This window comes from Aptenodytes patagonicus, chromosome 7 (assembly GCF_965638725.1).
Source record: "Aptenodytes patagonicus chromosome 7, bAptPat1.pri.cur, whole genome shotgun sequence".
In the NCBI taxonomy this organism is placed as follows: domain Eukaryota; kingdom Metazoa; phylum Chordata; class Aves; order Sphenisciformes; family Spheniscidae; genus Aptenodytes; species Aptenodytes patagonicus.
In genome coordinates, this window is record NC_134955.1 from 2,381,230 (window position 1) to 2,445,101 (window position 63,872).

Genomic DNA, 63,872 nt, shown 5'->3' on the forward strand with positions numbered 1-63,872 from the left:
CAATTAAACTGGTTTACCTATATCAAACTCTAACGTGGTTCACAAACTTCAAGGGGTCAGGGTAACACCTGGTGAGAAGTTGGCAAGCCACTTCGTTCTGCATTTGCACTAATACTGAGGTCTCGAATAGTCTGATCTTAATGAGTAATAATTGGAAATTGCCCCAGCTGTAACACTGGTATAGACGGAGAATAAAATGTGCTCAGTGAAAGCTTGTCCAACAGAAAACTTACACGACAGAGACTAAGAAGATTGAAATACAGGCTTTGTGCTTAAACAGTCTTCTGGAGCCTGTAATCTTATTCGTCATGTTTTTCGTAACTGCAGTGTTCCCTGAAAGACAATATATGCAGTCTGGAATACCTGGAAGAAACAAGGAAGTTAGGGAAATAGTTTGCAGAATCCTGCTTGCTTCAGGAGTTTACGCTGAGATTCTGCTCGTAGTGTTTTTTCTTACAAGGTAGAGCAAAAGAGCAGAAGAAATGTGGCACAGTCACTGACAGTTGTTAGGGATCAACTTGTGCTCGTGTAAATATAGCGTGTCACGCAGAGTAATGCAGCATGGTTTTTATTCTGCAGCAATCCTATGCCCAGCTTCTCACAGTAATTCAGTGTTTAATTCTAACTGAAATAATGGGAACTAAACCCCTTGATATTGTCCAGCTTGTATACCCAACTGTATTTGTGTCCTCAAAGTTCCTTTGCCTTAATTCAGGGATTTAATGTAACTTTACATTCATAATTAGTCAGCCTGTCAAACAAAAATATTTGTTTCAAGGCATTACCTTTCTGAATGGGCAAAATTTCAAAGAAACCAGAGACTTTTGAGAAAAAATATAATCAAAAGCCCAACCTCTACTAAAATGCGGTTTTGAAGAAAAGTCAAACCAAAGCCAGTCTCCTGGATCCGCCATTTCAGTAATCTTACAGATAAGAGTAAACGTAAGAATGTGCAAATAAGGTTGAAGATCTAGGTCATACGTCTGGAAGTCTTTCTGGTTGTAAGTTATCAGAGTGAAATGCAATATTCCAGAGGATTTTTAAAGCTGATGTGCAGAGAGAACTAAACCACTTATGTTCCTTCTCTTTCTATTTCAAACGCCAGGTCACTTCTTCAAGCCATTGTTCCCTTCATCTCTTCTTCTAACTGACTAAGCAGGGTCACTTCTCACAACAAGCTTCTCTCTCAGATTGGTAATGGACACTCTGCCTGTCTCCCTCCCTCATCAAACACTTCACATACTTGATGATGTTTAGGCTTTTTTAATAAGACATATAGACAATCTTTTATAGTAAAAGGAGGAAGAATGTCATAAATCTGTTATTTCTTTTTCCACTTACTTCCTTCTTCTCATATTACACAACTCTAGTATTTTCCTTTCACTTCTCAGCTTTTCTCTCATTCTCCTCCTGGATAATTTTTATCATTGCCTCCTTTAACTCTTTTCCAAATGGTTTTCCATCAACCTCTTCCCCACCTTCAACTCGTGAATATTTCCCATCTCCTCATGATTAGACAGACTCCAGACTTTCTACCCTGTAGGTTCTCTGAAAGATTTGAAAGATGCTGACTTGGTGGCTGTTTGTATGGATAAGTAATGTCAATGAAGCTGCAGCAAATATACTTACACAGACCAAAAAGGATTATGAAGCTTTGGGGATAAGTATAAGCTTGGCTTAACAAAGCTTATTTCATGATTGTGCTGGTTTTGGCTGGGATAGAGTTAATTTTCTTCCCAGTAGCTAGTACAGGGCTGTGTTTGGGATTTGTGCTGGAAACAGTGTTGATAACACAGGGATGTTTCGCTACTGCTGAGCAGTGCTGACACAGGGTCAAGGCCTTTTCTGCCTCTCACCCCACCCCACCAGCGAGCAGGCTGGGGGGGCACAAGAAGCTGGGAGGGGACACGGCGGGGACAGCTGACCCCAACTAGCCACAGGGATATCCCACACCATATCACGTCATGCTCAGCATATAAAGCTGGGGGAAGAAGAAGGAAGGGGGGGACGTTCGGAGTGATGGCGTTTGTCTTCCCAAGTCACCGTTAGGCGTGATGGAGCCCTGCTTTCCTGGGGATGGTTAAACACCTGCCTGCCCATGGGAAGGAGTGAAGGAATGCCTTGGTTTGCTTTGCCTGCACACGCGGCTTTTGCTTTACCTATTAAACTGTCTTTATCTCAACCCACGAGTTTTCTCACTTTTACCCTTCTGATTCTCTCCCCCGTCCCACTGGGGGGGAGTGAGCGAGCGGCTGGGTGGGGCTCAGTTGCTGGCTGGGATTAAACCATGACAATGATGGAGGCACATACGGTTACATTCCCTCTCCTAAATTTGTATCTTTGCTTTTGTTCTTCACTCAGGCTCTAGGTTTAGAGGGGCCATTGGATAAGATGGTTCGGGTGGAAGCTGACTGAAAGAATTTAGAAATGGAAAGAACAACTCCCTTTTCTACTGATGTCTTGCTCTGTGTGGCAAGACCTCAGCTTAGCCCCTGCCCTCTCTCCTCCCACCAAAGGGTAAAATGATTCCCATATAAGACTTGTTCACTGATTCCTCTTACCACCCTCCCCTGCTAAAAAAATGCTAGAGTTCTTCAGTGTTGTTGCATAAACTCTTAAATAATTCATTGGTGGCCAACTGGTTTGTCGGCTGACATGAAGGAAATTACAATGTATATATAAAATGTATATCCGTTAAGAGACAGTCCACCAGAAATAGAGACGATATCTACAAGGCAGTCTGATGACATAGGTGACTGTATTCCAGCTTACCACCTAAAATGCCTTTTCTTCAGGTGTTGCCTACAGCTGGCTCAGTAGATGCGTTCTGCAATTATTCTAAGGCTCTTTAAATGCTGAGCTATGCTCCTGTGCATGTACAGAACTGCCTTGGTCTGAGCAATTTTCATCTTATCACCCACCTAAGGGTGGGGCATATACGGTTTTCCTGTCTGCCATATCCCCTGAGGGGCCTGATCCCATAGGCATGCTCGGAACATGCTTGACATACTGGCAGGACTGTGCTTTTCAGAGAACGTTTATGTTTGTTTTCTTTCTAAAATGGAGCTAGAAGAGGTGATCCTCTACTTTTTCCTAATGAGGTGGTTATACAGTTATTATGGCAGTATAATTACCTCGGTTCGATTCTCTCCCTACCAAAAGTGACTCAAAGCCATAATGCCCACCTCTCACCCACGTATGGAATGGATGGTGACATGTTCCTCTCTCCTTGGAAGGTGTACCACAGTGCAACAAAGAATTCAAGACTGGCAGAACTGGCCTCTCATGGCATTTCTTGTCTGGTTCTCAGAATGCTTCTTGGGCAGGAATTTGATCCCCATTTTAGATGCTTTCTACACCTTAGATTCAATGGCTACTCATAATTACAAGAGCAATTTCCATCCCTCGTAATTGCATTAATAAGAGTGATACTTATGAATCACTTCAAGTGAGCCTAAGCTGTTATCTTAGGCAGCCTGGGCCCTTAAGTTGTACTTCTGAGACGTCCTTGCTCAAACTCCACAAGGGACTAGAAAATGGTGTGCCAGGACTGAGTCAATTGTTCAAATGTTGTTGTTTGGTATCCTTTTTGAGGGTATTGCTGTCAAGGGACATACCCTGTGCACACACTGCAGTCTGAGAAGCACCGTGATGGGTCTCTGGTACCAGGAAGAAGCAAATTAAAAGCAGGATAGTGCCTCTCCTGTCCCCCCTTCTGCACTCCTCACTGCCACCTAGAACAAAACAACAACGTGCCTTGAATACTAGAGGATGAATACTTGTGTGCAAAAGTCCAGGACAAAACTCGGAATGAGAACCAGAGAGATTACTGAAGAGCCTACAGAAGCTTGTGCAATATGAAGTGGTAGCTTTTATAATGCTGTTGTAAGATCTAGCTGGAAACATCTGTTATGGTATACGATGTCTTCTGTTACACAGTGCTGGTAGAGTCAGCTACAAGTTAGGCTCTGCACGTACAAGTTAGAGTCTGAATGAAGCCAACATGCTAATTCCCTGCTTCTCAACAATGTGTTTGGTGCTGAACATGCCAACTTCACCTTGCAGCACCTTCAGAAGCCAGTAATGGGCTCTTTAATGAACTGTTGAGTTCAGGTGGTCACCTGGACGCAGGGGAATGAAGTGGGGAAGAGGCCAGTGTGGTGAGTCTACATTACCATGACATGCCATGCAACGTAGGCATTCCTTTAGGACTGGCAGTGCTATTGTATTGACAATGTGCATAGGGGTGTTGCCAAATGCACTTCCATGAGAACAGTGTAATCTCTGTGCTTAATGTATGTAACTACAATAAGAACTAAAGATAAAGTCAGATATGCTCTCTTTAAGTCCTGTAAGTGTAGGCAGCTTTTATTTCCTCAACACTTCAATGTGAACTTAGAAAATTATCTAAATAGCGATAAAAAGTAAATGTATTTGTTCAGCTCTTGCAAATTAAAACCTCTTACACCACCGGGATTTTGTATGTCAAAGAAACCAAGAAATATTTCTAAAATAAAGGTGAAAAAAGAGTCAGTACTTGCTTTTCAGAAGGTGCCTGTATGCTTGAATTCTCTGGTTTTTCATACCAAGAAATACTCAGCTTGCAAAACCCTGCTTGGGAAGGAGAAATAATCAGAGATGATCTTTCCTCATGACTGAACTGAAAAGGGTACTAACCTACAGCAGTATTTGGGCCTTTATAAAGTCCAACCCCAGCTGCCCCTGCTCCAAAGTTTGTTTTTTGAGAAACCAAGTAGGATTATTAAGAGGCTAAGATGATGGAAAGACACATTCCTTCAGAATTCTGTCAGTAATACTGTAATAATTACAGTATGATAAATACAGTAATAACTACAACACAGGTAAAGGTTGGCGACTTGACAAGAAATTATGAAGCAATTCCTAACAAAGAAGAGTTCGTTACATATTTTTAGACTCAGGTCGAATCTTAATCAGCAGAACATTTCCAGCTGGTAGCCAACCTAATGAACTTCCACTGCTTCCAATTAGACACAGAAGAATGTTTCTCAGTATACTTGTCTTCTCTTCCATGGAGTGGAGGTTTCCATTGTGACAGTTTTGTATCAGCATATGAATTATATCCCTGTGCTTCAAATATTCTTTTTCGATGAGTTGTGAGGATGTTCCTCATTTGGACGCTCGGTCCCTTAAGGGTATTTATATCTTATCAGAAAGATGGTATGCCTGTTATGGCTGAGGATCCATGAGGAAAAATGAGAATCAAGTGAAATAATCTTTATTGATTTGACTGGCCACTAAACTGAATCCGGTAACACATGCTCTGTAAAAATCGTTCTCCCCTGAAGGACCTACATTCCTTCTTGGAAATAACAATTAACATCTGAAAGCGCATTTGAAAACACGTATACATATATGTGAAAATACATCCTTTTGGGATGGTTTAGGTTCCTAGGGGATCTAGATCTCTCCCTATTGACTGCCCTATCCTTAAATATATTTACCACTCAAGTAAGACTTACACTATCTGTATATTTTATCAGCAGGGTGGTTATGCTTAGCATAAACAAATACGCTTATATTTGAGGTTTTGGTTTTGTGATATGATGAAAAATTAGAATGTTGGAAACATTCTAGTGGAAACACGTACAGTGATCCATACTATCTTTTTGTGCCAATTAATCAATTTCAAGGGTGTTGACACAAGAGTGTCCACTAGAGCTGTTATTCTGATCTAGGAGGGGTTAGAAGAGATTCAGTCTACATGTATTAGTGAAATTAAAATAACGGCAGTTTTTTAAAGCACTATTCCTTTCCTTTTGGATTTGTTTATTGCTGTCGTGGTTTAATCCCAGCCAGCAACTGAGCCCCACCCAGCCGCTCACTCACTCCCCCCCAGTGGGATGGGGAGAGAATCAGAAGGGTAAAAGCAAGAAAACTCATGGGTTGAGATAAAGACAGTTTAATAGGTAAAGCAAAAGCCGCGCACACAAGCAAAGCAAACCAAGGCATTCCTTCACTCCTTCCCATGGGCAGGCAGGTGTTCAGCCATCTCCAGGAAAGCAGGGCTCCATCACGCCTAACGGTGACTTGGGAAGACAAACGCCATCACTCCGAACGTCCCCCCCTTCCTTCTTCTTCCCCAGCTTTATGTGCTGAGCATGACGCCATACGGTGTGGGATATCCCTTGGGTCAGCTGGGGTCAGCTGTCCTGGCCATGTCCCCTCCCAGCTTCTCGTGCCCCCCCCAGCCTGCTCGCTGGTGGGGTGGGGTGAGAGGCAGAAAAGGTCTTGACTCTGTGTCAGCACTGCTCAGCAGTAATGAAAACATCCCTGTGTTATCAACACTGTTTCCAGCACAAATCCCAAACACAGCCCTGTACTAGCTACTGGGAAGAAAATTAACTCTACCCTGGCCAAAACCAGCACAATTGCATATAATACCCAAGAAACCTAACATGAACCTCTAGGATCTCCAGCATCACACTCCGGTGTGAATTAATCTTAGATTTGTTTTATAAGTCTAGTTTCCCATGAAAGCCATCCCTGTATGGTGACTGCTGATTGTTGGATTCTGTCACATATAGGATCGTGTTTGCTGGTCTGTATCAAACCTGACAGGAAAATAGCAGCATCAATGATTGCTGTCTTAAAAAAATGTGTGAGAAGTGTCAACTGAGCACAAAAGAGACGTGTAAATCCTTGTGAAAGGAAAAGCGGCAACAGGAACTTTGTTTCTTACGCCATGTGGTATCAGAGGGTCGCTCAGATTGATCCTCTAAGTGCCCATTTGTGACAGCAGCTTCACTCTGCTTTGGTTTAAGTATCTAGTGTAAAAAATGTTATGTATTTTAGAATTACTTATTTATCACTGCACAATTCTCGTGCCAAAAAAATGGTGTGCTGATATAAATGGTTTTATACCAGCACAGTAAGGAGAACATTGAGTAAGAGCAAGTTAATCATGCAAATAATAAAAAAAAGCCTATATACTCTGCAAGAATTGCCGCATACAGAAATCTACGTCACCTTCATTTTCACTCTGACTCATAATTCCATTTTTGTGAACAGAACTGTGCATGGCAGTTGCATACTGTTTGGTATGTAACTGGGGCTCGCTTACATGGGCATTTCTACATATTTACAACCTTTTATATGACTGTCACACAGACTGGTTAAAGCTTCAATTAATTACCTGTGTCTATGGGGCTACCTAGGACAACAAATAGGCATGAGGTGGCGTAAGAGAGATCATGTTAGACCAGAGCAATAGTCCAGCCAGCCCAGTGTCCAAAAAGTGGGTGCCTGAAGAAGGATATAAAACCAGATTCAATAGGGATTAATTACAATGTCTATTTTATTATCATATATGGACTGAATACACGGTGATTTATCCAATGTGGGAAGGAAAATAATAGTAGCTCTGGCCACTGAGACTGTTGCTGGCAGTGATTTTAAGGTAGCTCTTCTCGGGAATTATTCATTCCATTCCCACTGACCTACTAGGACCTTTGAAATCCCACCCTCATGCTAGGTGTCCCAAGTATTAGTCTAACCTTCTTCTATTCCTCTTGAATTACGAAATAGCCGAAGACACTTTGGTCTGTTGCGATAGAAGTGGATTTACCAGGCTGTGGCTCCTCATGAAGCTGAAAAAGGATTTGTCTTCATTTTTTAATATTTGTTGAAGTGGGCACCAGAGCTACACACACCATGAGAAAAAAAATCACAGTAGTAATATATATGAAAAAATCATCACCGCTTTGTTTCTGTGTGATTTGTCCTTCCCGTGTATTTAGAGAACGCAGACTTTTAACTATAACATCACAGTAGGAGCTTGCCTAAAAATAGAGAGCTATGCCATTAAATAAGAGATTTCAAATTAAGATTCCCTGTATTGTTCCTGTAATGTCAGGGTGAGCAGAGTCAACTAATTTTGGATTGCTGTATCTTGCTTTCTATCAGGGCCTGCTGGGATTTCTGATGCGCTGTTTCAACACACCATTATGAAGCTCCAATTTGCTGAATCAGAAACGCTTTTATACCTCAGCCATGCACATGGATGAGCAAAGCAAAGCAGGCATGTGCTGCCCACAAAAGTACTCATTATAATAGCTTTAAATGTCAGCTGTGGGACATGAGCTAAAAGTTTGATATTGCAGCATACCAAATTTGCTCAATGCATGGGATGATGAGGTAAGCTTCTTAACCCTATGAATAAAGTTGCAAGCTGTGGGTGTGTGAAAATGGAAGAGAGGTTCTCAGGGTACTTTTTAATCCTTTTTTATTAACACATTTCTTCTTTTGTCTGCCCTATTTAACTTTTAAATAAAAAAATACCTTCAGTAAGAAGCTGTGTCATGCTGACAGCCAGTGAGATAAAACTCAGCCTTCAATCACTGTGTATAATTGTGTAAAGAGCGTAAAACACCTGTGTCAACCACACCACTCAGCTTGGTGTCATCTGCAAACTTGCTGAGGGTGCACTCGATCCCACTGTCTATGGCATTGATGAAGATATTAAACAGTACCGGTCCCAATACGGACCCCTGTGGGACGCCACTCGTCACCAATCTCCATCTGGACATTGAGCTGTTGACCACTACCCTCTGGATGTGACCATCTAACCAATTCCTTATCCACCGAGTAGTCCATCCATCAAATCCATACCTCTCCAGTTTAGAGAGAAGGATGTTGTGGGGGACCGTGTCAAAGGCCTTACAGAGGTCCAGATAGACGGCATCAGTAGCCCTTCCCTTGTCCACTAATGTAGTCACTCCATCATGATTTATTCATTCCTCACTTGCCAGCCTTACACGTAACAAATTAGTTAATATTTTTTGTTTACCACTTATGGTAAAAAGCTACTATAGACACAAGCGAGACAAAAAACTTCTAAATGGCAGCCTGCATTATAGTGAAAATAATAAATTCATATGTGTAGCTTCTTTTACAGCGTTCTTGACACAAGGTTGCCTTGGTGGTTTTGCAACAGCATGGGTTGTCCTCACTGTTTGCCTGCTGGCAGGTTTAAACTTGCAGAAGTCATGTTCACTCTGATGAATTAACTGTGTCCTATATTTATTTTAGATTTCTAAAATAAAAGGAAATATTAAAAGCTTCCAATTAAAACTGGATTTATCCCCCTGCTTTTCAATCCTTTGAAGTACGTGGAAAGCCTCCACTTTCATTTAGTGGTCTCTAATATATGTCGCATGAAGGATGAAAGAGGAGTGATGGGTATGTGGACTGAAAGGCTGCAAGTCCAGTGTTGAGCCTCACAGGTGCTGCAGGTTGGAGCAGTTTGCATTTTATAGCAATATCTATAGGTTGTAAACCTAAGCCCTGTATGCAAACTTTATTTACTGTGCAGGAAGACTTGTAAGCAGGGTTGTATGCAAGTTAGCTGTCCACAGCAATTATTTGTTGTCTAATGCATATAGTAAATGGCTGGGATCAGCATCGTGTTGGAACAGGGATCTTCCCTTGCCTCTCCCTGGTTGTAGCTAAAACTCTGCAGTATTTCCCGCCCAAGTTGTCCTCCTTTGCTAGATTTCTTCCGCAACAAACTAGTTACGTTGCGTGCAAGCTCCAAGTGCTGTTTGCTGGTTTGGACAGACTTTGTGAACAGGTAGAAAGGAGTGGCTGGAGTTTGAAGGTAGGCCACTTCTAATTAGAAGCAGCATGTGCTTTTTATCCAGAGGACATTAAGGCAGCAGTCTGGTAGCACATCCTGACTTCGGTGCTCTCTGGCATGAGACGAAATTTAGCAGTGCCTTAACTTAACATACTAGAAAAAGTACTGAGGAAACTTTTCCCTGACTCAAATAATATATTCTTTAGACTGTGATTTACAGTTTGACCATCCCTCTAAAACGTGTCCTCTCCAATGAACCAAAGGACCTGCTTTCATGAAAAATCTCAACTCCTTTTTGTTGCTTTAATCCTTTTAATTCTCTGTATCATGGGCACGAGTTCCTCATTTTAACTACTTATATTTAAAAATATTTGGTGACTAAAGGCAATATATTTTATTTTTAACTAACATCTCCTTTTATGCAATATGGACTGTTAACTTGCACCCTTGCTACACTTACCAGTTAAAAATCTGTATATCCCCAGATAGTTTCATTATAGTTGTAAATACTATCTGTGCAAGTTATCTTGCCACCTTCATCTCTTACTAATAACTTGTGAAGGGATTTACCTCCACGTACTAGGGCTTTCTTCCCACTGTAAATTGATTTGATATAAATACTGGTGGGATATCAACTATAATGCCTGGATTTAGGCAGTTGGACTGTTTCTGTGTGAGCTGTCCTTCTCTATAAAAGTCTATTGTTATTTCTTACCACAAGTACACCCAGTGTCTTATGTGCAGCAGAGGAGAAAAGATCTGTCCTGGTTTTGGCTGGGATAGAGTTAATTTTCTTCCTAGTAGCTGGTACAGTGCTGTGGTTTGGATTTAGGAGGAGAATAAAGTTGATAATACACCGATGTTTTAGTTGTTGCTAAGTAGTGCTTACACTAGTCAAGGACTTTTCAGCTTCTCATGCCTTGCCAGCGAGAAGCTGGGAGGGGGCACAGCCAGGACAGCTGACCCAAACTGGCCAGAGGGACATTCCATACCATGGGACGTCATGCTCAGTACATAAACTGGGGGGAGTTGGCCGGGCAGGGGGGGTGACCGCTGCTTGGGAACTGGCTGGGCATCGGTCGGCAGGTGGTGAGCAATTGCATTGTGCATCACTTATTTTGTATAGTCTTTTATTATTATTATTATTATTATTATTATTATTATTATTATTATTATTATTATTATTTTCCCCTTCCTTTTCCATCCTATTAAACTGTCTTTATCTGAACCCATGAATTTTACTTTTTTTTCCTTTTTTCAGTTCTCTCCCCCATCCCACTGAGGGGGGGCGGGGAGTGAGGGAACGGCTGTGTGGTGTTTAGCTGCCTGCCGGGTTAAACCACAACAGTCCTTTTGGCGCCCAACGTGGGGCACGAAGGGTTGAGATAACAACAGATCTGACCAGAGCGTGTTAAGGCAAATTTGTTATAAGCATTCGTCATATTGGTTTAACAGTCTCTGGTGGCAATGTTGATTAATTTACTCTCAAAGTTGTCGTGCTTGCTCTCAAAGTTGTGTTAGGTAACACCTCCCTTGCTGTGTATGTTCCCTGTTGTGCTGTCTATCACCTCTGGGAGCTGGATCAAGGATATAATTTTGCTGCACTGTGTAACACTACTGGTTTATGAGATGATAAAATTTTTGGTCGTGAGACTAATTTTTGTATTTGTACTCAGCATTGCTGTCATCTCCATACCTCGGGAGCCACTTTTCAGAAACTATTAATAATTACACCTTTTACCTTTTCTCCTCGGGGAACCAATCTGTGGGTCAGACTGGGGGGGGAGGATACTTTCCCTGCTCCTTCACCTTAACTTTCTCCTTCGGGCTACTTACAACAGCTCTTGAGAATTTTGAATATCCTTGGGATGTTCAAACCAGCATGGTCCTATTGCTCTGTCTCCTGAATGTGGTTCAGGTCTTGTTTAAGGTCAAACAATTATTTAAGAATACCGTCCAGGGATCTACTCCCACGACAGGCACTGGAGCTACTCAAACCCCGGCGTCAGGCACTGCAACCACTCCAGCCCCTGGCAACAGGCACTGCGGCTGAACCAGAGAACCAACCCGTGCCGGTATCAGTCGCCCCTATACACAAGAAGAAATACACGAGAAAATCAACTCATTTAGTAAGGGATGAAGATGAACCAGGGCCATCATGAGAACAGGAGGAGGAAGAGGCAGAGCCCATAAATGAGATGGTAACCACCCGATCCCTATCCCCGAGTGAGCTGCGAGATATACGAAAACATTTCAGTTGTCGTCCAGGCAAGCACGTTGTCACCTGGCTGCTCCGATGCTGCGATAATGGGGCCAGTAGCCTGGAATTAGAGGGTAGGGAAGCCAAGCAGCTGGGATCCCTTTCCAGGGAAGGGGGCATTGACAAAGCCATTGGAAAAGGGGCACAAGCCCTCAGCCTCTGGAGGCAACTCCTGTCAGGTGTGAAGGAAAGGTATCCCTTCAAGGAAGATGTATGTCACCCAGGCAAGTGGACCACCATGGAGAGAGGTATCCAGTACCTGAGGGAATTAGCCGTTCTGGAGGTGATTTATGATGACCTGAACAATGAGCAGTTATCCAAAGATCCAGACGAAGTCAAGTGCACACGACCCATGCGGCGGAAGTTTGTACGGAGCGCACCATCATCATATGCCAACTTATTGGCAGTGATGACCTGGAAAGACAGAGAGGGACAAACGGTGGATGAATTGGCTGGTCAACTCCAGCAATACAAAGAAAGTCTCTCTTCCTCCCTACGGGCTTGCGTCTCAGCTGTGGAGAAACTGTCCTAGGCGTTCCAGTGATTCAAAGAGGATAGGTCCTACTCCCCACCTGTACGGACCAGTATCTCAGCCATTAGGAGTCAGCGTCCTTCTGCTCAAGAAAGAGGTTGTGGTGGATACACACCACGGGCCACCCTGTGGTTTTACCTATGTGACCACGGAGAGGACATGAGGAAGTGGGATTGAAAATCTACCTTGACCCTAGAGGCACGGGTACGTGAATTGCAAGGAAAAACAATCACAAAAGGGGGGTCTTCCAGGAAAATTGCTCCTCCAGTTTCCAGTGGGCAGTTCCCCAGACAGTGTAGAAGGGCTGATTCTTCCAATCTTAATAAAGGGACTTTTGATTTGCATTTACAAGAAGTGAGTAACGGATACTATGACCAGGACTAGAGGGGCCCTGCCTCCAGCCAGGGGGAGGAAAGGGACAACCGGGTTTACTGGACTGTGTGCGTTCAATGGCCTGGCACATCAGACCCACAGGAGTATAAGGCTCTAGTAGACACCAGTGCACAGTGTACCCTAATGCCATCAAGCTATACAGGGGCAGAACCCATCTGTATTTCTGGAGTGATGGGGGGATCCCAACAGCCAACTGTATTGGAGGCTAAAGTGAGCCTAACTGGGAATGGGTGGCAGAAGCACCCCATTGTGACTGGCCCAGAGGCTCCGTGCATCCTTGGCATAGACTACCTCAGGAGAGGGTATTTCAAGGACCCAAAAGGGTACAGGTGGGCTTTTGGTATAGCTGCCTTGGAGATGGAGGAAATTAAACAGCTGTCCACCTTGCCTGGTCTCTCGGAGGACCCTTCTATTGTGGGGTTGCTGAAGGTCAAAGAACAACAGGTGCTGATCACCACTACAACAGTGCACCAGCAGCAATATCGCACCAACCGAGACTCCCTGATTCTCATCCATAAGCTGATTCGTCAACTGGAGAGCCAAGGAGTGATCAGCAAGACCCGCTCACCCTTTAACAGTCCCATATGGCCAGTGCGGAAGTCTAATGGAGAGTGGAGACTAACAGTAGACTATCGTGGCCTGAACAAAGTCATGCCAGTGTTGAGCGCTGCCGTGCCGGACATGCTAGAACTTCAGTACAAACTGGAGTCAAAGGCAGCCAAGTGGTATGCCACAACTGATATCACTAATGCATTCTTCTCAATCCCTTTGGCAGCAGAGTGCAGGCCACAGTTTGCTTTCACTTGGAGGGGCGTCCAGTACACCTGGAACCGACTGCCCCAGAGGTGGAAACACAGCCCCACCATTTGCCATGGACTGATCCAGACTGCGCTGGAACAGGGTGAAGCTCCGGAACACCTGCAATACATTGATGACATCATCGTGTGGGGCAACACAGCAGGAGAAGTTTTTGAGAAAGGGAAGAAAATAGTCCAAATCCTGCTGAAGGCCGGTTTTGCCATAAAACAAAGTAAGGTCAAGGGACCTGCAGAGGAGATCCAGTTTTTAGGAATAACATTGCAAGATGGACGTCATCAGATCCCAATGGATGTGATCAACAAAAAAGCAGCCATGTCTCCACCAACTAGCAAAAAGGAAACACAAGCTTTCTTAGGTGTTGTGGGTTTTTGGAGAATGCACATGCCAAATTACAGTCTGATTGTAAGCCCTCTCTATCAAGTGACCCAGAAGAAGAACGATTTCAAATGGGGCCCTGAGCAACAACAAGCCTTTGAGCAAATTAAAGAGGAGATAGTTCATGCAGTAGCCCTGGGGCCAGTCTGGGCAGGGCAAGATGTAAAAAATGTGCTCTACGCCGCAGCCGGGGAGAACGGCCCTACCTGGAGCCTCTGGCAGAAAGCACCAGGGGAGACTCGAGGTCGACCCCTAGGGTTTTGGAGTCGGGGATACAGAGGATCTGAGGCCCACTATACTCCAACTGAAAAAGAGAGATTGGCAGCACATGAAGGGGTTTGAGCTGCTTCAGAAGTGATCGGCACTGAAGCACAGCTCCTCCTGGCACCCCGACTGCCGGTGCTGGGCTGGATGTTCAAAGGGAGGGTCCCCTGTACACATCATGCAACTGATGCTACGTGGAGTAAGTGGGTTGCACTGATCACACAACGGGCTCGAACAGGAAACCCCAGTCGCCCGGGAATCTTGGAAGTGATCATGGACTGGCCAGAAGGTAAAGATTTCAGAATATTGCCAGACGAGGAGGTGACGCGTGCTGAAGAGGCCCCAATGTATAATGAACTACTAGAAAATGAGAAGCAATATGCCCTGTTCACTGATGGGTCCTGTCAGCTTGTGGGAAAGCATCGGAGGTGGAAGGCTGCTGTGTGGAGTCCTATATGAGTTGCAGAAACTGCTGAAGGAGAAGGTGAGTCGAGTCAGTTTGCAGAGATGAAAGCCATCCAGCTGGCTTTAGATATTGCTGAGCGAGAAAAGTGGCCAGTGCTTTATACTGATTCATGGATGGTGGAAAATGCCCTGTGGGGGTGGTTGCAGCAATGGAAGTGGAGTAACTGGCAGCGCAGAGGCAAACCCATCTGGGCTGCTGCTGCATTGTGGCAAGATATTGCTGCCCAGGTAGCAAACCTGGTTGTAAAAGTATGTCATGTAGATGCTCACGTACACAAGAGTTGGGCCTCTGAAGAACATCAAAACAACCAGCAGGTGGATCAGGCTGCTAAGGTTGAAGTGGCTCAGGTGGATCTGGACTGGCAACATAAGGGTGAATTATTTATAGCTCGGTGGGCCCATGACACCTCAGGTCACCAAGGAAGAGATGCAACATATAGATGGGCTCGTGATCGAGGGGTGGACTTGACCATGGACACTATTGCACAGGTTATCCATGAATGTGAAACGTACACTGCGATCAAGCAAGCCAAGTGGTTAAAGCCTCTTTGGTATGGAGGACGATGGCTGAAATATAAATACGGGGACATCTGGCAGATCGATTATATCACACTCCCACAAACCCGCCAAGGCAAGCGCCGTGTGCTTACAATGGTGGAGGCAACCACCGGATGGCTGGAAACATATCCCGTGCCCCATGCCACCGCCCGGAACACTATCCTGGGCCTTGAAAAGCAAGTCCTATGGCGACATGGCACCCCAGAAAGAATTGAGTCAGACAGCGAGACTCATTTCCGAAACAACCTCATAGACACCTGGGCCAAAGAGCACGGCATTGAGTGGGTGTATCACATCCCCCATCATGCACCAGCCTCAGGGAAAATCGAATGGTACGATGGACTGTTAAAGACTACACTGAGAGCAATCGGTGGCGGGACGTTCAAGCATTGGGACACACATTTAGCAAAGGCCACCTGGTTAGTCAACACGAGGGGATCTGCCAATCGAGCTGGCCCTGCCCAGTCAAAACTGTTACGTACTGTAGAAGGGGATAAAATCCCTGTAGTGCACGTAAAAAATATGCTGGGGAAGACAGTCTGGGTTATTCCTGCCTCAGGCAAAGGCAAACCCATCCGTGGGATTGCTTTTTCTCAAGGACCTGGGTGCACTTGGTGGGTGATATGGGAGGATGGGGAAGTCCGACGCATACCTCAAGGGGATCTGATTTTGGGTGAGAATAGCAAATGAATTAAATTGTATGATGTTAATTGCTATATAATACTGTATATCATCACTTCTATGGTGACTATATGCCATATTAACAATATTACAGTAAGAATTACCGAGATTAATGAAGAATGAACTTTGATGAAACCGAGCAAAGCGCAGCGATGATAGAACTGGACAAGTGCAGCGGTGATGGGACCAAAACTGGCTTCAGCATGCAACAATGCAACACCACACACCATGTCTCCTGCCCTGAAGGACTGTTACGACAGATGGAGCCCAAGGTCATGGACTAAATGAACTCAACGAACATTTTATAGGGATGGCCCATAGACTAAAGGAATGATATCTGCGTGTATATATCACAAGGCAGGAAAAGTGGTGGTGATTAATTGGACTGTATTGGAAAGTGTGGGGACCTGGGCATGATGTAGATGGTATACAATAAGGGGTGGATACTGTCCTGGTTTCGGCTGGGATAGAGTTAATTTTCTTCCTAGTAGCTGGTACAGTGCTGTGTTTTGGATTTAGGAGGAGAATAATGTTGATAACACACCGGTGTTTTTGTTGTTACTAAGCTTACACTAGTCAAGGACTTTTCAGCTTCTCATGCCTTGCCCAGCGAGAAGCTGGGAGGGGACACAGCCAGGACAGCTGACCCCAACTGGCCAGAGGGACATTCCATACCATGGGACGTCATGCTCAGTACAGAAACTGGGGGGAGTTGGCTGGGGGGCGGCGACCGCTGCTCGGGAACTGGCTGGGCATCGGTCGGCAGGTGGTGAGCAACTGCATTGTGCATCACTTATTTTGTATATTCTTTTATCATAATCATTATTATTATTATTATTATTATTTTCCCTTCCTTTTCTGCCCTATTAAACTGTCTTTATCTGAACCCATGAATTTTACTTTTTTTTCCTTTTTTCAGTTCTCTCCCCCATCCCACTGAGGGGGGGCGGGGAGTGAGGGAACGGCTGTGTGGTGTTTAGCTGCCTGCCGGGTTAAACCACAACAAGCTCATAGCTAGTTTCTTGCAAATTTATTGAAAGCATACCAGAAGTAACAGAGATAATGGCAACAAATCTAAGTAGAGGTGGCTCTTCCAGGGAGCTGTACAAGAGCCCTGCTCCCTATCCTTGTATTACGAGTCCTTTCAGGCCTTGATCAGCATCGATTGCAGTCCTTTTGTTGCCCTCTTCATTCAACTCAAGTGGCTCTTCACTCACCAGCTTGTTGCAGCAGGAGACAGAAACCCAAGTTTGGTTCTACATGCCATGGTGGCTTCTCCTTTCTCTCCAGCATTCTCCTTGAGTGGTTGTTTCCCTCGGTCATGCTCCATAAGTCTGTATTGTCATAACCTTTCTGTGTCCACCTCAGGGATCCTGTTACCTCCTTTTCTCTCTGCGCCTCCCCAACACTGTTCCAACCTGACTCCCTCCAGCTCCAGTCCTCCTTCTAGCCCTGCTAACAGGGCATGACTGGAGTGCACATTACCCTGGCATGGACCGATTGCCCGGTGTCAGTGTGGCTGGGGCTGGTCATGGGAATAAAAGCTTGCCTTCCCTTTTTTTCGTAATGAAAATGTGGCTTTGGAAAAATCTGTGGGGTATAATTTCCTTTGCTGCTGCTTCTTCAGAACTGCAGTTCTTGTGGAGCAGAAGATTCCTGGAAAAGGAATACTCTCTTGATAAGCAAGTTTTTAAATACAACTTCAGATATTAAAAGCAAGGTTGAGGCATTGCTGCCTTGTTTATACAGGTTATTTTATTGTCTTCCATGAGTGTGTTGTCACTCTTCAGTTGCATGAACCAGGGTGTGTCTTGCGTTCTTCTTGCTGTGGTGTCTGAATTTGCTGACAGCAATATAAATCCTCTTGTCTCTAAAAAAAAACCTGTTAACATGTTTCCCACTGGTAGAGCTACCCTGGGGACAGGGCAATGTTGCATGGATTTTAAATAAAATCTATGGCAAGGCAGTCAGGGGATGTCTCTGATCATAGAATCATAGAATGGTTTGGGTTGGAAGGGATCTTTAAAGATCATCTAGTCCAAATCCCCCCCTGTCATGGGCAGGAACATTTTTCACTAGATCAGGTTGCTCAAAGCCCTGTCCAACCTGACCTTGAACACTTCCATTGATGGGGCATCCAGAAGACTGTTAATCATTTTTGTGCCCAGACTACAGACTTTGGTCTGTTAATATGAGGGGTTTTAAGGTAAGAGCTCTACAGACGAAGAGAAAAATTAAGCAGTGACTAGAAGCTTCTGGAACTCCACAACAGCAGTATCTGATCATCCCACATGTCTTTTTCACGCATTGATCTTCATAATTCTTTTGGGAGCTGGGAAAATGCTATAGCCATTATAGGGAGAGAAGTCTTAACATCTGCCTTTAAACGGTTTGAGTGTGCGACGAGTCATGTATTTTTATAAGAAGACTGTGGCAGCGAAGGTAACTAAGTCCAAATTTCTTGCATCACTGGACCCTTCTGTGAAAGCAAATGGCCATATAGATGTGTCTGGTAATGTGAAGGGGAGGGATTCAGATGTGAAAAAGATGAGAAAGAAATGCAAAATGGCAAGTTAGAAACAGGTTGGAGACCTTTGAAGATGAATGTTTGCACTAGTAAGAGAAGTGGGCTCAATCCCTCCTTGCTTGGCTCTATCTTTGTCTTGTGTCTCAGCCTATCATGTGGTACTTCCATCACCTACTTTCTCTGTATGCATTCCAGCATCCTGTCACAACATTTCATTGTGATATTAATGCTGATGAAAAAGTACATGAACTTGGTGCTAACTGGCAAGCTGGCCCCTGATAAGCCCAGCGCTGAGTCCAAAAAAATTCTACATTTGTCTTAATGAGAGCTTGCATGGTGGGACTGCCAGGAGAAGATGGTAAAACCCCCTTCTATTTACCGGCAACTGGATCTTCCCATTTACATTGCCCTATAGCTTGAACTCACTCTCGACCGAACTCATCTCCAAGCTGAACTTGTCCTTTGGGTCACTGCCTGATACTTTTAGCATCATCCCCATCTGGAACTGGGAGCAAAACCTGCCTGCTCCAGGTGCTGTCTAGCTCGTGTGCATATTAAGGCCAAATAGTAGCCGTGGCAATGTGCTCCTCCCAGTGGCAAATGAATCAAAATGAAAATGAAATGTATGCCAGGATTCTGCTTTATGTTGTCTAAAACCTAAAAGACAATCCTTAGCTATAGAAAAAAGAGGTCAGGGTGCTTAATCATTTCAACACAGTTGTCCATGTGATCTCATTTTCTTTGTAGAGATTTAATGCGTGCCTGGGAGAAAGACCGCTCCTCTCTTAGATTTATCAGGTGTAAATTCTCAGGTCCTTCTTTGAGGAGACTATTTCTAGACAATGTGGAGACAGAGTTTTCAATGTGATATTACTTTATTTTGGAGTGCAGTCCTCTGCTGCTGGGTGCATTTTACTTCAGTTCAGGAGTCAGCTGTTTTCCTTATGACTTGAAGTCAAATCAAGCTTTTTTTATTTACAAAGTGATTTCAAAGGGGTGTTTAGATACAGATCTGGAGAAAACTATTGTGTCTTTCTTCACTCACTAGGGAGAAACAGCTGCTTTTATAATTGATTGATATTGGGACAACTAAGAGGAAGGCTAGAGAGCCTCAAGAATTTGATCAGAAAGCTGGAGGGATTGGGAAGGTCAGAGTAGTATTCACATTCTTTAACTCTAATATCTTCTAGTAGCACAGTCTTACTACAAACAACATATAAGGAGGGATGCAGTTTGGTGCTTTGAAGCATCCTTGCCTCCCTAGTGGTAGAATATATAGTGATACACTCACCAGGACTGATTACGGTCTTTGCATGAGACCAAATCTTGGTCATTGGATCAAGCCTTTCATTGGTGGCCTACAATATTCTGTACCTGTTTGGTCTTTCTCTGGCTCAATACATCTCGCACCTTTTGCTGCACAATGACAGGCTTGCTAGTGTGTCATTGCTGCTACAATGACAGTAGAGAGTAAAGGACTTCTTTCTTTCAATTTGGAAGGTAGTGGGCTGAAAAGTGGGGAGACACAACTTTGAGTGAGTTGGCTGGCATAGAATCATAGAATCATAGAATGGTTTGGGTTGGAAGGGACCTTTAGAGGTCATCTAGTCCAACCCCCCTGCCATGGGCAGGGACATCTTCAACTCGATCAAGTTGCTCAGAGCCCCATCCAACCCGACCTTGAATGTTTCCAGGGATGGGGCATCTACAACTTCCTAACCTCATAATCATAAACAGCATCTCTTTCTCTATTCTTTTTCTAAGAAAAGGTGAATTATGTCAGGGCCCTGAGTACACTAACAGGTCTTAATGGCCCTGACCAGCCTCACCTGAGACCCACACCCTGACCAGGATCCCCATGTAAGCTCAGCTCTGGGTCTTCAGTCCCTCCCTGAGCTCAACTGGGCCTGGCCATGGAACCCATTGACCCTGACCCATGGACCTGCTTCACCACCACAAACTTTTTCCTGGCTTTTGGGACCTGGTTGAGCCTGGCTGCCATCCTAGGCCTGCCCTGCTCATCTCAGGTACTGTGAGACAGGCCCCGGCTGACATGGCCCTGCTGCCTGTGGCCCTCTCACTCTCCATCTTGTGGGTAGCTGCCCACCTTGGCTGCATCCTGACAGACTACTCTTGGTCTGCAGCTATAGCTTGCACCTTGAGTGCCATCTAGGTCTTTCTGTGACTAGCCAAAGAAGCTTCCCAGAGCATTTGCAGACTTCTGAACTGACTTGTGTCCTGCTCATTTCACCTAGAATCACAGGATATCTCGAGTTGGAGGGACACATAAGGATCATCGAGTCCAACTCCCTGCTCCTCTCAAAACTACCTAAAACTAAACCATATGACTAAGAGCATCATCCAAACACTCGTTGAATTTTGACAGGCTTGGTGCTGTGACCTCGTTACTTGTTGAAGTGCTGGAAGAGGTGGAAGACCCTGGCATGATTTCCACAGGAGGAAATTTGTTTGCAATCCGAGTTGTTTAGAGGTATAGCCTCTCTCAAGGAGAAAAATAGGAAAGGATTAGGAAAAATAATCCGAGTTTGCCTCCTTGTGGTACTGTCCCGCTGTTACACCTAGAAATGGACCGCTTTTTCCTTTTCTTTGTATGAATTCCTCCCTGTTTGCTGCTGAGACTGGAACAGCTGTGTTCATAACAGATTATTTAGAGCATCTCTGGTGTTTCAGCACTTCAGCTGTGATTTTGGAGACTCTTAATGCCAGCCAGCATTGTTCAGGTAGGACAAAGACAGAATGCAGTTTTGGCTGATAATATCCGATACTACAATGCAATGTTCCTGCATTGAAGTCCTGGGTGCGTAACACAGAAATGTTACCCAAAGGAGTGTAATGACGGTATAAAAAACTTAACATCTTTCTCCTGGGTTACTACTATTCTCATTTGTATTAGGTGCGTTTGAAAATGAAAAGGCGGTGTGATTGTAACAATTAATTTATAGCACACAGTTATGCAGCTGGAGCTATTCAGTCAAAGCACTGTTCTGTGGGTAAAAGAACCCCAATTGTCTTCAGCAAGAGAGTCTAGTACTGTTTGAGAGAGAGCAGGAAGCCAACAAACATTAAAAATATAGCTGAAATACAAGGACTTGCAGGGAAATATAAGGAATTGCAGGGAAAGGCTCAGGAAAGGGTTAAGGGCTTTTCTCCTTAAGCAGTCCCCTTCCATGCATGAAAGGCAACTTCGTCCCCCGGCAGTTTTATGAAAAACCTTATGCCGAGGGAGGACTGGAACAACATTCTTTGAGACTGGTGGATTTCGATTTCTTCACCAGCCAAGCCTCAGCTTGCTTATCAGGTACCCCTGATCTTCGGCATCCTTTCAGCAATAAACAAAACAATGCACAACCAAAAGTAAAAGCCACACCAGGCTACAGACTTTTATAAATTATTTCTGAATTACACGTTGGTATCACTCTTCTTAGGAAGTAAGGAACTTTGCAGTCAATAGCTGTAATAAACTCTGTAATGAACACCAGAAAAATCTTGGAGAGCCTCTGATTCCCAGCCTAAGAAAATGCAGAGTACAGAAAGCCAAATTCTATACTTTTTGTTTAGAAAGCACAGTTGTCTGAAAGCCATTAGAAAAATCATTCTTTCAGAATTTTGCTAAAAGCCTTTGATCAAAACCACTGAAAGATCTGTGTCCCCAGGACGATGGACAAGTTACAAACCCCACAGTGGTTGAGTGGGTAGACCACATGCTGGGTATGGTGCTAGCTGCGGCCACTTGAAAATACCAGTTTGTAAACAGTTCATAAAAGAGAGAAAAGATGAGATGAAAACACTGTTTGTGGGTTAATTGGTAATAGCAGCATATTAAAGTTCACAACTTTAAGCCGAAAGAAAACTGTATATTTAGAACAGCCATGCCAGCACCTGTACGAGAAGGACAGTTGTCCACATGGAAATTCACAGTGTGAAGTTCATAATAGTGCCTTGCTGCCGTTTTTTCCCTCTGTGTCCTGGCTGCTCTGCATCTTGTTCTTTGAATGAATTTGACTCACATGTTTTTCCAACAAATTTTGAGGGCTTGTTCATAAACTAGAGAACTTGGCAGACACTTGCCTACATGCCTTACTTGCCTGCAAGCCTAAACAAGGCGGTCCAGCATTCTCACCTCACGTGTAACTAGTGTTGCTTTTCAACATGATGTGGAGAAAGGAGCAAGCAACAGGCGTCTTCCTCTAGCACCTTCTTTTTTGACATAGCTTTGGATACTGTAAGGAGTTTGCCAGTGTGCAGGAGAACACGTCATCTTTGCGGAAACTATCTTGGTAACCACAGAAGGTGTTTGCTATCAGCTTACGGTGCCTCATTTTCTGAGGGGGAGAGACTCAGGGTCTGGATGACAGGTCAGAGTCCTTGAGGTCCCTTCTGCACAAGGCTCCTCCAAAAACTCTTCTCCAAGAAATGGAGTATAGGAATAGCTACATGGCCTCTTATACAAGTAGCCTCTTCTTTCAATCCATCTTGCAAAAAGTGGAAGGGGATTTCGTCTGACAGTAAAATCTGGATCTAAAACTGCAGTAGACAGCAAGACACAGACAAAGGATCAGCCTGGCCAAGGCGAATATTTAGTTATTCTGCACATTTTCAAATTCAAAGAAATCTACAAGCAAGGATATTACTCCACTCCAACATGCAAAGTAAGTTAACAGAAGTCTCAAGAGAGAGCACAGTGTTTGGAGTATGGTGTTCGAGGCTAAATAACAGAGCCTAGTTTCTCGTGACTTTGTTTTCCTTAACTGCAAGTTCCAGTTGGAAGGCTTTTTTCTTTTTATTTTTTTTAGCAGTTTGTTTCTCTCTGTCTCATAATAGCTGAGCCCCCAGTGGAGACACTTAAACAAGCTTTCAAAACCAACTGCCAGTTTATACAAACCTGTAGGAACTTATTCTTGGCTTATTTTAATCCAACTTGAAATGGTGTAGAGGCCCCAGTGACTTCAAAAGTTGTTGGCTGGGAGGAAAAGTAAGCTGAGAAACAGGTAGGCACCTGTTAAATCTCATTTTCTTGGAAAACCAAGCTAAAAAAATCTCAAGGAGATATTTGTGGCTTACAAGCTGTGATTTATTTTTCAAATGAAACAGGAAAGAAAAGGGCAAAGAAACTAGTCCTTTTCTCTCATGTCCAACCAAGGCAGTGAGATCTGCTCCTTTTGACCCGTTGCTTCCTCAGGACCCTCCCCACTTGCCCTGTTTTAATGTCCCTTGCAAAATTGCATTACTTCAACATCTGCAATGCAGCCTACCTGAAGGCTCCCTCTGGATGATGAGTTAGTGCAGCAAATACAGAAGTAGCTCAGGGCATGAGTAACCAGTGTGAATTCTTGAGGGTCCATGATCATTTTCTATCCACTTTCCACAGCTAATTGCTGCGCGTAAGCTCTGCGCCTGCAGTGGAAAAAAAGAGAGGTGAATATTTTAAAAGCTCTGAATAGAAATTCTGCACGTGGGTACTTAGCTCAAAGTCCTGGTTGAGGAGAGGAGAATAGGAAGTGAAGGGTGAGGTGACACGGGGCTGGGTCATGTCTGGGTTCCTAGATTCCCTAAGGCGTGATGCTGGCAGGGCATCAAACCTGGTCCTCTGCGGAAAACTACTGGCAACAACACAGTGACTGCAGTAGGTGTTTGCTTTCAGGGCTGATGTGATAAAACTGTAGTTTCTTAACCTGTTTCAAGCCGGCTCATGAATGTTGTGGAAACCCAGGGATGTTCCTGTCAAAAGCAGGTCCCACTTCCTTATGCAGGACAAATGGACCTTTTCTAGAATACATCTAAAATCAGAATGTCAAACCCAAAATTCAAGTTACAGAGTGAAACTAAGCGTATAGGGCTTTTTTAAGCCTACAAATACCAACAATATTTTAAAAATTAAAAGAACATTTTAAGAACTGTCGTGGTTTAACCTCAGTCGGCAACTGAGCACCACCCAGCCACTCGCTCACTCCCCCCCCCCCGGCCCCGGTGGGATGAGGGAGAGAATTGGAAGAGTAGAAGTGAGAAAAACTTGTGGGTTGAGACAAAAACAGTTTAGTAATTGAAATAAAATAATAACAACAACAACAACAACAACAACAACAATAATGTAGTAGTAGTAATAATAATAATAATAATAATAATAATAATAATAATAATAATAATACACAAAGCAAGTGATGCACAATGCAGTTGCTCAGCACCCGCCGACTGATGCCCAGCCAGACCCCGAGCAGCGGCCCCCCCCCGGCCAGCTTTCCCCAGTTTCTGTACTGAGCGTGACGTCCCATGGTATGGAATGTCCCTTTGGCCAGTTTGGCTGTGCCCCCTCCCAGCTTCTTGTGCACCCCCAGCCTTCTCAGTCAGTAGAGCGTGGGGAGCTGAAAAGTCCTTGACTAGTGTAAGCATTACCTAGCAACAACTAAGTCATCGGTGTGTTATCAACATTATTCTAGTACTAAATCCAAACCACAGCACTGTACCAGCTACTAGGAAGGAAATTAACTCTATCCCTGCCGAAACCAGGACAGAACTTAAAAGGAAATGCATTCTTTCCCCCTCTCCTACCCCTGCCCCAAGAAAACCTTCTCCCACCACTCACCGATTTCCGAGTTCCTCTTATGCACAGAGGTCAAAGTTGCAAGCTTTTCCGAGCAAGCACAAGGCACCTTCTTCCCCTTCTTCTCTCCACTGCATGAATACAGGATTTTTATTTTTTTTTTACTTTTGTGACTCCTGGGAACAGAACTGTTAAGAAAAACACCCAGAACTGCAGGGCTCATGATAGAATAGCAAGTGCTGATACCACCACTGAAAATGCATCCCAAAAGAAAACAACATATGTCAGTGTCTTGGGATAAATACCAAGGCATTAGAAATAGCAGTTTTTCAGCTCTCTCCTGATTAGATTATGTCTAGGGGGAGTTTATGGAGAGAAGGAATGTGGTGTCATGGCCTAGGATTAGTCTTGCACCTCCTTTGCTTCCTCTGTGTAATATCCTGTGACACACCAGTAGTGGTTGGGACTGACTCCAACAGCCTGGGCTAATGAAGCTCGTTCCTTTGCCTCAATCTGCAGCTCACAAAGCCCTTCTATGCCTCTTACAAAGGGAAATGAAATTGCATTATGTCCCTGATACAATCCCTTTAGTTTCAAACTAATTTAGTTATGTTGCCCTTAGCCTTTTGTCCCAGGACGCTGGGAGATCCTGCTATATAGAAGGTCATATTTCGAGATTCAGATCTCCCAGGTGTAATCCCAGCTGCTGTCAAGCTTTATGTTCCATGCCCAAAAGACAGCACTTGCAGCACTGGGCCAGCCAATATATTGTGGAGTGGTTTGTGTGTCTGGCATCACTGCCTCCTTAGCTTTATAATCCATGAGCAATCAGTGTATAAGCAACCAGTAGCTGCCCAGGGCTAAGATTAAACAATTAGTACTCCGCTCGGATTTTCAGAAGTATCCTACAGGCATAGTCCAAGGCCTCTGTTTGTCTAATCAAGGATTAGGAGCAATTAAGAGAAGTAAAATGCAATACTTGCATGTGATATCCACTAACATCCATCATGCTGGGCTGGCACAAAACACTTAGGAAATGTGTTTTTAAAATGCAATCAATTTCCTCCCAAGGTTAATCCTCCAGGTGGATCACGGTACATCTAAAGAAAACACCATACTAGAGCCTGGTGTCTATAGACACAGAAGAAAAAAACATTCCATCTAATTAACCTATGTAACGGTAATCCACAACTCCAAATAACAATCTAGGGTCCGTGCCTCAGCGAGCTAGTTCCAGCTAGGAGAGGAGAGCTCTTGATCCACCAATTCAAGGACGTAGAACTGAAAAGAAATGGACTGCGGTCCTGTGCCTGAAATTCAGTGAAGGACTCGCCGTATGAACTCTGATTCATGTTACGTAGGACGTAACATCAGTTAGTCCATGAGTCTCTGCTGACAACGGAAAAGGGACACACAACAAGGCTATTTGTGAGAACAAACTGGATTCTTTTAGGCATATATTGTTTCTCCCCAGATATTTACAAGGAAGTTCACGGTAGCCCTTCTCTCCAGATGGCAGCGGTCCAGGGAATCTCAGGAACTGGGATATGGGATACTTCAGATGCGCGTGAAAATTCACCTTAAGTCCACATTGTTTACCTGTTCTTTATTCTTATCAGGCATTATAATTTTCCCAGTTCCTTTTTTGAGTCTGGCAATAGTTTTGCTTACCTCGGTAGCTGCTTTGCCTGCCTCAGTTGTAACATTTCTTTATCTTTTAAAGATGCTTTTTTTGGCTTTTTACCAAAATCTTTTTACCTTCTGTTTTGCCTAGATAGTTTTAAATTATGCATACTCTGAATAAACTCCTGTGAACAGTTTCTCTTTGTTACCCTTTGCTGACCCGTAATTTGTAAAAGCCGAAGTAAAAATGACCTAGGAATGGTTAAACTCCTGTACTTTTGCCAATTTCTCTTTCAATACTACAGGTCAGCTTTAAATGAAGAGCATAAAATAATCTTCTAACAAAAATAAGCAAGCATGAAATAATCTGGTAAGCATAAATAATCATAAGCGAGGACAGGTTCTTAGACTTTGATCAACTGAGTATCTACATCAAATAATTAGATTCTTGAGCTAACTGATCTAATGACGACAGAAAAGAAAAATAAAATACTGCGCAGCAGATCCGTGGAAGCTATGCAGGGATTGTGCAAGCAAATATAAAAGTATTTGTCATAATTTATGAATGTTTTTTTCTAATGACTGTTTGAGGCCTGTCAAACTTTCCATCCCGTGTTCCTAAAGCTGTAGGTAGAGAGCTAAGCATAAACTGTGCATAGAACAGCTTACATTTAAACTTTATCATAAGGGCCCTGGCAGCACATCCATGAAATTAAAAATTTTACCACAGTAGGTATGAAACTGCTTATAACAGTCTAATAGGAGCTATAATTTGTGTATTGCTGATTCTAATAATAGATTATATTTACTGTATATGCTGTCCTACATGCTCAGCTGCTTTTGCAGGATACATTTTTGTAACTGTGATGGTTCAAATAAGCTCCTGAACATTTAGCATGGCGGGAAAACGCCTCAATGTCTCACACCGCTGAGGGCTGCGGTAGTTACACACTCGCTTCATTTCAAGATTTTCTTCACATCCAGAGAGCTTGAATTCGGAAGCAAAGACTTTTTTAACTTTCGAAGAATACGCTGCTGACTGGGTTCATTGTCAGGTTTCAGGTTCTTATCGACTCTACCTGGCTTTACATTTCGACCTGTGTCCTGAGGTCCCATGTCCTGTGGGCATCCAAGGTCTAGCGGGGGGCATCCAAAGTCTAGGGGGGGCCAGCCACTCTGCTCAAGGGTTTGGAGGGTTTTGCTAGCACTCTCTTTTGAGTCTGTACGCCTGGGGTGCCCTTCGTGAAAACAAGGCTACAGAAGGAAATAGGTGCATGCCTGGATATTTCCTGCGGCATGTCTCCAAACTCAGGCTGTGGAAGTGCTCTTCGGTGTGTTCATGTGGATAGAGCTACAGACTTTCCTGACACATGGTACTTGCCCTGGACCTCTCAGAACATAATACCCTGTCTGTGCACAAGTTCTAAATCCTCTTGTCACCTGGTCCAAGCCCGCCTTCCCTGGTTTCTCTGAACTGCAGGGATTATCTGGCCCTCCTGGACTATGCATTGTGGATTAAAAATCGCCCACAAACCTTAGGGACCGTGCAGTCCTCCTTAGGTAGTAATCCCAAGACTGTTTATTTCCCTCTGTCGGGTTGGTACCCTTGGTCTACCTCATCCTTGGACTCTTCAGGCCTCACAAAAAGCATTGAAGACAACGAGGCCTGGAGTGGGGGGAAGGAAAAGGGGACAGAACAGAAAGGGAGGGAGGAAATGGCTGGCACTGGCTGAAGACAGTACCAGAGGAGTAAACACAAAATCTCCTATATTAGCCTGAAATAAGCAAACAAAAAGAAAGAGGTTACCTTCAATCATGGTTATAGATAGAATTATTAATTTTAACCTTACAGATTCTTTAAACATTGTTTTTGGAGAAGACAAAAGTTCCATTTGAAAAATAAGAAACTTCGATTATAGGTAAGTATAAGAACCTAATTATAGGTTTCCAAAGAGGAAACTTTGAGCTTAACTGAACAATGTGCAACTGCTTGTTTTGTCCCTGCGCATGAGCAACAACATATCACCATTTCCTACCCTTATATAAAGATGTTTCTGATATAATAACCCTCTTAAAGGTGGTACTGCAATGCAACATCCACTTACCTGCACGCAACTACTTAACACCACTTATATTGGTTGATTGAATTATATTGAATAATATTGAATTATATATGCTGAACCATGACACTTCTACTATAAAGGAATTATAATTATATGATTATTTTTATGCTTCCTTATCAACGTGTAAGAAGCTTTCAACAGATTGATTATTGTTATACATATTCAAAGGCACAGATGAGGGTGACTTGTCTGCGATTTACATGGCATTGATTGTTTGAATTGTAGCCTTGTTTTACAACACTGAAGTTGCAGTTAATAAATCCATGTAATTTCCAGAGCTAGCTGCACCTCTGGGCCTGGGGACGTGAAGTAAGTTGGCAAGTATCCTACACCTACGCCATCTATACAAATTTACATTTCCAGATGCAATTGCACGCCAAAGTCTCTGTTAACCTGATAAATTCTGTTTGGCAAGCAAGAATGATTTGTGTGGTTTGACTGATGTAAGAGCTAGCATTAACTTCCCATTTCTGCTTCTTTCCCCTTAGCAGGGAAGCAGAAGGAAGAAGATCCTAAAAGAAAGGATGAGTTGCGATGAAACGTGGATCCAGTCACTCCAGGTGAAACAAGGCAATTAGGTAACCTAATTGGTGCTAGGCACAGGTTGTGCAAGGAACCAGTCTAGCTATGAAATAGAGATCCTCCCTTTTCATCTTGATAATGGTTCCTAACTGACAGAATTAATTATATTGCCCTGCTTTGCTCCCCCTCGTTTCCCTCAAATAAAAGTGACTAATTGTTCTCTCAGAGCGAGTGGGTGTCTAGGATTTTGTAAGACAATTCTAAGCGTGCAACGCACCGATTCTTGGTTGAGATTGGTTGAATAACTTGACTGTGATTTTAATATTCTACCTACCTTGGGGACAATAAAGAAGAATCATGTAGACTCACTACTAAAGGTGAGGGATGGTGAATGCACATTGGTAATTGCAAGAAATAATTCTAAGAGAGTCATTCTGCAAAAGGTTATTTTAATTGTTTGATTTTCTATTTCAATTGCTGCTTCAGACTTTTTCTGAAATTTGTTTCAATCATTCAAAAAAAAGAAAAGGTGGTGACAAGAGCTGAAAGTACAATTCCTTAAAGAACTCTGTTATTTCACTTATGAAAGAGAAGGTGAAGAGGTAAGTTGGTCACTGTCCATAACACATGGAAGGAATACAAAGAAAATCTGAGTAGATCTCAAGTGCTTTGGTTTTCTTTAAATCTTAAACTTGTGCTGCCTCCAGCAATGACTGTTTAGAAAAAGAACATTATCAGCCCTAACATTGAAGGACTCATTGAATAGGATTCATCTTGTTTAGCTTTATGAAGTTAAGCATCTAGTCTAAGCTAGTGTCTAGGTTCTCTTGTCAATGAAGCGAGATAACCATCTCTAGAAGTAATTTATGCTGTCCATTTTCTCAAATGATTATAGAGAAAGAATAAGTCATTTAGATTATGCATTTTTAGACAGCTAAAGCTAAGTGAATGAATTCATTCATTGTATCTGAACTATTCTGATGCTCACATCACCCTTTTTTGAGACAGAGAGATGCCATGGAGCACTTTCTATATCTGTACCACCATAGAGAGAAGCTTTCTGATACTGGAGAGCTTTATTCATTATATGAACAAAAAAACCCCTAGATCTGGTCAATGAAAAATCCTTAAATCATAGCTAAAAGATGGATTCTGCCTCGATCACAAGTTGTTGAACTAGATGCAAGAACCCTGGTGTGAAATGGCATAGTTAGTGTAAACACAGTCGCACACCTGAAAGCATAATCCTTAAATCTGTAGATGATAAAAAGGGGTTAGTTTGTTAAAGGAAATAATCTACTTGCAATATAGTGAAATAAAGACAAGTTAAAAATACTTATGTCTACCTACTAATATGTTTAAGTCTTTTTTTTGTTATGATTTTGTAGTCACTTTTTTCCATCCTTAATTTTCAGGTGATTCTGTTTCTGTATTAGTCAGTCACAAACAGAGCAAAGGAAGCTGCTCAAATTAAAAGTACTTTTTTATAGTCTACACATTCAGTATCCTGTATATATTGCCTGAGCACCCTTTAGCGTAAGTAAATATCAATATGCCTTTTTGAAAAATGTATTTGCAGTGCTGCCATATTGGATATATTAGCCCAGGAAAATGTCATGTGGTTATACTGTTTCCAGTGCCTGAATTACCTGAAGGAGTTAAGTCTAAGGCCATATGAGCTCAGCCTCACTCAAGATAACTCATTCGTGTTCATTTAGAATGTCTAGAGTATGTATACACGGGCACTGAGTTTTTCTCTCTCAACATGATCTGGCTGGGATCACACGGGAATTCAAAGGCTAAGAAAGAATACAATGAATTTCCAAATCCTGGAACAAAATCCTAAGTGCTATTTTCATTAATGATGTCTTGAGAGGGACAGTGCTACTGCCTGATAATCATCTACAAGCAACAAGCTGGGAAAAAGCCATGGGAGAGCAACGATCTCTACAAGCCAATCCTGCAGTGAACCTCTGAAAAAGAAAAAAAGCAAACTGATATCAGTCAAGGAATTATCAGTAGTGAAAGAAAAAATTTAGTGGTCTTGTACAAGACTGGGGAAATCTCTTCTAGATGATTGTGCAAACTCTTGGTTGCCCATTCCACAGATAGATTAATTCCAAGCTAAAGAGGGAGGGCTACTTGGTAGATCAGAGAAATGCTGTGTTGATCATATGATCGTAAGCTAAAAGAACCTAGCAAATTTTCAGGTGATGTTTCCAGTATTTTTCTCCGAATGAAAAGTCAAAACCCAATACGACTGTAATTTATCTATATGTATTTAAATTTTGTAGAACAGTACGATTTTCGGCTGTTCTTTGTAGGAGCCTGGTAGGTGTGAAGAAATACTACGTTTGGTCTCACTGATGTAGCGCTTAAAGAGAGCGAATACTTCTCATGAGATCCAGTGAAAGAAGCACGTTATGGCCATATTGGTATAGAAGCAACTTCTCAGAAGATGATTTATAGTGTTGTGCAATGTGTTTTCACCTACTATTTGATGTGACTTGTCTGTACCTGTTGACATACCTCAGATGGGAAGGCTGGGTGGATCTTTAACTCATGAGGCCAGTTGTAATAACCAGTTTTCTCTAAATACTAACACAGACAAAGCTTTCTACAAACGATATCTGTGAGTCTACGCAGAGCGTGGACACGGTCTATAAGCTCCACGTGCAGGAAATGGTTGCTGGCTTACCGGCATTCTGCTGCTCCATCTCTTGAAATTCACAGATCCTGTCCTGTATAGGGAAAAGAGGGGGTGCAGTGGCATATACATAAAGAATGCCCCTCTCTTTGTCTTCCTTTCCAGGAGAATACATGCAGTTACTGTGGACGCGGTCGCAAGTTTCTCTCAAGATTTGCTTTAAGAACATGAGCGATTCCAGGTTTTTCTGCACTTCTCCATCCTTGCCACTGGTGGGATGGCAACATAATTACTACCCTTATGAAGTCTCTCTGCTGACTTTCCATCACCAGCGAGAACCACGTTCCACCTTCTATACCATATAACTTGGGGTTGGCTTTGTTCCTTTCCTTTCATAATTCCAATGCCTTTTGTTGCTTTTGCTAAAACATATTTAGAGTTGCTAGGCTGTTTCTTTGGCCTTTTCCAAATACTATCTTCATCAGAACATCACTCTGAAGATTAGGAAAGGAAGTCATTATGGTTATGACATATTTCTGAAAACCAAGGACTAAGAAATTAAGAAGTATGTAATTTTAATCCCTCTCTCCCTCACAGATTGGCAGTGTGAAGTGGAAATCAGCTGAGACTATTCCAGGTACACCTAACATGTAAGCAGTTAACAAACTGGACGATGAGAGGTCAGTTTAGCAATGCTGTGATACGGGATTGTCTGGAAGAGCCAAGACTTTCGGTGGGGTTTCAGCCTCTTCCTGACCCTTTTGTGTACAGAGGACAAGTAAACTTTCAAATACTCAGCCATAACTCATACCCGTGCTGGTTTGCATAGATTATATCAAGTAGCAGGAAATAGGGATTCTCTCGCTGTGGAGATTACCAGGAGTAAAGCAGTTCTTGTTTGATCTGCGCTTTTGATGGTTGGGAGGTGAAAGCGTCATGACAGGATCCTGGCCAACAGACTAAAAGGATCCAAATTTTGAGACAGTGTAGTAATCTGTATGGGGTAGGCTATGGCCACATAAAATTGAATCATCCACTCGAAGCGTATATCTCATTGCACTGGCCAGAGAGAGTCTAACCGGCCTCTTAACATAGGCAATTAACTGAAGTTAGGCACTTAAAGTTAGGTATGATTAATCTAGACCTAAATATTTGGCCTTGTAGGGAAAACGTAGACAAATTCTGCTCACTGCAATTCTAAAATAAAGTAAGTGTGTCTGTGTATGTAGGGGGAGAGGGAGAGAGACTGGTAGATTAAAACATCATTCAAATAATGTAAAGATCTGGGCATTAACACTTAACTCTGTTTTCAATTCTTCACATGACTGAGTTGGAAATACTTTAACTGTTTCCTTATTTTCAGGTGTTTGAGTTCGTAGAACAGCTACTCTCTGAATGGAACAGGATAACACGGGGGAAAGTTATGTAGACTGATAAAGCTTTCAGTTGCTGAATTTCCTACTCGTTCTAATAAGAGAGTAATGCTTCCCGTGGGAGTAAGTGATCACGCACTTAATTTTATGTGTAGGTTTGAGTAGAGGTGGTATGTGATTATTACGTCTTCCCTTTCTGTCCTCTGTTGTAGTAGCAAGGTAATTGCTGTCACGCATTGTGAAGGTTGAGGTGTGAGAAACAAGGCTGTGAGAGAAATCACCTCCCCATTAACGTTACAAAATCTCTCCTATTATGCAGCAGCTTTAAGCATGTGAGTACAGACATTTCCATAACTTTTGTATCCAGCATCTTTCTCAGCTTATCTTCCATTTATCCTATTAACAGTACTAGAGGTTATTCCATGTTAACATATGCCAGGAAGCAGAGTGTTGGGTGAATGCCTGTTTCCTTTGCTGTGTTGCTTGAGTTGGAGAGAAACTTGAAAAATTAAGTCAGACTGGGTGCTGAATGAGCTATCCTTCCCCACTTGCAACATGTAGTGATAGTTCCCACAAATCACGATGCCACAAAGAAGATACAGTCTTTGTACATATTTTGTTCAAGTTCTTCTCTTCCCTATTCTTGTGACGTAGTATTCATAGCTTGGCTCAAATGGCTTTTGAGTTTTTGCCACATCTCTGGGAAGCTTCTCCTTCATCTTGACATTCTTACCTGCCTTGTTCAGACATGCAGAGCCACATATTTAGTGCCTCTTCAGCACTGAATTTGTGACAGGGAACTTCTGGTCTGATTTAGATACAAGTATGGTGACCCGGTGCTTTGAAAAGCAAGTTGGAATGAGATAAACTCTTAAGAAAAACTTGCATTATTCCCACTTAAGTCGTTAAAAGTGAGGAAAAGTTGGTGGGAGAATGCTTCCATATGTTTCCATAATTTCTTCAAGGGGTTAAGGCATCCACCCCATGATTGTGCGTGCAGTTATCACCAAAACAGGGCATAATCAGCTGTACTAGCCAAAAAGGGTGTAACATGGTATGACAGAAAAGAGATTATATCACTCTTACTATTCAGCAAGTCTGTGCTGCAAATCTTGAGTCATACGCTGATGCTTTTTTAGGGGCAGTAGATAAGATCTGTTAGCTTGAAAGAAGATACCTGTTATTATGAAAGAAGACATTACATCATATGAAGATGGAAGGATACAATTCTGTCAATGCCACCCTTCCATTCATACTATAAAACCTTATAGCTGTGTTTCAGCATAGGTATCCCATGCAAACACGGCAGCCAGAGCACAACTCTTTATGTGACCATCCTGAGTGGTGTGCAGCAGCAAGTTACTAGGCATGAGCATAAGAAATCTTTCAGTCCGAATACAGTGGGTTTTTTCCTCTGAACTTCCAGCTTTTTCACACATTCTTTGTCTCTTTACTGATCTCCACTGGGTTACATTATTTAATCTTTCAGAAATTTCTGCAAAGTAGAGTTATAGAATCACAGAATAGTTTGGGTTGGAAGGGACCTCTAAAGGTCATCTAGTCCAACCCCCCTACAATGAGCAGGGACATCTTCAACTAGATCAGGTTGCTCAGAGCCCCGTCCAACCTGACCTTGAATGTTTCCAGGGTTGGGGCATCCACCACCTCTCGGGGCAACCTGGGCCAGTGCTTCACCACCCTCAGCGTAAACAATTTCTTCCTTAGATCTAGTCTGAATCTCCCCCCCTTCAGTTTAAGGCCATTCCCCCTTGTCCTGTCACAACAGGCCCTGCTGAAAAGTTTGCCGCCATCTTTTTTATAAGCCCCCTTTAAGTACTGACAGGCTGCAATAAGGTCTCCCCGAAGCCTTCTCTCCTCTAGGCTCAACAACCCCAACTCTCTCAGCCTGTCTTCACAGGAGAGGTGTTCCATCCCCCTGATCGTTTTCGTGGCCCTCTTCTGGACCCGCTCCAACAGGTCCGTGTCTTTTTTTTGCCGATGGCTCCAGAGCTGGACGCAGTACTGCAGGTGGGGTCTCACCAGGCCTGCTTCTCCAGCTTGTCCAGGTCCCTCTGGATGGCATCCCGTCCCTCTGGTGTGTCGACCGCACCACCTGCAAACTTGGAAGAGTTTGGTGTCATCTGCAAACTTGCTGAGGGTGCACTCGATCCCACTGTCTATGGCATTGATGAAGATATTAAACAGTACCGGTCCCAATACGGACCCCTGCGGGACGCCACTCGTCACCAATCTCCATCTGGACATTGAGCTGTTGACCACTACCCTCTGGATGCGACCATCTAACCAATTCCTCACCCACCGGACAGGCCACCCATCAAATCCATACCTCTCCAGTTTAGAGAGAAGGATGTTGTGGGGGACCGTGTCAAAGGCCTTACAGAGGTCCAGATAGACGGCATCTGTAGCCCTTCCCGTGTCCACTGATGTAGTCACTCCATCATAGAAGGCCACTAGGTTGGTCAGGCAGGACTTGCCCTTGGTGAAGCCATGCTGGCTGTCTCGAATCACCTCCCTGTCCTCCATGTGCCTTAGCATAGCTTCCAGGAGGATCTGTTCCACGATCTTCCCAGGCGCAGACGTGAGACTGACTGGCCTGGTAACACAAACAGAAACCACCTTTGCTGTGTCATTATCAAGAGGACCTCTCAACACAGTGCTAATTAACTAGTGGAACACACTCAAATAATGGGGAACATCTGCAAAGAATATGGTTAGCATCAGCTCTGTGCCACATTAGCTGCTCCACTAAAACACTATTTACCAGAGCCTTGCTCACCTGAGTCTTTTCTAGACCAGTGTTCAGGACCATGAACAAAGTGCAATGAAGAATTTCTAAAGATTTACTAGAGGTCCTTGCCAGCATTGTCACTGCTCCAACAATGTGACTCTGCTGTGTGGCTCTAGAGGCAGTGTTCGGATTAAGCTACACGCCACTGCTGATCTCTTCCCTAAAACATGATCTTCAATTCATAGCAGAAAAGGGAGAGTTCATGGTCATCAAGTAGTCCCAGGAAGCAACAACAGTTGCAATGTTTTGAACTGGAGGGGAATATGGATCAGCGTGCTTAGGATTCATTTTTTATGCATGTGGTGTGCAATCCCTAAGGATTTTTGCAGTGTTCTTGTAATCAACTTTCATGAAAGCTATAAAGAGTTTAAGAGATGTTCTGTTATGCTTTTACACAAGTCCATTGCTATTTACATTTGTCAACTTGATCAACAACCAATGAAAATGATGGGGTATCCACAATTTCTCTGGGCAACCTGTTCCGCTGTCTCACCACCCTTATTGTAAAAAAATTCTTCCTTATGTTCCATCTAAATCTACCCTCTTTCAGTTTAAAACCATTGCTCCTCGTCCGGTCACTACAGGCCTTGGTAAAATGTCTCTCTACGTCTTTCTTATAAGCCCCCTTTACATATTGAAAGGCCATGGACAACATCCTGGTAGATGCCAACCTTGGGTTCATAACACTGTGAAATGAAGTCAGCAGAGGAGCATATTTTAGGCATAGACAACTAGCATGAAGCTTTACAGGTATGTGCATCGGGAGACCCAAAATTCTTTCAGACCCACGGAAAGTACAGCGTCTCATCCATAGCAGCAGTTTGGCTGGACAGTCCTACATCAGAAGTCCTCAGTAAAACATTTGGACCTTTTCAAGTCCCTGCCATGGCAGTCTTTCCTGCTTGTTGCTATAAACTCCAAGAAGTAGCACTGATCCTACTTCTCATTCCTCTAACATGTTGCACCACATGAGCAAGAAGAATCGGAAAAGAAAAAGAAGGAACAGGATGTATAGGTCACAAATATTTTCTTATGGATACAACTTGCATTCTCCTCCTATATATTGCATTTTTATAAATCATGCTTTATTTTGTTTACTTATATTTTGTTCTGGCTTACTTAGCTTAATTCGCACTTTTTTTTTTCCTTTTCTTTTTTGTGTGCTGTTTTCAGAGGCCCCTGTTTATGGAGATTTTGGGGTATGTTTTGTGGCTGGCTGCTCTGATTGCATCCTTCGGTTACTTGTGTTGTTGAAATTCATAGCATCGTTTATTACTGAAATTGTTACTGCTGCCCACACAACTGTAATGAAAGAGGAACCCATTAAAAAGATTTCACTGAGTTACAGTAACAAAGGAAGCAGCCTACGCAATCCACTGAATTGATTTTCTCCCAGTCCGAAATAGCAAACGGAGGAAGGCACACTGAGTCTGATACGCTGCTCATCAGGCAAATCAATACCCTGTCTTCTTTCTTGCTGTTCACCACAATTCAGAATATTTTTCAGAGGCAAATTGTTGCAAATATATTGGCAGTTGCCCCAGGATAAAAGAACAAGCCTATGCCACAAAATAGTGTATTAGCAGACAGGGACACACCGAGTCTAAAGCATGGCAGGAATGCAAGCCCTACACAGCCTGAATCTCCTTGGATTACTTACTAGGACATTTTCCAAATGTGGGAACTGGTTATGGAGTCCATCGGTATTCAGGTTGTGCTCCATGTGGAAATATTAAACTCTAACCTTTCAGCATTTGTGCAGGCTAACAGAGGCTACAGTAATAATATAGTAATATGCTGGCACACCTAAGACTTTCTGAAACAAATATGATCTTGCATTCTGTTTTCCAAACGCACATGGCACCCATAATTGTATGTGGCCCCATCCTGCCAAGTTTCCTAAATCGTGGGAGAAGGAGATAGGTAGTGATCCTTTAGGTAGTGATCCTTAAAACACAAATAGGCTCCTACAATTGATTGATGACCCTACATCAATGGGGCCCATCAGCTGGGGCTACAATTGGCTGGTGACTGGTCACCAGCGGTGTTCCTCAGGGCTCAATTCTAGGGCCAGTTCTGTTCAGTATACTTATCAACGATCTGGATGCAGGAGTTGAATGCACCATTAGCAAATTTGCTGATGATACCAAACCGGGAGGTGCTGTTGACTCTCTCAAGGGACAAGAGGCCTTGCAGAGGGATTGGGCAATCATCAATGGCATGAAGTTTAACTCGAATGCATCCACAGGAGGGCAACAAAGCTGGTGAAAGGGCTGGAAGGAATGTCCTATGAGGAGCAGCTAAGGATGCTGGGGTTGTCTAGTTTGGAGAAAAGAAGGCTGAGGGACGACCTCATCCCTCTCGACAGCTTCCTGAGGAGGGGGAGTGGAGAGGGAGGTGCCGATCTCTTCTCCCTGGGATCCAGTGACAGGATGTGCGGGAATGGTTCAAAGCTGCACCAGGGGAGGTTTCGACTGGACATTAGGAAGCATTTTTTTACCGAGAGGGTGGTCAAACACTGGAACAGGCTTTCTAGAGAGGTGGTCGATGCCCCATGCTGTCAGTGTTTAAGAGGCATTTGGACAATGCCCTTAACAACATGCTTTAATGTTTGGTCAGCCCTGAAGTTGGCAGTTGGACTAAATGACAGTTGTAGGTTCCTTCCAACTCAACTCAACTCGACTCGACTCAACTCAACTCTTCTGTTCTATTCTATCTTGCCACCAGGGGAGAGAAAGTTCCTGCTTGTACAAATATGAAGGTGCTTGACCTCCCCATGTCTTTGGTGTCATTCATCTAGCTAATGTTTCTCTGGTGTTCAAGAATCTGCGATGTCCGTGGCATGCAGAAAGGGAACTAATAGAGTTCCTTTCAGAGTCAGCAAATATATTAACCACTTATGAGGTGCAACCGCTCAGTTTGGAAAAATCAATGTTCAGATTTTAACCTGCATACAAGATCCATTTAGCCCCGTCCCAAATTTTTTTTTTTCTTTCTTCATTTAGGCTTGATGATGTCTGTATTAACACAAGAGTTCCAGAAGGGACCATAATGCAGGTTTGGTCCACTTCACCCTGATGCAAGGAAAGGAAGAACGGATTACAGAGCATAAAAACGTGGGATATGTGAGAGAACAAGTGGATATCAGGTAGATATCAAGTCATAGTTTGATGTTTATCTTTTTAGCAGCTGAGATCTTTTATTGTGAAAAGACAGATTGCAAAACGTCAAATCAGAGAGCTGCAATACTGGAAATGCCTAAATTCAGCTCGATGGGGGGGTCCTGTAAAAAACTGAGTAGCTGGCAACTTGATGTAATAGCTGTGGTTCAGATTAATGAACTGTTTGTTACCAAATGTATTGTTCCGTTGTAAACCCTGGCCGATACAACAGCAATTATTATTATTATTATTGTCAGCATTTCTATCAGAGTAATGTCGACAGGCTGATACAATAGTACTGTCATGAGTGCCATACAACCCGTGCAACAGACGGTTCCTTCTCTGAACGGGTTATGTGGCTCATCCTTGAGTAGTTAAAGCTTCAGTTATCCAAGGGTTTGACATACATGAAATGACTTAATAGCCTGGCTACCATTTTAGGTGCTTGAGGGCAGTTCTTAAAATCTAAAGCTCCAGCTAAGCTGTTGCCTGTCTCCTGAAATCACCGGGTTCTCAGTGCTGCATAATACCTCTCACTAAAGTTCCCAAACACCAGTTTCTGAATCACGTACAGAAGTTGTTTCTGGGTTTTTTTTAACCTCACCTGTGGCAGTCCAAGGGCACACGCATCTTTCACCCTGTCATGAACCTTACTAGGGGCAGCTGAGTGGCTGGGTGCTTAGTATATGAAAAACTTTGGGGGGGGGAAAGGAAGCTTTTCCCTGCCTGTCTTACTGATCCAGTGGTAGCTGCATCTTTACATCAAAGGTGACAGGAAAAGAAAGTAATTTTATATTTTACCCAGCAATCTGTGATTCACTGAAAAGGTAAAATATCAAGGGGATTTGAACTTATTTCTCTTGTGTATTGCTAGATTGCCTTGGCCACCTAAGCATCCTCAGAAAGGTGGAGATAAAGATGAAAAGGAAATCTCTCAGTGATGCTGTTGAAGCTGTTTAACTTCATGCAGGATTTTAGGGTCAGAAAAAGCAGCTAAGGAGGACAAGGGGGGTTGAATTCTTCCTCCTTTCCTGCTGAATTTTCAATGTTGAGTATTCAGTGTAGGCGGGAAGCTAAAAGGAACAAGTTCTGCTGTACTCCCAAAGGTGTGTACTGGTGCACTGGAGATGGCTTATCTCAAATGTTAGAAAAAACATATTCTGTAAAAAAAGTACCAAATGTGAGCCTAAGGGATGGCAAAGGCCAGAAATGAGAAGGAAAAGATGCTTTCTGACTGCCTACTATGACAGGGGAGAAGCAAAGAAACAGATCGACGAAAATGACTATTAAACTTTTTAAGGCATCTTATTGTATTGGCTGTCATCGGGAGCTGGGCTGAGAAATCAACTTTAGTCTTTTCACACCTTCTTCTAAGGGGGAAGAGCCATAAACACTATTTAAACAACTTAACTGTGATATCTATATGAGATGTCTCATGGTTCTTTGGAGCAGCATTTCTAACTTGAAATATAGACTGCAGAATTATTATCAAGTGAGAATTTTACTAGCCCGAGCAGCCTCAAAAGCAAATGAGCACTGGGGAAAAATAATTCAAGTAGATGTGTGAGGAATGTTACAAATGTATGGGAATTAATTCAAATGAAATATTGCAAACCATCAAAAGACAGTACCTCAGACAAATTAATCTCAGCTTTGATCACATGCTTTGAAAACTCTATCCTAATTGTGTGCTCCTCCATCTGGGTTGATGCTGATGTGGGCTTTAACACGTGTGGAATAAAGAAATCATTGACTCAGTCGTGGTTTTATAATGTTTTCAAGACTTCACGGTCTGTTTTGAAAAGAGAAAATGATGTGAATTGTATGACTGTTTAGAAAGATAGAAAAAGCTGAACCAAGTGTTGTTTTGCAATTAATACTAAATTCCTGGAGCCCTCAAGTCAATGGCTTCCTTAGTAATTTTATAAACCAGAAGGGGGCAGGGGGAGGGGAAGAAAAAGCAGTTTCACAGCCTACCATCAGAACCTGGTATGACATTTTGTGTGTGCCATCCCAGGCTTACCCGAGGTAACAGACGCACCAAGCGCAGAGCTCTGAGAAGAGGGTTGTTACTGTAGGTAAAGGGCACTGTGGAAGCCTCCTCCTCCCTGCTCCGTCCTTGCTGCGAGTGCTGGAGAACTGCAAATACAGAAATACGGGGTTTCATCAGGTTCTAAATAGAATACTGAGTTCTTAAGAGATTGGCATGGGTCTTTTTTTCAATTGGGCATAGGAATGTGCATAACTCGTGTTTCTTCCAAAGGGGTTCATGGTCTGTAACATCTAAACTAAGCTGCAGAGTGATGTTATTTTTCTGGTTAACGACAGGTTAATCAGAGGTGTATTTTAAGCCAAGTTTTCCCTGACTGTCAGAGCCCAGCAAGCCTGTCTTGGGAACAGAATGAGCTAGCTGAGAAAAAAACCTAAGCGGTCAGATACTCCTTACCTGTCGTTACTGCTGTGCCTCGCACACTCGGACTGCACTGCGGCTGCCAGAGCCCGAGCAGTGAAGAAGCAGGGGTTTTTTTTGGGGGGGGGGACCACACCGAATCCCAGAGCAGCTGGAGCTTGTGAGGAGCTCTGCCTGCGGCTCAGCATCGCTCGCCTTTCCCGAAGCCTCTCTGCTGACCTCCCAGGGATGGGAGAAGGAGGAGGGCGGGGGCCCGGGGCTGCGGGGTGGGCCGGGGAGTGTCCCACCCTTATATGCCATGGCGGGAGCGGGGTGCCCGGGCCGGCGAAGCGGGAGGGAGAGAGGGAGGGAAGGACGGACGGAGGGAGGGAGGGAGGGAGGATGGCGGTACCGCTGAGGGGTGCCGGGGAGGTGCGTGAAGAGCGGGATGGAGACCCCGCGGCGGTGCCGGCGCTCCGGCGCTTCACCTGGGAGGAGATCGGGCAACGCACCGGCCGGGGTCCGCCGCCGCAGGAGCGGTGGCTGGTGATCGAGAGGAAGGTGTACGACATCAGCCACTTCTACCGGAGGCACCCGGGAGGGGCCCGTCTCATCGGCAGCCACGCCGGGCAGGACGCCACGGTGAGCGGCGGGGGTGGAGGGGGACGGTGACGGCGGGGAGACGCTTGCTACCGGCTCGCTTTGAGATGCGGGGCGGAGGGGGCCGGTACCCGGCAAGCATCATGCAGCGAGAGCTTGGGAGGTGACTTCGGTGGGAATCGGTGGGGCTTGGGGGTACGTAGGGGGGCCGGGGGTACGTAGCGTCGCTGCTACGTGCGAGCTTTCCAGCCTCAGGCTATGGAAACAGGCAAATAAAGAGGCTTAGCCCGTGGGGCAACCAGACTGTAACTGTTTATCCAGCTGAAGTCTTTAGGATTACTCTTATCTGCTGATCTTGCTTTTGCAGCTGCTGGGAGCTGCAATGATTGCTTACAGCCAGGGTAAGGTAGGGAAGCTGCCACAAATAGGGCACCAGCCCTGGGGCAACAACCGTAGCTGCTTCCAGAAACGTACCTTTAGGAAAGGTATCCCTCCTAAATGCCACCCGGCATAACTTGGAGGGAAAGCAAAGCCAGCATGCTTTCCCAAGCGGTCTTCCGGAAAAAGTTTCTGTAGTTATTGCATATGGTCCTTCTGACCCTTGAGATGAACAAAATCGAAAGACTCAGCCAGTTGACAAGGGTCCAGCTGCTGGCGAGTTAGTGTGTGGGCAAAAAGACCCGCTCACCATGTTTCCTTGTCTGACTGCTGGTTTAATGCCATGGAAACCTGTGGTAAAACACACACCAAATCGTTCAGCAAATTCTTTGGAGTTCCTGCCTCCTGGTATATGCAGGAAGGGTAGAAAATAGTGGTAAATTAACATCTATACAAAGATGTGACAAATGTGATTGCTTCCTTGCTGTGTATTTTGAAAGAAAAAAACCCAAGGCAAATAGTTCCCTGATCTTCCATATATAAGGGGTATTTGAGGCTCATGGAAATAAAAATAATTTTCAGTCCACTAAGTTTATATTTCAAATTCTGTTTTAGCTACACTTTGCATTCCCTATTTTCCATCATTCATTTGCTCTAGTTAGTACTGTCAGGTTTCTTTCATTTTAGGATGCTGGAATACCCCAGCCAATGGATGAACCTGGAAAACCCAGATGTTTTGCTTCTGGGATCTGAGCTGGTTCTTATAGGTTGGTTCCATGTCCAAACCATTAAGCCTTGCAAGACTTCAGAGTGTTTTACATGACACCAGCTTAACTGTCTTCACACACAAGTGTGAAGCACGTTAAATAAGCTGTGCACCATAATGGAAAAATGCCTGGTTATTTTCCCCTCTCTCTTTTTAAGCATATATGATAGAACTCCGGCTCAAGGGCTGTAAGTGAAATTAATAGGAAAGGGTTTTACTTTGCTCCAGAGATGCTGAAGACACATAAATCTTCATCAACTCGACGCTTTTGGAGAACAGCAGGATCATCACTTTTGACAAGGCGCAATATTCAGAATATGTATTTATTCCAAGGCAAATAGAGACATGTGATACTGGAGTATCTTGCCCTGCTTGAACTCCGCACACTTGCAAGCTGTGCATCTTGGCCTCAGCAAAACCTGTGGAAGAGAGTAAAAGGTGGAATATTTGCTATAGGTTCGTGTAACACAGTCCAGAGAAAGCCATGCTGGTACCAGGCAGCCTCTAACAGAAGCAGGGTGGATTAGTGTGTGTGGCCTTCTGTGCTCTCCCGTGTAGCCTGATGATGTGTGAACTGTCTTGTCTAGAGCAAACTTGGTTATATCCACGCTGAGTTGCAGTGGGAATATATCCAGGACACTGTAGGTGAAGTAAGAAACTCCTCTTCGTTACTAAGAGCAGTTTTGTGAGACAGTGTGAATTCAATAGGCTCTTTAGTCAGTCTGGGAGGCAGAGACAAAAAGAAGTGAAAGAAGCATTTATTAAGAAAATCCATAAGACTTCAGTGAGGTCTGTGCATCTTGGAATAGGTCAATTGCTTAATCTTTTGGATGTATAGCATGAAAAATTAAAAAATTATCTCTTTGACTGGAAAATTGTACCAAGAGCATATAGCCTTGAAAGATGATAACTTAGGAGAGGATGAAAAATATGGAAGGCTCTCAGTAAGAAAAGAAACCCAAGGAATGGAAAAATGAGTATAATTAATGCCACAATATTAGTAAGGGGGACACTGCACAAAACTGTGAAGAGGAGTCCTTTTATTGCTGCTTTTTGTTGTGGTGTTTTCTCACAAAGGATAGAAGAGCAGAGTTAAGGAATGAAGTGACTTAGAAAACAGGAGCAACAATCTTGAGACTGGAATTTTTGGGTGAATTTGGCAAAATTTGGTTGAATTTTGGAGACCGTAAATACATCTGGTGTTGCAACATCATGAAATAACTAGGTACTTGCAGTAGATTATTTTGCAGAGAAACTGCCTGCTGGTTTTTGGATTCATTGGTGATAACGATTACGTGCATGGTATTTAAATCCACCGCATGTTATATATACGCCTCAGTGTTAGTCATGCAGTTGCCCAAACCTATGTAATTTTGGAGTAGAGGACAGAAATTCTGTAGCAGTTTGCTCAAAGAGATTAGCTAAACGACTTCATTTTGTCACACAACCGTTCTTAATAAACACTCGCCCAGAGTAACTCTGGGGCTGGAATGCAGTAAAGCACTGATTCCGGTCTGTTTAGGATGACTAAATTGAATCGGATGAAAGGTGGCGCAAAAGCAGGCATGCAAGCAGATCAGTAAGTTGAAGGCATGCATGTACAAAAGCAATTTTCCATGGTTGGAGACTCTTCGGGGGAAGTTCCTTTCCTACAGGCTGAATTCACAGCTCAGCCCAGTCTCAGCTGTGCTTCAGGGCTCCAACTGCCCCCTTTGTGCTCTGTCAATGCAGTTGTCTTCTCCTCTGCCTTTCTGCATCCTCTCCTTTCTGTCCCCAGCCCTGCCTAGAGGCTATCACACCATTGCTTTTTCATGCTCGTATCTTTGAGGGGTCAGTAACACCAGGCCTGTGCTTATGAATTTTGTCCTTGCAGTCATTTCCTTCTGAATACTTCCAAGTACTAGAGAAAAATAGAAAGTTCTCTGGTATCACTTGGTCCTTGATGAAATGCTTCCTGTCTTAGTTAATTTGGGAGTGCGGTTCTCTACCTAGTGAATAAGAGGAACCACATTTTTCTTTTAAGCGGTCGGATTTAAAGGGCAATTTTCTCTTTTGAGAAATTGCACAACAAAGAAGATTCTGGTCTGCTGATAAGAAAGGTCTTTTGGGCACCTGGCTGTCCAGGAAGATGGAAAAGTCACTAATATTGGGGTTGAGAAGAGGGGGAAGAAGAAAGGCAGGGGAACTAGACTCTGCTTTAGGCATACAATGGAGATTCATTCAATTTTGTATTATGGAGCTTGCATACCTGTAGTAATTACAGTAGTGGAAGTCAGATCTCTTCCATTTGCCAGCTGAAAGAAGATCTCATTTAAGAGCATAGGACAAACACGGGAAGAAAAAGGTCAACAAATCTTGAGGAGATAGAAAGGTAAACCAGCCATCTTTGCCATTGTGGCTCCTCCACAGTGAATGTCTTACTGTGCACAGCAGATCGAGGTTAGTACCGTAGTATTTGTTTTTCTTACCTCTTCCTTTACTCTCGTGCATTTGCAGGATGCCTTTGAAGCATTCCATGTTGACAAGGTGCTGGTGAGCAAGTACTTGAAGTCACTGCAGATTGGGGAGCTGGCACCAGATCAACCCAGTATTGAGCCCACTAAAAATGTAAGTCTATCCTCGTAAATCAGATCAAAGATAGATTAAAGGGAAATATTCTGAGATTAGACCATGTTCTTCTTATCAGCATAGCTCCTGGAACAATGGGATCCAAGTTCTTCACAAATTTTTGTGCTACTACTTAGAAACAATACATGAATATTAGTCTAAATCCACATTATGTGGTTGAGAATGAGATTCCTGAAGATGAATTTTTCTTATCACAGCAACTCTACATAAATAGCAGAGCCTTGTTTTGCTCTCATGAATATCGCAGCTATCACCTTTTCTTCTTTCCCTTGCTTTGAGAAAGAGCTAACCAAAAATTAAGTAATTCTTTCCAGCTGATAGTAAATTTTCAGACTGTGCTCCTTTCTCTTGTAGGTATCTGTAGGAAGAGATTGCAGGTAGAGTGTTTTAGCCTTGAATTAAGTTTCACAGGCTGTATTGGCATTGCCCTTTTGGACAGCCTTCTTGCAGCAGTCTCAAGGTCATTCACAGAATGATCATTCACAGAAGCACTGTTGATGGCACTGTGAGAGTAACCAGTCTGGTATGTCAAAGAAAACCTCATGAGAGAGGCACAGACAACAGAATAGGAATAGTCTTGGAGTACGAATATTCCCTGGGCTGTACGGTCGTCATTGCTTCCTACCATCCAAGGCTATCTGTTTTCCCCTGACTCTTCCTTTGCATAGTCCCACACTGCATGCTGAAGGGGGGCAAGGTGATACATGGCCCCGTGTAACTCAGGCATTAGAAACACAATTCAGAGCAGTCTGGCTCTCCCAGAATGGCATGGCCACACTTCCTATGTAGGTGGGAACCTCATGAACCCTCTTACCCATCTGTGGCCACGCCTTGCCTATTTCTCGGTTCCATAGCTGGCCTGCACCAGAGCCTCCACGTGCCTTGCTCCACGCAAACTCCATTTCCCCCAAATGATTGGGAAAGTAGGCTGGCAAGCTTCTTTGTGGTTTGGGTTACACAGAGACAGGAATCAGGCTTGGGAGGCATCTGTGGAACTGGCAAAGCCAAAGGTGGGTTGGTCTTGCATCTCTGTGGTGCTCGTTTCTTCTTCCATCCTCCTCCCCAGCCTGAGGCCAGCTGGGCTGTAGGTGCCGTTTTCATACAGGCACTTAATCCTCCCCTGTTAATCTTGGGAAGGGTAAAGTGAAAACGTATATTGATCTATTGGAACTGACAGAAGAGGAATAATTTCATCCCAAAGGCCTACCACAAGATGGCATGCTATGTTCATGCACATACATTACACCTTCCACTAGACATAACTTCCCTCTGAGCCCTGTGCTACCTGCCAAGAAGATGATGGAAGAAGCACCGAAGATAGAGGCTTAGGGGCTGGGGGTACAGACATTGTGCTCTGTGATAGCTGCTGCTTGCTCCTCCGCTCTATGTACCTTACCGGGCAAAGACACAGAGAAGCTGTAGGAGAGCAATGATAAAGTTTACCAGTGTGCAAGCCCAGCTCTTGCCCATTTGGCCAGATCCTTTGCTCTTTCTTTCCTTCATTAAAGTGGCCCTTGGCTTTTGAGGCTGCAGTGCTACGCTCTAAAAACAGGGAACGTGTAACACTGGTGCTTCCCACAGAAAATGCTGGTGAAAGACTTCCGTGAATTGCGTGCTGCTGTTGAGAAAATGGGACTTCTGAAGCCAAATCAACTCTTCTTCTTCCTGCACCTCGCTCACATCCTCCTGTTGGATACTGCTGCTTGGCTCATTCTCTTCTACTTTGGGACATCCTTAATGCCCTTTATTGTCTCTCTGGTGGTGCTGACCATTTCCCAGGTAAGCAACTAAGTCCACAGCATGTACACATGGACTTGCATCAACTTTCATACACATAATACTATTGCAGTTTTGTAGTCCTCCATTTCCTTACTTGGCACAGTTCTCCTTTGTCATTAGAAGACAACCACTATACGGCATGTGTTTACAGAAGATGTAAAGAAGAAATTCTGCATGTGGGGAGCTCCCACTAAGCCTAGTCTGGGATTCTTTCAGCAAGATATATTCTAGGGGAAGCCTCAAGAGTATCAGGATTTCATAGTTCCTTTCTGATTGTGACTTTGGAGCACTGTCCAAGAAATAAATCTTGGTATTTCAAAGCAAAGGACAGGTGTGGCATTGTCCTGGTCTCAATTCCTCTTCGCCCCCCCTGCACCCCTCCCCCAAATATTTTCTTTTTCCTCTTCCAGGTCCAGGCTTCATGGTTACAACATGATTTAGGGCATCTTTCAGTATTCAGAAAGACCAAGTGGAACCACTTGCTGCATAAGTTTGTGATGTGCCATTTGATTGTAAGTACTTGACCCTGGAAAAACTTCTTAGATTTGATGGCTTTCCTGTAAAAGTATGTGTTCTGAAGACTCTGTGGAGGATAGCGTGTTCAGCATTGGGTGAAGGAGGGGAATTGGAGAGAATCTGGCTCTGAAAGCATTATACTTTTCATACTTTGTTCTTCACTAAAACAGGGGGCATCAGCCAAATGGTGGACTCTTCTGCACTCCCGGCACCATGCCAAACCCAACTGCTTCCAGAAAGATCCTGATATTGATATGCACCCTTTCTTGTTTACTTTGGGGAAGAAATTCTCTGTGGAGGTCAGTGTGTGCACGCGCTCGTGTACCAGGAACTGGGAAGAACACCCTGGTCAACAAAAAGCACTCTGTACCATAAAGATCTAAAACTAAGATGTGATGACAGTTTCTGAAAAAAAGACTGCTTTCATCTGTGTCTACTTTCTTCAGCCTTTGTAAGCAGGTCACAGTTCACGTTAAATTCCTTTAAAAATTTCATGAACAGCTGACAAGTAGTTGTAAATAAATTAGACATGATGTATGTGCATCGTATATAGGGTGGAAAATCCGTCACCAAAAAGATTATTAATGATTATAGCAGCTTAATGACCTAGTAGAACAACTCAGTAATTAATGATTATTAGATAACTTGTAAACATTAATATAGAGCGTGTCTGCAGTTGGCCTGGGATTATTACTTTAATATTAATGTCTGAGGCTTAGAGATACAGGTGGCTTTGGCATGTCTATGCCTTCTAGGAGAAGGCAGAAGCCTTGCTGTGAAAGGCAGCCGGCACGGCAGGACTGAATAACCAAGGGCTGTTCCTGTAGCTCTGTAGGACTGGCTGTTGGCAGGTCCCTCTAGCAGGCAGAAGTCATTTGACCACATAAGATGTTCTCAGCTTGTACTGCTAGGCCACTTCCAGGAGCAACAACCTAAGACGATGCTGAACCCCTTCAGTTGTACAACTTCACCAGTTCTTGAGACCCTGTCAGAGTAGCTATAGCAGTGAAATATTTTTCTCCTTGGAAGACCTTTGCCATCATGAAACTGTCATTTAAGTGTACAGAATCGGAGAAGAAAGTACGGGGGGCGGGGGGGGGGGGGGGGAAGAGAGAAAAGACATATGACTATTTTTGACCGACAATAGAACTTAGCCTTGAAATATCTAACATTTCACCAAATGAATTATGAATGTGGTAAGAACACGAAACCAAGGAAATTCACCAGTTAAAATTCACCTCTATCCACCCTCAAAATTATTTTTATCATAACTTACAGATCACACCATCTTTTAATGGAGGAAATGTTCTGGTATAGTTTTTACTACATCATTCTGTTCCAACCCAGACAATGGTGGTATCTGTGACAGCAGTTTCTTTCCTACCATATACCAAAGTAGGTTTTTCTTATGGGCCGTTACCTCTGTTTTGGCTTGTCATAAGTATATCTAGAACTACTTTTCAGCAATCACTTATTTAATTTATTTTCCCTTACTGGAGAAAAATCTCATGCTTGCTTAACGGTTTATCTCTGAAGGACTTTACAAAGCTGTAAGGCATTAAAGCCTTATATTAGTGGAATGAGGATTACAGAAAAGGTATATTATGTATGTAAACTAACAGGACAGGTACACAAGAGCGAGACAGTAGGAATGAAGGTTGTGGGAAGTGTGCAAGAAGAGTGCCTCTGGGGAAGAAAGAATGGAAATCAGCAAGTTACCTGTGCAGATTGCTTAGTTTCCACTCAGTATTTTTTTTGCTGTTTCTTTTCACAGCTTGGGATCAAAAAGAAAAAATACATGCCATACAATCACCAACACAAATACTTCTTCATCAGTGAGTATCTCCGTTCTCCTGCAATACCATGAGGGGTACTAACGGGGCTTGTAGATCTTACTTTTGACCTGTAGGACTTGAGCAGAACTAAGGTGCCTGCCTTAAAGAACACAGTAATCAGTTTGCATCTAATTTTTGGAGGAGTTGAAGACCTGACTGGATAAAACCCCGAGTAACCTGGTCTGACCTCATGGCTGATGCTGCTCTGAGATCCTGAGGTCCTTTCCAGCCTGAATTATCATGTTCCTATGTGAGATCAGGTTTCTGTGTCCTTCTTGACTTGAAACACATTAATTTGGTTTTAGATTTTCTAACCAAATGGTTTAAGTTTGTTCCAGGGTAGAAAAAGTAGTGGGGTACGCTTATCCCAGGTCTTCTTAAAACTGTACTGCTTTGCAAAAATAAGTCTACATCTATTTGCACAGAGAAAAGGAGAAAGACTCTTAACTCGCTAATTAAGGAAGTTACTTGGGAGAGTGAGATGAGGGCTCCAGGACTGTTTATGTGAGCTGTATAACGTATGGCTAATAAAGTGCATAAACAGAGCAGAGGAGAAATTCAGAATTCCTCCACTGTCAGTACCCTCTAGGCTCCCTCCTGCCCTCTTCTTCCCATCTTAGTGAAGCTTTATTCCTTTTGCAAAGCAGCACAACTTCAACACGGGACAAAGAGATATCACCTCTTGCATCTCTCCGGAATAGTTTGAAGTCTGCTGCTTAGGATGCTTGCCTAAAAAGTGGACAGTATGAATTTGAACCCTAGAACCCAGCATAAATGGGCACCTTCAAGGTGTGATTCATTTGACCTATTTTTTCCCTTGACCTCTGAAGGTGGCAGGAACTGCACTCCAGCAGTGGCTCTTCTTTCAAGTGGCTAGACAGAACTAGCAGGGTTAGTTCAGATGTGCATATCTCAGATATGCAACTCTGAGATGCCTAGTTAAGGAAGGTGATCCTATCCCAGATCTTCCACGTCCGCCACAGTGGCTCTGAGGTACAATGTCATACCACATCTTTCAGTAGTATTCAAATTTAAATAATAGTCTGTGGGGTTTTTTTTGTTGTTTTGTTTTTTAAGTACAAGTGAGATGTCCATTTGGAAGGTTGAGTTCTTGCAACCCCAAATCCCTGGTAGGCAAGGGATTTCATGTGTATTCCTGTTCCTCTGCTTTGAACAACCGAATGGAGAGCCAGAGAAGCTTGGGGCTGTGGAAGCCACTTCTCAAAATACTACTCTGTGGCTGTTCCTCAGTTAGAAGCCTAAAATGAAATCTCGGGTTTGTAAGTACTATCAGATTAATGGACAGACCTAGAAATGTTTAGAGGCACTAATCATAGAATAGTTTGGGTTGGAAGGAATCTCTAAAGATCATCTAGTCCAACCCCCCTGCAATGAGCAGGGACATCTTCAACCAGATCAGGTTGCTCAGAGCCCTGTATAGCATCCCAACCTGTATCAGTCAGTCGCTTTCTTGCAAAGTGCATACTGTGGTACTCAAAAGGATTATTAAGTTGGCCCTCAGTCAAGCTTCAGAGAGCTTCTTGTCTTACCTTTGTTTTACCTCTTGAGGCCAGCAGACTCCCAGGTTGCTTACTGTTTGTCTCCTTTGATGCATACTGATATCATCCAGAAAATTCTGCAGCCCTAAAACTTCTCAGAATATTCTCCATATTGAGTAGCTGTTCAGGGATCCTTCGCTTCCAGTTTGATTATCTGTCATTCAGTCCATGACGTTACCACTGATAATGAATTCTCCCTTACAGCTCTTCCTCCGCTCCTGTTCCCCACCTACTTCCACTGCCACACATTTTATATTGCATACACAAAAAGGTATTGGGTGGTAAGTATTGCTACTTGTGCAACTCAGAAGGGGTCAGTTGTGGGCCTTCAAGCTTTCTTCTGAACATGGAGCCAGCTTCTCTCCAGAGCTCAGTCCCTGCTGTGTGACGCTGTATGCCATTCAGTTAAGCCTACTATGACAGTCAGCTTGGTGCAGTGTTTCCAGTGGCTCTGCATGCTTTCTGCTAAACCCATTATGTTCCCCAGCTCGATGATAAAGGCCGAAAACAAGCAACGGGCTGTTTGGCTTGTACTGCTTTGCCTCATTTGCAGAACCACAAAGTGTACTGTCTCCTTTGGTTTGGGAAGCAAATTGGAAGGTCCGTAGCGGTCAGGAACGGGAGGATGTGGATTTATAGGAACTGTTGTCGTTGATTTGTTAGCAGTATGCATATACTCGGCATTACTTCCTATGCCAGGCAGCCAGAATTAATGCTTCATTCTTCCGTCTCTTGCATGTGTTACGCGTACAGGAGGACAGAGCAACTTCCAGGTAGAATGAGATCATCGATCTAGCACGTAGTTCACTGTGGAGTCCTGGGCAATGATTTGATACAAGTCTTCAACTCATGTTTCTGAATGCATAGTCATTTGTTAATATATTAATCTACTTACTAGGCGTGAATGTTCAGATTGATCTCTATTATAGCAAGCCGTCAAAAGAAACTATTATTAACTTCTGTTAACATGGATTGCTCCAGATGATTCAATTCAGCAAAAACCTATAAAAGCTGAATGTAGCTTGTTCTCTTGTACGTATAACATGAAGCTTAGAAAAAGATTTAAGCAAATGTCATTTATAATGATTTTCTTTTCTTGTTGTCTCTGGTTTTGGTAGGATTTGACCTGGATGCTGACCTTCTACATCAGATTCTTTTTTATTTATGGATCATTATTAGAAATAAAGAGTCTCCTGGCATATTATTTTATATTCAGGTGATATCTTTTTAGAAGGTTCTTCAGCCTTCCTCTACATACTCTTTCCATCTCTGCTTGCCTGCCTTTCTCTGCCTTTGCTTATCTTTCCACATTCTCCTTGACTATCTCATTTTCTGCTTAGTTTTTTAATTCCATAAAGTTAAACTAAGACTCTTCTGCTTAATTGCTAGTTCAAGTTTTATGTTGCCTCATTGGCTCTGGCATCAAAGAGACTTCACTGAGTGCTGACCAAATCAAGAAATAATTACCTTACGTAATACTCAGTGCTTTGGGTGTTGGGTCTGCTGTGGGTTAGAGAAAGAGAACATTTAACAGAAACAGCTCAGCCTGGGCTTGCAAATGCTCAGGGATTATCCAGCAGCATTGACTTGAATGGACAATACACTCTCCACTTGGATCATTTTACTGATTCTAATCAGTTTGGTCCTTGGCTACAGATAAAACAGGATGAATAACAGGCTACATCAGTTTCATTACAAAACATATTAAGTAATCATGAGTGTCATAAGGAAGTATGAGACTTCCAGGTTTCGGAAGTTCTTCCAGGTGCTGGATTAGCAAGGCTGGTGTTCAGCCATGTGTTTGTAAGTCTGGCTATGCTGTTATTTCAATGGCTCATCATTGACTTGCTTACCTGTTACTGAATTCTGGCCTCTTGTCTGGTTGCACAGGATGTTGGAGAGCAGCTGGTTTGTCTGGGTTTCACAGATGAACCATATCCCTATGGATATTTACTATGACAACAATTTGGACTGGGTGTCTACTCAGGTAAAATATTTTTCATTCTTAAGAATTGTGGCCATACAGGTACAAATTCCAACCATAAGACGAGCAAGTCTTCTACTGCATTAAGGGTGAAAACCTGTTGGTAACTGGGAAGTGAAGGTTAATGGATAACGGGATTCAGTTACAGTAACAGTAAAGGAGGACAGCAATGACACGTTCGTGGGCAATCTAAAATCAAAGCTAGGTCCCAGCTCTGTTTCCTAAACATACCCACCTCCCCATTTTTTGCATCATTCTGTCTTGGACCTTTTCCACTTATGCAGAGATGGAAGTTTGTGTCCTGCTCTTGCTGAGCAATTTTGCACTAGTAGAATGCCAGCGTGGTGTCCCCTCTTTGCAGAGAGACTTCTTGGAGTCCAGCAGTAAAGTCTGACCATCACAGAAGTACCCTGCCATCTCTGCTTTTTCTGCAGACGTAGGTTTGAGAAGACCCAGGAGGAACTTTTGACTGTCTGTTCACATGCATTCGCAGGAGCACAGAGCCAACTCCTGGTTTTACAATGGTCCATGTTAGCCAGTCTATGTACCTCTGCTGGTCCACAAAGCTGAAGGAGGATTATAATCCCTGGCTTGAGGTAGCTCAGCTTAGGCTAAAAGAAAACAACAGAACAGAGTAGCACAGCATACTGTGCTCTTTAGACAAATGAGAAAGGCTGCAGTCACCAATCTGTACTGATTTTACTTTCCTTTCCCCTCCTCTAGCTCCAGGCAACGTGCAATGTTGAGCAGTCTCTGTTCAATGACTGGTTTACCGGGCATCTGAACTTCCAGATTGAACATCAGTGAGTAGACACCCCGAGAGAGAATTTTCTTCCCTGTTTTTTTTTTTTTTTTTAATTTTTTCTTCTCTTTTTTTTTTTTTCTTTTCCCTATTCTTCTTTGCTCTGAATTCTACAAATAGTTGTGGGGCACCAATGAGTTTGTCTTTAAAAAGACTGAAAACCTTAAAGAGAATCATAATGCAATTCAAAACCTTCACTGGACTCACAGGAAGGTGAGAATGTCTAGCGAAAATTGAACATGGGCAGGATCTATGAAACCTTACAGACAGCAACAGGGTCTATCCAAGTAGTAGCTCCTAAGCATTGGTGAAAATGTACATGCTAAGGCCCCCTGTTTATAGTCTGACACAGTAGTTTAAGCCTGTCTATACTGACTACTTACACTATTACTCCAGAGACTGAGATATGCAACTGGAGGATGGGCTCATCTTCTTTTCTGTGCTATGGAGACGGTTACTTCTGGAGAAAGGGGAGAAGGGAAAGTAGATTCTTCCATTTTATGGCATCGCTTAATTTGGAGAAATGCCGCTTCAGAGATGCTAGAGACAACTATGGAAAATAACAGAGGGGGAGAGCAGGAAAGTCTTACGAGTTACTTGTGCTAAAAGCACACCAAGGGGAAAGAAAAGCCAGGAGCAGCTAAAGACCCTACTTAGTGTGAGCTGTGTGATTCCCGGGAAGTAATAATGAATGTGAACATATGAAAGGTAATATTTCTTATGGGGCACTGGAAGAGAATTTGTCTCTCCTGTTCACAGCCTATTCCCCACAATGCCAAGACACAACTACTGGAAGGTGGCTCCACTGGTGAAGTCCTTGTGTGCCAAACACGGCATTGAGTATCAATGTAAGCCGTTGCTCACGGCTTTTGCAGACATCGTGCAGTAAGTAACAACACACAATGGCAAAACATTGCAGAAGGATGTAGGAGAGACTGGAAGCCTAAGAACAAGAGTTGGTTTGTTCTTCTCTTACAAATCAACACACAGAAACCCTCATTTCCCTTGTCCCCAGCAACTCTCCCCTAAGCAACCCTGCATAATGTGGCCTCTTGTGCTCTCTTTCTCTCTCTCAGCTCTCTGAAGAATTCAGGAGAGCTCTGGCTTGATGCCTACCTACACAAATAAGAAGACAAGGCTTGATGGTACCATTCGCAGCCTGCCACGTCTTTGCATTCCCACCAAGCTGAGGAACAGGGACCACAAGGGACTCTATGGCAGAAGAAAATAGATAAGAACTGAAGGATATGATTCCAATAGATATGAAGTTACCTGAATTTTACTTCTGGTCTTTCCTGGTGTTTTGGTTCAGATATGTTAAGAGTGGATAGGGCAAGCAGGAGATGACTGGTTAGAACAGGAGAAACTCTTTGCTAGCTGTGTCTGATTAAATATGGCCAAGAGCACGTCTGAGCCTGAGTATGTGTTCAAGTCAGATTACGAACTGGTGCAGCTGCACACGCTTAACTTCATGTCAGAGTCCTCTGGCCAGTTTTTCTAGGTACTCCTCATGCAGAGGGTTTAATGCTTAATACAGCATTTGCTTATTTTAAGTCATTTGAAATTGTACAGGATTTTGAATTAACATGGTGTTCCAGCAATGCGCTAAATTATAATAAACTACATATCACGCTTAGAGGATAGCAATTGCAATATGCGGTTGAATAACAATATAAATGTGTTTCCCATTCCTGCTCTCTAGAGTATCCTCATTGTCGCAGTGCCAGGCATCCCCAGTTGTCAGGAAGAAATACATGGGTTGAAACCAGCTCAAGCCCGCTGCTCTCTTCAAAGTTTCTTTATTCACTGTTTGTTTTTTTGTACTTTGTGTTGGGCTGAGGCATGTGTACACTCCCCGTGCTGGTCTGGCTGAGTTGTTTGTAACCGTGAGGTCTCCACTGTCAAGTCTGTGCCCCAAAGTGCTCTTAAACACTTTATGCCTGTACTCCTTCATGCCACATCCTTTGTTTTCACTTCTCAAAGCTGCTACTATTATACCAGCTCTGTATTTCATGATGTTAACAGACAGCTATATCTCATTCTACATCAGGTAACTGCTTGGCACTGCTATCTATATAAGACTATGATCACACTATAGAAAGATAAACCAAAAGTAAAATAAATTAGCCACAGACATTTGGTCAAATAGAAAAGTTGCTGTTGCAGCTAAACCAAATAAAACAAAGTTGCAGACAGGCCAGTAAAAGATCAGACTAAGCAAGCTTGACAAGCCTCAGTTATATAAGTATATAAGATATATAGCTTCACAGTTGAGCTCTTTTAGTTGTGTGACAGCAGAGGAGCCTGGGGATTAGAGAGGACTGGGGGTGGGTGGCAGCTGGGCTTGCTGGGATGGGTCTGGAGTCCCTCTTCCTTCCATGAGTCTCGAGTGAGTGCAGGAGTGGAGGGAGCGGGAGGGGCGCAGGGCACAGAGGATGGAGAAGGACCAGAGGCTGAGCGGAGACTTCTTATTGCTCCTGTTCATGCTCAGGCCCTCAGAGTCTCCTAGGTTTCTGTCCATGGAGGGGAACCTGAGGGAGACTCCTCCACAGATTCCTTCCTCCCAGAAGTCCCATGCAGGGCAGAGCCCCACACGCTGATCTGGCATCACTGAGCGGTGATGCTGATCTCTGTGCTCTCTCCTGGGGCTCCCCTGACCTCTGCTCCACCCAGCAGTGGCACTGCTGAGGGATGGGAAGGATGCAGCTGAAGGTGGGGAGATTCAGCTGCTTGAGCTCCCTGAACAGCTGAAGCCATTGTCTTTATCGCTCCCAGCAGCAGAGGTTTGGGGGCTCCTAGCAGGCAGCAGCACATTTCAGAAAAACAACTCAAAAAGACCAACTAGCAACAATGCAGGCAGAAATGTTGTCTCTCTGGGCAGATCCCCCTGGCCAGGGCTGCTAGGTCAAGAGTTATGGGACAGAGGAGAGAGGCAGTTCCCTGCCTGCTCAGGGGGAGTGCAAATGTCCTGGGTCTGATTGGGATGGAATTAATTTTCTTCATAACAACCTGTATGGTGCTGTGACTGGTGATGAAAACAGTGTTGATAAGACATAGCAATAGCTATTGCTGAACAGTGCCTCCACGAGGACACCGCCTTCTCTATTTCTTACTCTACCCCCCCACCCCTCCCAAAAAATAGGCTAGGGGGTCAAGTTAGCGTTATGGTTGAGGTTAGCAGTAGAGATCGGCACTCTGAGGTGCCTGCATTCGTCAAAGTCACTTGGAGGCACCTGGTGCACTTCAGAGGTCTCTCTTCAAACCCTGCACAGCACAGACATGTACACAAATGCCCGTCCTGCCCACCAGCTAGCTCTGGGTGATGCCTGAACACGCTGAAAGGCACTCACAAAGCCATGGTGGCCATCAGAGGGCCCTCGTAGACCACTGGATAGGGTTAGGTTTAGGTTTTGGGTTGGGATTATCATTAGAATAAGGGCTGAGGTTAGGGTAGGGCTTCGGGAATAGGGTGGGGGACCAGAGTTTGGTTCAGGATGAGCATTTGACTATGGGTTAGGGTTCTCATTATTGTTGAGGTTAGCATGAGGGATTGGCACTGCGAGGTGCCTGCGTTCACCAAAGGCACTCGGAGGCACCTGGAGTGCATCTGAAGGTACTCTTCAACCGCCCTGCGCAGCACAGAAAGGTACATGGATGCCTGTCCTGCCCCTTAGATGGCTCTGGGTGATGCCTGAACACACCAAAAGGCAGTCACAAAGCCGTGGTGCACATCAGAGGGCCCTCGTAGACCACTGCAGGTCAATTAGCTCTAGCGTTAGTGTTGAGATAAGGATTAGAGTAACAGCTAAGTTTAGGGTAGGGTTTCAGAGTTAGCATGAGGCATCGGGTTAGCCAGAGCCCAGGTCCAAAACGGACAACCGTCGACTAGGGCTGTCACACAGAAGTGGCCAGGAAGGTATAAAACATCAGCTTACCCAAAAAGCTTTTGAAGCAGATCCAACAGCAGCTGGACTGCTGAGGCTTCCATGGTTCCTGGTGTGATACAAGAGACACCCGCGCCGTGTTGGAGGAGGAAGGATGAGCACTCTCACCGTCAGCTAGGGAACTTTTTTCCTCATAGGTGCGTGAATTAAGAGTTACGGGTTATAAGTTATGAAATCTTATGACCTAAGTGAATTCACGTGATAGACCAGTCTAGGCAACAGGGGATTGAGCCCCTGTTTGTCATGGGTTTTTTGTCAAATTTCTTAATGAGCTCATGAAATAAAGTTTAAATCACAGAGTACGTTGTCCTGTAACTTTGAGAGATCCAAACGGACCGTGACAGCCACTAACCCTGACCCGAAACCTAATAGGCCCGAACCCAAACCCTAATCCTAACAGTGCTAAACCCTCAACCTCACCCTAACAGGCCCTAACTCTAACGGCCCTAACCATAACCCTAACTCTAATAGGCCCTAACCCTAAAAGCGACTCGAACCCTAACACTAACCCTAAACCTAACCCTTACCTTAACAACCCTAACCCTAATATTAATAGGCCCTAACCCTTACCCTTACCTTAACCCTAACGTCCCTAACCCTAACCACAACACTAATAGGCTGTAACACTAAGCATAACCCTAACCCTAATGACCCTACCCTTAACCCCAACCCTAACACTTACAGGCCCTTACCCTAACAGCCCTTACCCCAACCTTAATAGGCCCTAACCCTAAACCTAACCTTAACCCTAAGAGCTCTAACACTAAACCTAACCCTAGTCCATTCAAACACACAGATTTGAGGATTTTTTGACTAAATGAAGTAAAATGCATTTTTTAATTCCTATGCCTTGATACATAGGGGGGAGTTTATATGACAATTTTTGGAGCTCATTCATGCTGTATAATTACAGAAAGTCACATCATGTTTCTAAGCATCCTAGGAAGTTTTGAGGGGCAGTAAGCTTCCTTGCTTCCCGGTGAGGTTTACAGCTCTGGAAATGAACCCGAGAGTTTAGATTACAAATAAAATCAGGTGAGGAAGGTGGGACGAGAAAGCAGGGAGAAAGGGTAGAGTTGGATAGTTGCTTATGCAAGTTTGGCTTGCAGGAAGGACAGCCACGTGAACTCGCAAGGATGCAGAGCTTCTCTTGCTCCAGACTACATGCTGGCTACTTTTTAGATCAGCATCACTCAGGGTGGAGTGCCAGCCATTTGGACTCGAGCACTGGATGTGTGCTATAAGGGGACAACAGTACAGGATCTAGACTTGAGGTTTTAAGTGAGCCACAGACTTTTGTGTGTTAAGGCTTATTAAGGCAAGGTTTATTAAGCTCAAGCTTATTAAGGCAGTTTTGAGAGTTCAAGAGTAAACTGAATTACCTGAGTGGACTCAGATTTTGGCTCTGCCAGTCAGAAGAGGAGTCAGAGAAAGAGGCTGATCTAGGTACTTTGAATCACCCTTGAGAGGAGGCAATATCTCTCCATTAATTAGTAAGAGAGTGTGTTCTTTGTCTGAAGTGAGTACCATCGTGGGTATATACTCAGGCCCTGAAAGAAAAGACTAACTTTTGGAAAGGGGACTTTGGGAGCAAAAAAATTCATTTGAGTATCAGCAGTTAAGAACACTTTCTTACTGTGCTGGTTTTGGCTGGGATAGAATTAATTTTCTTCCCAGTAGCTAGTACGGGGCTGTGTTTGGGATTTGTGCTGGAAACAGTGTTGATAACACAGGGATGTTTTAGTTACTGCTGAGCAGTGCTGACACAGAGTCAAGGCCTTTTCTGCCTCTCACCCCACCCCACCAGCGAGCAGGCTGGGGGGGGACACGGCCGGGACAGCTGACCCCAACTGACCCAAGGGATATCCCACACTGTATGACGTCATGCTCAGCACATAAAGCTGGGGAAGAAGGAGGAAGGGGGGGACGTTCGGAGTGATGGCGTTTGTCTTCCCAAGTCACCGTTACGCGTGATGGAGCCCTGCTTCCCTGGAGATGGCTGAACACCTGCCTGCCCATGGGAAGGAGTGAATGAATGCCTTGTTTTGCTTTGCTTGCATGCACAGCTTTTGCTTTACCTATTAAACTGTCTTTATCTCAACCCACGAGTTTTCTCACTTTTACCCTTCCAATTCTCTCCCCATCCCACTGGGGGCAGGGAGTGAGCGAGCAGCTGGGTGGGGTTTAGTTGCCGGCTGGGGTTAAACCACAACACTTAAAATAATGAAAGTGATGAGGTTAATAAACAGAGATCTCACCTGTTAAAAATATATAAGAAAGCCTCTGATTAGATAATGAACGGACTTTGTATTGTTTGTGCAATGATTGTCCGATTATATGTGCCATACTCAGCACTGACTTTTACTTAAAAACCTTTAACCCGGTACGGTGAGCCAGAACATGTAAAAGATTTGTTATTAAACCATTTTCTGCCCTGGAAAATGTGCAATTATGTTTAGAGGTTAACAGCACAAAGTACAATGCCCAAACCACGGGAGTAAAAGAAGCGATTCCTGAAAACTCTGTGGGAGAAGTAAGGAGTGAAGCAGTACTCAGAACGCTATCAGTTATTCACAAACACATTTTCACTATTTGAAAAAGCCTTTTAAAATTACTTTAAGTAGTCTTTTAAAATAATTTCTTTGGGTAGATGAGAGGCCTGATTTTGAAGACCAGCATTTGATTTTTGGACCTTCGACATCATTGGGCTTTGAGTGCAATTTGCAGTCAGGACCCCTGTAAGTCAAAATGCAATTAAGAAAAAAAGAGCTACAAATGTTTTCATTAGTTGAGGACCCAACAGTGTGCAAATGAGGAAAGGTGTGCAAGAAGGATGAGCAAGATGGAGATGAAGGGCTGTGGATAAATTTGGAATAAAGCCTAAGCAATATGGATCAACGCCAGAGCAAACAGGAGGAGCTGCCAAATTTTCCCCAGCTATCTTTGACTCATCTTATCAGTATGGTAGGTAGCATAGGTTTAGATGAAAGGCTGCCTGTATCACCTCAGCAAAATATTTAATAGCTTGGTGAGATTTTACACAGAAGATATCACTGTGAGGGCCAAAGAAGGAAACATATATAAATTAGATCTACAACCCAACAGAAGAGCATAAAAAAAAAAGACTCTTACGTAAAGAAGTTATGGTACATGAAAACAGAGTGGAAGTAAAATTAGCATCACCACTACAGTATCTTCTCTAAATGTGAAGAATGATGGAAATAATACACAATATTAACTGACTTATTCTAAAATACAGCCTTTATTCCTGCAACTCTGAAATGCAAATTCTATTCTTTTCCAATGGTCATACCTTGAAATCAGAAGTCCAGGACAGATAGTTTCCACTGGAAATAATATTGAAAATTTGAAATTAAAATGAAGTATTTTTACTGAGAAATTATCTCTGAAAAAGGCTATGTTTTAAGAAATATCAGTGTGCGTGACAAATTTTGTTTTTTATATGGCACCTCATATTAACAGCTAGATATTAAGTAAATGAAATAAGCACAGTCAATGTCTTCTGTGTTATAAAGCTGAATGGTAAATAATAAAAAAAATTTCATCTTCAAAAAAAAAAGAAGCTGTATCTGTTAAAAGGTTGACAGATCTTAGCCAAACTTTTTATAGTATAATTGCACTGTTTATTTCATGGAAGCTATTTATTGAAACTATTCCTCATCCTGCAGACTTCACAAACTTGTACATATATGCCTATCAGATGCATAACTTCCCTAAAAAAAAGCTTGTAACTTATTTGTTTTAAATCTAAAGAAAGAGCAGCATTTAGGAGAAGTAATGAGTGTCAAAAGCACCTTGGACTCAGCACACATGCAGTAAGTGAAGCAGGGAAAATGAGCAGAGATTTCTCCATTCTCGCTTTTCCGACTTCCCTCCGCGAAGTCAAGAGCGTTGTCAAGACCCTGTAGACAATATGAGAGCTATGATTAGGCAGAGCTACGTGGTTTCAACTCCTTAGCATGTGCTAATTTTGGTTTTTCCCCTCATCTCAAGCTACACAAAAAGCAACACCGGACTCATTGCCTTATTTAACTGGGTTTAACAGAAAGATTAGAGGGGAAAAACGCAAGCGAGGCAAAATACGTTAGATTTCTGTTAAAGATTACACCTTTAGGCAGAGCGAGTATTACATAATTTAAAGCAGCAGTGGTTTGGCCAGCTTGCTGCTGCTTCAGCAGAGCAGGCTGGGAACAGGTCGTGCAGACCTCTGCCCAGGCAGGGGGTCAGCCGTTCGGCATTTGGGCCGTCGTTCGCTAAAGCAGTCAACAAAAGATGATGTTTGATCAAGCAGGCAATTTACTCTGCATGTTTTCCTTTGATCTATTATATCAAGAGAATGTGAACGTGAAGAAATAACATGTTTAACTGAGTTGTTTTCTAAAAGTGAGGAGGAACCAAAAAAAAAAGGCTGGACGTGATCTATGAGGGTGAAGCAACTGCAGTGGACTGAATAAAGCAAGCTGAGATATTGATGTTTGGGTTTAGGTCTCCCAGTGGCGTCTGTCTCCTAGACAGCCTCACCCTTTCACAGTCTTACATACCAACACAGTCTGAGTATAGAAAATGAGATCTCAACTTCCACAAGGACTCAGTTACCCACTTCTTCACGCATTTTCAATGGCGACCCCAGCAGCATCTGTGGGTGAAAGCCAGGCTTAAAGCTGAAAACTCGCCCAGCTACCACCCCTAGCACAGAGGCAGGGAAGGGTGCCTCAAGGCATTTCACATTTTCATACTGTTTGGGGAGTGTTGCAACTGCAACTTAGTCTACTGTAAAGAGTATCTCCCATCATCCTTATTCCTCAATAGTTCTTACAACATATATGCACAAGGTCAAGGAAAGATTCCTGACACTTGAGTGTAGAAAATAGGAAAGAGATGATTCTTCCCCAGCTATTTGTTTGTAGAAGAGTCTATCCACTTGTGTGTCAATGCTGTTGCTGTCAATCCTGAATCAACAATCACTGTGAGACAAGGATTTATTGCACTGGGGGTGTGTGCAGGTGAAATCGATAAAAAAAATAACAAAGTTCCCAATACTGGTCAAAGTTTTAAAATGGTGAAATCTGAGAGGAATGAGCAAAGAATAAACACAGATAACAGACACAGCAAATCTATATAAAACATTTTTGTGATTTATCACATGCTATGCAACAGGAAAGGGAGTTTTTCTTCTGACTTGTTCCATGATAGCTTTACAGTACTTGAATCGAGTCATTAGATCCAACTTTGACTACAGCAACCAAGCAGAACGCCTCTTATAATCTTGTAGTGATTTGAAAGAGATGCATTAAGATCAAGGTGAACATTTCTGAGGTTTTCAAGAAGCTATGAAGACATTGTCTGCAAGTTCTTCTGAAAAAA

General features: G+C 43.5%; 1 protein-coding gene across 1 annotated transcript; it reads left to right on the top strand.

Moving 5' to 3' along the window:
• Nucleotides 1-42,098: 42,098 nt before the first annotated feature.
• On the top strand, nt 42,099-56,863 carry LOC143162925 (acyl-CoA (8-3)-desaturase-like). The gene is made up of 12 exons (XM_076343498.1): nt 42,099-42,338; nt 45,937-46,047; nt 47,650-47,847; nt 48,258-48,359; nt 48,534-48,662; nt 50,138-50,198; nt 51,962-52,038; nt 52,876-52,973; nt 53,648-53,744; nt 54,465-54,544; nt 55,303-55,428; nt 55,620-56,863. The coding sequence occupies exons 1-12, from the start codon at nt 42,099-42,101 to the stop codon at nt 55,669-55,671; spliced, it is 1,371 nt and encodes a 456-aa protein (XP_076199613.1). The 3' UTR covers nt 55,672-56,863.
• Nucleotides 56,864-63,872: the final 7,009 nt, after the last annotated feature.

Coding starts and splice junctions, on each gene's coding strand:
- LOC143162925 (XM_076343498.1), top strand. CDS start 42,099: ATGGCGGTACCGCTGAGGGGTGCCGGGGAGGTGCGTGAAGAGCGGGAT. Junction 48,360..48,533: donor TTGTGATGTGCCATTTGATT/GTAAGTACTTGA, acceptor TCACTAAAACAG/GGGGCATCAGCCAAATGGTG. Junction 50,199..51,961: donor ACACAAATACTTCTTCATCA/GTGAGTATCTCC, acceptor TCTCCCTTACAG/CTCTTCCTCCGCTCCTGTTC.